The sequence below is a fragment of the Bombus huntii genome, unplaced genomic scaffold, assembly GCF_024542735.1.
Source record: "Bombus huntii isolate Logan2020A unplaced genomic scaffold, iyBomHunt1.1 ctg00000059.1, whole genome shotgun sequence".
NCBI lineage: Eukaryota > Metazoa > Arthropoda > Insecta > Hymenoptera > Apidae > Bombus > Bombus huntii.
In genome coordinates this window covers 443638-502200 of record NW_026099320.1, presented here as the reverse complement: position 1 = coordinate 502200, position 58563 = coordinate 443638, and the positions used below count along the sequence as shown (strand labels likewise).

The 58563-nt window shown below is 35.4% G+C and overlaps 4 protein-coding genes and 2 long non-coding RNA genes across 8 annotated transcripts; 2 read left to right on the top strand and 4 right to left on the bottom strand.

Moving 5' to 3' along the window:
- Window positions 1–18909: 18909 nt before the first annotated feature.
- On the bottom strand, window positions 18910–24818 carry LOC126875859 (venom serine protease Bi-VSP-like). The gene is made up of 12 exons (XM_050638765.1): window positions 24716–24818; window positions 23806–24096; window positions 23101–23298; window positions 22761–22856; window positions 22535–22689; window positions 21865–22206; window positions 20736–21480; window positions 20428–20523; window positions 20073–20351; window positions 19729–19997; window positions 19549–19645; window positions 18910–19386 (listed from the first exon to the last, which is right to left on the bottom strand). The coding sequence occupies exons 1-6, from the start codon at window positions 24816–24818 to the stop codon at window positions 22051–22053; spliced, it is 999 nt and encodes a 332-aa protein (XP_050494722.1). The 3' UTR covers window positions 18910–19386; window positions 19549–19645; window positions 19729–19997; window positions 20073–20351; window positions 20428–20523; window positions 20736–21480; window positions 21865–22050.
- On the top strand, window positions 21400–27307 carry LOC126875895 (uncharacterized). The gene is made up of 3 exons (XR_007693753.1): window positions 21400–21482; window positions 26554–26738; window positions 27139–27307. It is a non-coding gene; the product is annotated as an uncharacterized LOC126875895 (long non-coding RNA).
- A 9455-nt stretch (window positions 27308–36762) lies between these two features.
- LOC126875881 (survival motor neuron protein-like) lies at window positions 36763–38043 on the bottom strand (the record flags this gene model as incomplete). The annotated part of the gene is made up of 4 exons (XM_050638783.1): window positions 36763–36939; window positions 37008–37087; window positions 37208–37505; window positions 37893–38043. Coding segments are annotated over 4 exons (588 nt in total), but the record flags the coding sequence as incomplete, so codon positions are not given.
- A 1754-nt stretch (window positions 38044–39797) lies between these two features.
- LOC126875874 (adrenodoxin-like protein 2, mitochondrial) lies at window positions 39798–41652 on the top strand. 3 transcript variants are annotated; one of them, XR_007693737.1, is made up of 4 exons: window positions 39984–40131; window positions 40262–40398; window positions 40547–40659; window positions 41320–41652. XR_007693737.1 is itself a non-coding variant. In XM_050638781.1 (3 exons), exons 1-3 carry the CDS (start codon window positions 39983–39985, stop codon window positions 41328–41330), a joined length of 273 nt encoding a protein of 90 aa, XP_050494738.1. In that variant the 5' UTR covers window positions 39798–39982; the 3' UTR covers window positions 41331–41652. The 3 variants fall into 3 exon arrangements, 1 of the variants encoding a protein (XP_050494738.1); XR_007693736.1 differs by having other exon boundaries at window positions 40262–40452; XM_050638781.1 differs by lacking the exon at window positions 40262–40398 and having other exon boundaries at window positions 39798–40131.
- A 2826-nt stretch (window positions 41653–44478) lies between these two features.
- On the bottom strand, window positions 44479–45261 carry LOC126875847 (protein odd-skipped-like). The gene is made up of 2 exons (XM_050638746.1): window positions 45103–45261; window positions 44479–44961 (listed from the first exon to the last, which is right to left on the bottom strand). The coding sequence occupies exons 1-2, from the start codon at window positions 45142–45144 to the stop codon at window positions 44479–44481; spliced, it is 525 nt and encodes a 174-aa protein (XP_050494703.1). The 5' UTR covers window positions 45145–45261.
- Window positions 45262–46395: 1134 nt separating this feature from the next.
- Window positions 46396–48819, bottom strand: LOC126875893 (uncharacterized). Its single transcript, XR_007693750.1, has 3 exons — window positions 48127–48819; window positions 47357–47442; window positions 46396–46502 (listed from the first exon to the last, which is right to left on the bottom strand). It is a non-coding gene; the product is annotated as an uncharacterized LOC126875893 (long non-coding RNA).
- Between the last annotated feature and the right edge of the window lie 9744 nt (window positions 48820–58563).

The window sequence follows — 58563 nt, the reverse complement described above, 5'->3', positions numbered from 1 at the left end:
CACTGATACGACATTTTGAAAAAATATTTAATTATAATCATGAAAGGCGTTATTGAAATATTGAGTTTTTATTAATGTTCCTTGCAACTTCGAGTTTGCGTACTATATTTAAAATGTACATAAGATATAAAGTATATTGACAAGTAACAGTCACAAAATTGTTTCAAATGAGGATAATCATCCTAATATCAACTTATCAATTGTGATCTGATAAACAAGAATTCAAAATACAGTTAAACTGTGTTCTACATACAATAATCTTTTTCGGAGGAGATTTAAATATATGAACATATTGTGATATTTTGTCCATAATAACATGAATAATATAAAGTTTCGTATTACATATACTCTATTTTTTAATATATTCTGCATATCTCATTTTATGACAACAGACAAGCAAACTATATTCCCATTATAAGCTTCGCTCTAATTTCGCATCGTTTCACCTGAATATATCGTGAAATTTCATCCCGTCAAAATTTTGCGTCAATCTTTTTTATCTTAAAGGATTAAAGACAGTTGCAAAACGCCACGGTGTTTCGGGGTTTGTTTAAATTTCCGCCAAATGAAAAAGAAGTTTCGCGAAAGATGGTAGTTATTAACGGCACGTCTGGTTACAATTTTCGTTTACAATTCTTTTGGCGAGTAAATATGACGTACTGGGTCGATACTAAGTAGTCGGTTGTCCCTGAAATTTGAACTGTTGAGAACGAGGTAATAACAGGGCGACTGGTTTGTTGCTGTGTAACGTATACACGTTTCTGAATAGTTTTCTACTTTAAATGAAATTAACTGCTACCCGACGGAGTTTCGACGTAGCGATAAACACGCCACTGAAAAAAGCGACGAATGGGAATGGAAAATACGTAAAGATTTTTTTGACAAAATAAAGAATCATTTTGTCAGATTTCAAGAAGAGTTTGGGTAAATTCAATTTATGCTCTTTGCTACTTGACTTATGTTTATAACACTAAAAGTTATCTTTACAAGCAGCGAAGTGATTTAGTTTCATCCGTAGTTCGGTTGCTTCCAATTTTTTCATTTTCACATTGTGTAAATTTCGACCAATTGCGGGGAGACGTAATCGCGAGGAGAGACGTCAACGGGGGTCGTAAATCCCCGTTACGATTATAACAATCGACACCACGAATTGATCGATCCCCTGATTTCCGTTGAGATAATAGGGGTGATTGAGTTTGTATAACACTGTGATTCACAGAATTATAAATTATATATTTCCAACACTTAGATTACACTGACGTAGAGAAATAAATAGTTAACAACTTGTCGCACGAAGATGCGATAGATATGTACGCTAGAGCAGGGCTCTTATAATGGAAATTAATGTATTAATGGACTTAGCGCTATAATATATTTAGGAGAGAAGATGTGTGTTCGACAACACCGAGAACCGACAAAAGATTTGCGTGAAGTATGCGACTCTCGCGCTATGTGTAGACTGCCGCGTTAGGCGTTAGTTTTTAGACTGTCTGTCGCTCTTTTTCTAATACGGAAGAAAAGTTCGGTGTGGGTGTGCCCCTGTGCCTAAAGAACGCGGATTCGTTGTTCCCACTTTCGTTAGAAAAAGTGAGGGCCACGAACCGCGGTGTCGATTGGTCATGACCTGCACTACTGCTCGAAGGGATGAGTATCGAGTCTCCTACCATCGTGGTGGATAGATGACTGTGTGCGTGAGAAAAACCTAGCTTGTTTTATTACAGGGCTATTCGGATTTTCCTAATGGGTGCATACCCGCTTTCTCCGTGTTTTAAGTGCGACTAATAAACCCAAGGACCTCTCTAAAAACCGACTGTGTTTCGAGAATATTTTTAAGCGTTAGAAATTCTTCAAGACAAACGGATTGAAGACACATGGCGAAACAATACAGGGAAGTGAAAGTTATGGTGGGTCCTTAGGTTTATTGAGGGTCGAAGTGACGTTACGCAGGTCGGTTGTTGTCCGGTCGCGCGGGCTGGCGTGCAGATGTTTTAGGCGGCGTAACACATTGCGTATTACAATATTGATGTTAAAATATTATTATAGAAAAACATGTTAGCAACTTAATTTTCTATTTGTTCGTTTCTCTGTTTTCCTTATTCTGTTTTTGGATTTGTGGTGGATGATTTAAATAATGACGTGACGAGTTGATACTTGATATTGTCAAATATATTTAAAATTATTCTAAATACAGAATTAATCGCACGGGAGACAAAGATTTTGTAACGAATCCTAGCGGCTGCCATTTGTCGTTCACTCGCTGTTGCCGATACCGGATGCGCTAATGTCACGTAAAATAACAAAATAAAAAAAGAAATTTGAGGTGTAAATAAAAAAAGAAACTTTATTTTTTTTCTAACAACAATTCACTTTACAATCCACTTCCAAACTCTAGGCGTGACTTTCCAAGACTGAAGCTCTTATGATTTGACTTTCGATCGAATCCGATTACTTTCTTTTGTCATCCCTCAACATCCCCACCATGCATTTGCATTTGCTAGGCGTCCGCGACCGTTGCCACGTGCTCTTTCTTCTAGAACCTTCGGCGGAAGGACCGTTGGGATGTTGATGGTTCATTAGACACTTCAGCGATATTGCCGCCGATTGTCGCCGAGTGCCGCCACATCTTTATCTCCATCGTCAGTCCATCGGATTTGAAGTATGCCGGTCGTGACACTAACATTGTGGCGTCAGAGACGATGCGTTTTGACTCGCGAAAGGCGTTTTCGGTTTGCTTCGACCACTCGATTCGCCGCGAACAGCTCGTACGTATCTTTGTTCGCGGATCCGCGTAGTTTGTTGCACGAGTATACGTTTATATTGACACCGGTGTTCACAAGAAAAGAGATCCTTGGTGCCCTGTCCGTCACGAAAATGCGATGGGATACTAAAGCCATCGCCACATGCCGCGTTTACGGACGGCTGGTCTCGTTTCACTGGGTCCAGTTGCAAGGGGCCCGGCACTTCCTTGCGCGGTCTCGAAAGGTCTCGTGGTAATAGCAGAGACCAGACTTCTGCGGTCTGTCCTTCGAACTTGATATCAATCTTGCCTTCCGTATGTAGAATAACGATGTGAGGTGGATAGTGGGTGAAGGTGCCCACAAGAAATACTCTTGATGTTCAACAAAAAAGTTAATTAAATTATTAACAATCAACAGTCAACAATTTATGATCAACAATTAACGACTAACGATTAACTGTCAACAACAATTAACGATTAACGATGAACGATCAAAAACAATTAACGATTAACGATGAACAACGATTAACGATTAACTATCAAGAGTCAATAATCACGTATCTCTAATTGTGTTTGCTTCGCTATGACGCTTAACCTTTCGCACTCCGCAGCTCGGGGCAGAATGAATCTTTGATTCGAAACCAAATGGATTCTTTTCTTTGTTGCCCCTCGATATCTCCACTACGCACGCGTTTATTAGATGTCCGCAACGGTTGCCGCGTATGCATTCTTCCGAATATTCGGCGAAAGAACTGTAGGGATATCAATGGTACATTAGGCGTGTCGGCCTTACGCTTTGAAGGTATAGCGCTTTGTGTCGCGAAGCCGTTGGAAAGTTCCATGGTCGAGTGCCACCACAGATGCATGACGATTAGATACAAACGCTTCAAGTATTACAATTAATAGCTGATACAATTGCAACAAAACAGATGTCCTTTATGCAAGACTACTGAAATTACACAGCTACAATAAAATAAGGAATACGTCTGTACTATGGGAAACATAAATAAATATACACATAGTAGCTTATACAACATGTATGTGGAGGACGATTAAACGCGTTGTTGATTAATGACCAGACGAGTTGATACTTAGTGTAGTCAAATGTATTTAAAATTATTTGCAGTACAGAATTAGTCGTCGTTCGCTTAGTGTTGCTCGATATGTGTATACAAGGTAATGCTTACGTTCGTTCGATATTAATTCGCTATAAGAATGTTCGATACTAACTGTCTTAACGATCGTGTTCTTTTATTTATACTCGGGGGAGTATCGAAAACTTTAAATTCAACCTCGGTTGACGATTGCACGTAGCGGCAACATTGTTTTGCCCGGAGTTTGTTTATCGTTACGCTTTGCTTGTCACGTAAAAGTAATGGGAAAATAATAATAAAAAAATGTTGGGTTCTTGAACCAGAGTTCGAGATACCTCTATTCTATAATAGGATTACAAGTGTGCGATTAAACTGTTACCGAAAGACTAAAGCCTCGATCAAGAACCAGCCCTTCTAGATGTTCGTTTATCTTATGCCTACGTGCCGAATTCATAATCCTTTATTTTGGGAGTCGGTGTCGTGTGCAAGGCGGTTCAGGTTTCCTGAGTCTGTTGGAGATATTTGTTGACGTTACATTCCCCCAGTGTTAGAGTGCGGCTGGTCCTCCAGACTCTTATTTTCGGTGTAGTGCCTCCTTTTGTATGCCCTTTTGGAATCTTACATGCCTTGCTTCGAGGATGACTGAATTGGTGTCTTCAGGTAATTCTCGTAATGGTTGTATTTCAGGTGTGGAATATGTGTTTAAAGGTGCGCTCTATTGGTCTAGAGATATTGCTTATACCTGTGTCTTTTTTTTTCTTTGGTTTTACAACATAATACGCGAATACATAATTTGGAAGGTAGGCATTTCCTTATAATATCGAATAATCCTATTTTGTTAAATATACATATGTTCCTAGTAATGCTAGATCAATATAACTAATAATTTATAAGACACTTAGTTCCTATTTCTTAAGACTTCTAATTCTATGTTCATAATTAAGAGAGTTTACTTCGTTGGAAATTTGATTGAGGTGCATTCTATACGATTATACATTATTAATGATTTTTGGAGCGTTTTCAATTTTTGTTAGGATTTCTTCTAGACTGTCAGTTAAGGGTAAAGCTATAGTTTTGAAATTTGTTTTGTAAGTTATATTGGTTTTTAAGTTATTGTTTTCATCAAAAAATTTATCTATATTTTTATTCATTAATTCTAAATTATCGTTATCCAGAGTTACAAATAGACTTCTAGAAATGGATCCAACAAAATTCAATGAGCCTCTTCGGTAACAAGTGTGTGTCATAAATTTAATATGCATGATTACATTGTCTAAATTTCTTTTGCGAGCGCGTGTAATCATTTCATTGGAATACGGGCATTCACTTTTAAAATGTTCTGTTAACATTAGTCTAAATCTTTTAATTTCGCTGAGTTTTGCATATATATCCTTAATGTCTAAACCTATAATTACGTTTACGGATTCGCTATATAAGTATGCATGAGCTAATTTTTCTTGATATATAGAACTACCATTAAGGGGTATAACGTTTAGCTTAGCTAACTATGAAGAAGGTGAAGATCGTCCTGGAAAGTAAGGTTTAATACGGTTACCATGTATTTTCCTAATCGAGTGATTTACTATTATTTCATAATAAGGGGTTTTTCACTTTTTCAATGGTGTATGGCCCTGGCCATTCAGTATCTATCTTGTGTTCTTTATGATCGTTATGAATTAATACTAAATGTCCTTCTTTAAAAATAGATTGAGGTTTGGCAATTTTAGAGAAGTTTCTAATAAATTTTCTATAGTATCCAGCTAGCCCAAGGAATGATTTTACATCTGTAGGATTTTTTGGTAGTTTGAAATTCTTTACTGCTTCTATCTTTTTAGGGTTAGGTTTTACTCCATCTGCTGTCACTACATGTCCTAGATATTCTAATTCGGGCTTTAAGAATTCACATTTATCTGGTTGTATTCTTAGACCTACTTTCCCGAGTCTTTGGAATATAATGACTAAGTTTTTAGTATGTTCTTCCATCGATTGCCCGAATATAATGATATCATCGAGATAAACGAAACAATGATTGTTAATCAAACCTCTTAACGTGGTATCCATCATTCTTTGAAAGGTAGCAGGTGCGTTCTTGAGCCCGAATGGCATTCTATTATAGTGGAAGTGTTCTTATGGTGTGCTAAATGTAGTGTATTTCTTTGAATTCTCGTCCATGGGTATTTGATGGAACCCTGAGGATAAGTCTAAAGAGGAGAAATATTTCTTATTTCCTAGCTGTGATAGTATATCGTTAATGTCAGGTAGTGGATACGCGTCTTGGTCTGTTAGTTCGTTTAACTTCCTAAAGTCAATCACTACTCGCCACTTTTGTTTCCCTGATGCGTCGATTTTCTTTGGAACGACCCAGACAGGAGAGTTATAGGGAGAGTCGGAGGGTTCTATAATCTCTTTGTTTAACATTTCAGTCATCTGTTTATTTATTTCGGTTTTATGATGTTCGGGAGGACGGTAGGATTTTACGTTGATGATCTTGTTACGTAGATGATACATTTACACTGTACACGTGAATGTGTGTGTAAGCGTCAGAGGGCGTCCAGGTCTCAGTAGAGACAAAAGACGATTGGAGGCTGTTAGGAGAATCTAGAGGAGGTGGTTGACAACAAGCGTGCGTGCAAGAAGGTTATCGAAGTCTTCAGAGTGTAATATATATATGTATAGCTGTTGTGTGCGAAATAAAGTAAACTATTTGTATTTTCGAATCCTCTCTATACCTTAACATGGTAGCAGAGCGTGGTTACTAGTTTTGCAAGCTATTTAGTGCGTGGTTTTTAGTCTTGCGAGTTTAGTAAGGGAAGAAACGTTCAAAGAATATAAAATAAAAGAAAAAATACTTCAAGCACGTAGGAACGCTTGAGTAAAGAATAGGAAATCAATTAAAATGGAGAGATCGGAAATTATGCTATCGATATTCGATGGTGAGGGTTACGGTATGTGGAAGAAAAGAATAACAATGTTTCTGAGATATAAAGAATGTGATATTGTTATAACTAGAGTGAAGACTGAAACAGACAATCCAGACTGGGATAAAAAGGATCTGAAGGCGATAAATATAATTTACAGTGCCTTCTCAAATAGACAATTAGAATATATTAGGGAAGAAAAAACAGCGTATGAAATAATGAAAAAGTTCGACGAAGTGTACTTGAAAGAATCGACGGCACTAGATCGTGTGCAGAAGGAGATTGGAGAAGATAAGTCTTGATAAATACAGTGATTCAGCATCGTTTTTTAGCGATCTTGAAAAATTAATAAATGAATTAAAAGGTGCAGGCGCAAAAGTGAGTGAGAGGGAAAAGCTGAATTACATGATAAATACGTGTTACGTCGCGTAACTCTACCTAGCCCAGGCCACACACCGCGGGCAAGATGGCAACCAGATGTCTTCGGATACTCACTGCGTACCCTCAATAGTCTCAAGTATCTTCCATAAATCTTAGGAATTTCCTAGTCGAGGTCCTTCAAACTGAACAAACGTCTGTTTCCAAAGCATTTCTAAAGACCTTTGTCTACTACGGCTTGACAAGGGAAAGTTGGTTTTTCTCACGTATGATGCAACTTTCCTCCCACGAACCACTTTCTCTCGAGGGCGGTTAAGACCCTTCGTTTAACCAATTAACAACGAAGACTATTTCCCTCACTCCCTTAGTCAAAATCGTCACCAACAAATCCGATGGTCCCGTGCGCTAGACACACCCATCCTTAGCTTTCCTCCGCCACAGCATCGTCTCCGAACATCACTGACTTTACATCCTTCGAACAGTCAACATCCTTCGACCGGGTTTACACCCGAAGATCAGTCAGTCTCAATCAAGCATCTCGTCAAGCGGTCAGCAATTCGAATACAATGAGTCGACAAATCCATCAGTATACGCGATAATCCGTCTAGAGACTCAGGTCGCACTCATTCGTAGTCATCTCATAACAAATATTCATTTTGTGTTACACCGAAGTTGTTGGTTTGTGAAAATATATAATAACCTGTTAGCAACAGCGTTATCCTTCATTTAACTACCCTTATTATCCTAAACGAAATAAGGGATCGAGCGATTCGCGGCGTCGATTAGCAAATCGTAACGGGAATTTACGACTCCCGTTGGCGCGCTTCTTCGAGATCGCGTCTCCCAGCGAACGTGCGAAAACAATACGTTACCCGAAGAGTATAGCTACATAGCGGATATAATAGATGCAGTGAAAGAAGAGAAACAAACGGTAGCGTGCGTGAAGAATAAAATAGAAATAGCGGAAAAGAAAGATAAGTCTAATCGAGGAGAAATGAAAACTAATGCCTTTGCTGCAAAAAAGGAAGGATGCTTCAAATGTGGAAGAGTGGGATATTTTGCATGAGAGTGTCAAAATGGCGTCCAAGCGGGAAGCAGTAACAGTTATCGGCGTGGGTCAACACGTGGTCGCAGCAGAGGAAGAGGAAACAAAGGCAATACGAACAGGGGGCGTGGAAACTTCCATCGTCAATCAGCAGCCGGCACGAGCGAATATGGCAACTCAGGAGCAGGCATATGGATGGCAACAGCGCACGCAGCACACAGCAGCGAGATGAACGAGATAAGTGGTAACGAAATAACATACTTATTTGTTAGGGAAGTGATACATTTACACTGTACATGAGAGTGTGTGTGTAAGGGTTAGAGGGCGTCAAGGTCTTAGTGGAGACAAAAGACTGTTGCCAGATGTTAGAAGAATCTAGGATAGTCGGTTGGCGACCAGCGTGCGTGCAAGACGTTCTTCAGAGAGTAATATAGATGTATAACTGTTGTGTGGGAAATATAGTCAATTATTTGTATTCCCAAATCCTCGAATTTCCTTAACATGGTAGCAGAGCGTGGTTACTAGTTTTGCAAGATATTTAGTGCGTGGTTACGATCTTGCGAGTGAGTTTTCAGTAAAGAAAAAAAAACTTTCAGAGAAAAAAAATATACTTCGAGCACGTAGGAACGCTTGAGTAAGAAAAGAAAAAAAAAGAAGAATCAATTAAAATGGAGAGATCGGAAATCATGATACCTATATTCGATGGTGAGGATTATGGAATGTGGAAGCAAAGAATCACGATGTTTCTCAAATATAAGGAATGCGAGGTTGTTACAACTAGAATGAAGAACGAAAGAGACGATGAAGACTGGGACAAAAAGGATTTGAAGGCGATAAATATAATTTATAGTGCAATATCGAACAGACAATTGGAGTATGTTAGGGAAGGAAAAACGGCGTATGATATAATAAAAAGGTTCGATGAAATGTACTTGAAAGAGTCGACGGCACTGCAGATCGTATGCAGAAGGAGATTGGAAAACATAAGACTGGAGAACTACACTGATTCAGCATCATTCTTTAACGATTTCGAAAAATTAATAAATGAATTAAAAAGTGCGGGCGCACAAGTAAGTGAGAGGGAAAAGCTGAATTACATGCTGAATACGTTACCCGAAGAATACAGCTACATAGCGGACATAATAGACGCATTGAAAGAAGAGAATCAAACGGTAGCGTATGTGAAAAATAAAATAGAAATAGCAGAGAAGAAAAATAAATCCAATCGAGGAGAAAGGCAAACCAACGCCTTTTCTGCAAAAAAGGAAGGATGCTTCAGATGTGGAAGATTAGGACACTTTGCGAGAGAGTGTCAAAATGGCGTCCAAGCGGGAAGCAGTAACGGCTATTGGCATGGGCCAACACGTGGTCGAAACAGAGGAAGAGAGAACAAAGGCAATACGAGCAGAGGACGTGGAAACTTTCATCGTCAATCAAGAACCGGCACGGGCGAGCATGGAAACTCAAGAGCAGGCATATGGACAGCAACGGCGCACGCAGCAAACAGCAGTGAGACGAATGAAATAAGTAAGAACGAAATAGTGTGGCTATTAGATAGCGGTTGTACCGATCACATAATTAATAATATAAATTATTTCGATAAATCTATCGACCTAAAAGAACCGGTAAATATATATTTAGGCGATAATAGACCGATAAAAGCGACAAAAGTTGGGAATGTTATAAGTTATTTTGAAGCATTCGGAAAACAAAATAAAATAAATATGAGGAAAGTATTTTACGCGAAAGAAATGTCCGCAAATTTGATTAGTTTAGGTAAACCAGCAGACAATAAGAATACGGTTATTTCCAAACGAAATATTGCGAAAGTAATAGATGAGGATAATATACTTACAGCTGTAGCGTTCAAAGAGAATGGGACATATAGAATAAAAAGTATATTGAAAGGGAAGAAGCACTTAGTAAACAGCGCCGAACGTAGTGGTATGAGTAAAAAGGAAAGATGGCATAGGATGCTAGGACACGTAAATTTTAAATATTTAGAGATTTTGGGTAAAGAGCAGCTAGTGACTGGCATACCGAATGAATTTGAAAAGGAACTTTTGAAAAGTAGGGTGTGTATAGAAAGCAAAATGCATAACTTACCTTTCAAAAATAATCGAACTAAGGCTAGGGGAATAATGGAAATTATTCATACGGACGTATGTGGTCCCTTTAAGACTACCGGATTCAATGGAGAAAAATATTTCATTTCATTTATCGATGATTATAGTAAAATAGCTAGGATCTATTGTATAAAATCAAAAGATGAGGTCTTTGATTCTTTCGTACAGTTCGTAAATGAAGCCGAAAATTTAACGGGCAAGAGGTTAAAAATATTAAGATGCGATAATGGTAAAGAATATTTAAATAATCGAATTTATAAATTTGCTAGGGATAAAAGTATAAGAATAAATAATTGCCCAACATACGTACATGAATTAAACGGGACAGCGGAAAGGTATAATAGAACAGTGATGGACATGGCGCGTTGCTTGTTAGCGGAAGCGAAAGTACATAAAAGGTACTGGCCGGAAATAGTTTGTACAGCGGCATACTTGAAAAATCGAATATTAGCGAATACTATAGAAAGAAAGACACCTTTTGAAATATTCTTCGGGAGAAAACCAAGTGTTAAAAATCTACATCTATATGGAAGTAAAGTTTTTGTAAGAAGGCCAGAACAAAAAAGAGTTTCCAAATGGGATAAGAAGGCAGATATGGGAATTCTGTTAGGATATAGTGAAGTAGGTTAGAGAGTCCTATTAGGTGTAAAAATAACAGTAGCGACATGTAGAGGTCGTAGAAACAGACAAAAAATGTATCGGTTTTGAGGAGAATTCATTCGATGCAGTTAGCGATGATAGTAAAGATAATTATTTATTGGACAGCATGAATAAGGAAGAGTTAGAAAGTAGAGAAGATGAAAATGATAATAGTTCTGAAAGCGTAAAGATTCCTAGGAGATCTACACGTAATAAGAAAACTCCAGTAAGGTATCCAGAAAAGGAAAACAGTAGTGAGATTCACGCAAATTATTGTAGAGTAGATATCTTTTGCACATTTGAGGAGGCGATTTGTTGTGAAAATAGTGAAGTTTGGAAACAGGCTATGGATAAGGAAATAGAATGTCTCTATAAGAATAAAACTTGGAAATTGGTAGAAAGGGTAAAAGGCAAAGAAGTATTAGATGTAAAATGGGTTTACACGAAAAAATCAGAGGACAGGTATAAGGCTAGATTAGTGGTAAGGGGATTTCAACAAAGAAACGTAGCCGATGACATATATTCTCCAGTGGCGAGTAATCAGACCTTTAAGATATTGCTATCATATTGTTGTCAAAATGGAGTAATAATTGAGCAAATGGATGTAGAAACTGCCTTTTTAAATGGTGAAGTAACCTCGGAGGTATATGTAAATCAACCAAAGGGATATGCGGACGGAACGAATAGAGTTTGTAAATTATCGAAAGCGCTTTATGGGTTAAAAGAAAGTCCGAGGGATTGGTATGAGTGTTTTGATAGGTATGTGACGACATTGGATTTTAAGAAGAATAACATAGAGTTGTGCCTATATACTCATGGAGAGGGGGAAAATGTTGTTTATTTGCTAATATATGTAGACGATTTGTTAATCTGTAGTAAAAACAAAAAAAGGATACAAAATGTAAAGAAGCTATTACCTGATAAATTTAAAATGAAAGATTTAAGTGAAGTAAAAGAATATTTTGGAATAAATATAGAGTATGATTATATAAAAAATGAAATGAAACTAAGCCAAACGAAATACATTGAATCATTAGCGAACAAATATAAATTACAAAACAGCAAATTGTACTGTACACCAACGGAAACAAATTTAAAAATTGAAAACGCTGAGATAAATAGAAATGACATTGGATACAAGAATTTAATTGGCGCATTGCTGTATATTAGTACAAATACCAGACCCAATATAAGTTATAGTGTGAATTATCTTAAGTAGATTTCAAGATTGTTGTAGCGAGACACATTTTAAATATGCTTTGCGAATATTGAAATATTTGTACCGAAATATTGAAATATTTAATATTAAAGATTTAAGGTTACATTAGAAAAGGAATGAAAAATGTGAAACGATAGATTGTTATGTGGACGCTGATTGGGCAGGAGATCATTTAGATAGAAAATCTACTTCTGGATATGTAATTAAATTGTATGGAAATGTAATCGGTTGGAAATCTAAAAAACAAAGGTGTGTGACAAAAGCCTGGACGTATGCAGAGTATGTAGCTCTATCGGAAGCGGTGAGTGAATTAATGTCTATTAGAGAAATTATGAAGGTCTTCAATGTAAATCTAGACAATAACCCTGTAAAAATTTATGACGATAACTCTGGAGTGATAAGTATAGCAAAGTACGGAAATTTCACAAAAAATTCTAAACACATTGAAGTTCATTACCACTACGTTCACGAATGCTTAAAGGAAAATAAGATAAATATAATTTAAGTAGGTACAGACGAAAATACTACATAGGTTCTCTAAGAGGTTTTTCTATGTGCGATAGTCGAATCAAAGATTTGAATTTTTCGATTTGATCTACAGTGTTTATATTTTTAATAATGTTAGAAATTTGGACTGAAAATTTACCACCATTGATAAAGCATACTGGCGTTGGCTTTCCGTCGAAGTATACAATTTTTTGAACGATTTCTCCCGATGCGAGGGGTGGTTCTTGCTGCAGCAGAAGAGTATTATTATCTAATTTTAATGTTTTATTGGAGAGTTCGAATCGATATTGATTTAAACCGGGTAAGCCTAATATGCCGTCTTCTATGATAGGGAAATTATCATCTACTAAGGAAAATTCTATCTCTTTGTTGAATAAATTTAGTTTAATTTTGGAATTGGATTCGTATTTGGAATGTTCCATGGAGAATTTCTATGTGTCTGGTATTATTGTCCTTCCTGGGTAGCATCCTCGTTTAAGCAAGTTGATTCCTGCTCCCGAGTCAACGAAAAATCGCAATCCTCGTCGTCCTGGTAATTGTAGTCGTATTGTGGATAATCTTCCTGAGGTAGCATTGTTAATTCTGATTGTTCTTGAATGTGGTTTATTCCTGGAGGGGCTTTTGTTTGAGGCGGTATTCGAAAATTTTGGCATTGATTGGCAAGGTGTCCCAATCGATCGCATTTGAAACATTTCGTTTGTGGCCTTTCGTTTAATGGTCGATTTTCAAGCTTTGTAAAATTATTCATTCTTGGTAGAATGTTTTGTGTGGGTGGAGTTTTGTTATTCATGTTACTTGTAATCGTGAAGCGGTTACCTACTGGACGAGACGTCTGGTTACGATAAGATGGTGGAGTGGTTGTTTGTCGTGTCATCCGTCTGCGAGCGTTGTCTTCGCGAAAGTATTTTTCCACGTCCATTGCCTTTTTTTCTGCATCGATGATGTTTGGGGGGGGGGATTAGCCAATAGCACGTGTCCTATTTCTGAATGAAGGCCTCTTACATAGTCAATCACAGAAACCATGTATAGTCGATCGTTCATCGCTCATCGAGTTAGTTCGTCTTTATATTCATTGGTAATGCTGTATTGAAGTTTGTTGAAAACACGTCGAAATCTAATGTTATAATTTTGCACGCTTTCGGTTATTCCTTGCTTTATCACTCTTAACTGATCTTGGTGTTCTCTTACTGATGCTTGAGTAGCTACGTTACGTCTTAATCCTTCGTACAGAGTTTCGAATTCGTTAATATGGATATTGCGGATTGTCATTGCGGCTTTTCCTACAATTTTCTCTATTTTGATCATTTTTAATAATAACGTTTGTTCGCTACACATCATTCTCATTTCTTTTATTTCACGAATAAAATCTTCTACACTTATATCGTTTTCTCCGTTTAGTATCGGAGATACTAAACAGCTTTTAGATTTCCAGAGTTTCCAGCTGTTGGATTGGATGGTTGGACATATGTTGGTGGCTTTTGTGGCATAGGTGGAGGTGGATTAGTATCGTGTTTTAATACTGATATATTATCGTCATCGTCAGTCATCATAGAACCGAATTCAGTTGATTTTACGTTTATTTGTGGTAGTTTAACACGAGAGAGGTTTCTACTTAATATTTCCATTTCGTTAGCGCGTTTTCTATTTTCTTCGTTCGCTAATTTTAAAGCATTCTTTATTTCGTTAAATTGTTGTCGAAATTCTTCGTTCTGTCTCTGTATTAAGTCTAAAATTGCTCTGGTAGAGGAATCGAGTGATCCCGTTTTATTTTGAACTCCACTTGTAGAGGGTAAACTTGTCTCGGCTTTTGTGTCTTTCTTGTTCATATTGTCTCTTCGCTAGAGCTACTAGAGAAACTAACTTTTCGCGTTCTATATTGTTTAAAAGAATTCCGACTTTTCTCACCTTGATACGTAAGTTCGTAGAATGAGGTTCCCTTGCGGTGTTTTCCTCTGTGGCGCGTTCAAATGTGTTGTTTGAGTGTCAAACTCGTTCTGTTGATTTGTTCTATGCTGACAGTGGCCCCGTTGATTTGGTCCACCGTGGTAAATTATTGACAGCAAAGTTCATAACACAAGTAGTTCGAATCCTTCGATCTTCAATAATGTCCGTAGACCGAAATCGTAACTTCGTTTACACTGAAGCGAATGGATCCTGGCAGGATCGCCAAAATGTCACGTAAAAATAATGGGAAAATAATAATAAAAAAATGTTGGGTTCTTGAACCAGAGTTCGAGGTACCTTTATTTTATAATAGGATTACAAGTGTGCGATTTGACCGTTACCGAAAGACTGAAAGACTCGATCAAGACACAGCCCTTCTAGATGTTCGTTTATCTTATGCCTATGTGCCGAATTCATATTCCTTTGTTTTGGGAGTCGGTGTCGTGTGCAAGGCTGTTCAGGTTTCCTGAGTCTGTTGGAGATATTTGTTGACGTTACATGTACGTCAAGACTGTGTAAGTGTCACGAGGCAAAACAATAATATGAGTCGCTCTCGATTTGCATCGTTCTCTAACTCATGCGCCGCTACATACTTATATAGCTATTATTTCTTACAACCTAGCGTATGCAGTTGTGTATGGGGCCTTAAGTTCACTGTTTATAGATACTGCTAGGAATTAATCAAACGAATTCAACGCAGTCGCGTTTACAGAGTTCCGTATTATCGGAAATGCCGAATTCGCGTGGTTTCGCTTTGACGTTCATCCACGTTGACGATTGTTCAAAGAACAACCGAGAGGCCTCCGCGTCGCAGCTACGAAAGACATCGAAGCCGCGACACCCTTCAGTGACTTCCCTATCTTTTCCTAAAACCAAGGATGACGCAACTCAGGCAATCGTTACAAGCGTTCGAACTTCACATTTTCTTACCATACTATCAACAAAAAATGAAAGCTGGTTTTCAATGAGTCATTATATAATTATATGTCGGAGATGAAAGAACACCGGAGCCTTTGGAATTTTAGATAATCCCGCAACATTGTAACCTAGAGTCTACTATAGCTGTAATTGAACAATTGTAGTTATTCAATCCGATTGTAATTGTTCTAGATTAGTGACGGTGAGCTTTGGCTCGAGGTGACAGTCTGTCGCCCAACGTAGCCGCGGTCAAGGGATAAACGCTTTGCCTAACAAAGGTATGGAGTAATTCTATAGCTCTCCTTAAAAGAAATATTCGTGGCGACACGCGACAGTAAACATTCCAACGGTTTCTGTCCCGTGGCTCGCCACACGCAGACCCTATTCTTCGAGTAAGATGATTGCCTGATGTCGATGCGTCTCTGCAGTACATGTTCGGCTAGCCCGAGGGCCCGTTATAAATCTTAAGGTTTAGTTAACTAAAGTCCTTCAAACAGACAAACAGTCTTTGTCCCAACTACGGGAAGATAGGGGAGACATATTTTTCAACGAGCGGCGTCTCCCACTAGCAACTTTCCCTCGAGGGCGGCTAACATCTTTTTCTAACAACCGATATGGAGATTGACCAATTAGCAGCAACGTCAATTTCCCTTACTTCCTAAACGAAGGCTTTCCTCGACGAATCCGATGATCTCGTGTCCTTAGACACACCCCATTATAGTTTTCCTCTGTGACATCATCGGGACGGGACGGGCATTCTTTTACGCGCTCCCGTCGACCAAAGAGTAACGTCTTTACGCTCAGCAATTATTTTTACGAGTCAGACTTAGATTCAGCGAGAACGCCCATCTGTCATCCCGTTGGCCGCGGATTCGTTATTGAACCGGAGACCACTGTCACTAGTGTCGCGGACGTCTCACCGCCGTGGTAGATTGTCAAAACCTGTGTTATTCATACCTGTGTCAATAAATCGTATCTTCGTTACACCGCAACGATGGCTACCTTCAATGAAGACTCCTCAAACACCGACAACCCTATCCCCAATGTCATTCCGACATATATATCCACCGAAAATGCGCTCTTGTAGACAAACGCTCGATTCGCGTCATAGCTTTTAAAGCTTGTCGCATCTCAATCCGTTGGAAAAAATTTTTCCTGTAGCATATTTTATTTTTACGAACCAACAAGGTCTTTGTTTATTTCCTTCTTTTTTTTTGCTCCAATTTCCCCATTGTTTTTTCAAGGATAGTATTTCAGAGCCACTAGTCAAGTTTATTGTAACAATAAACTTACGTTTCGGAAACATTTTGTGCTGTGAAACAGAATACACTAAAGTTTGAAGGTCACATCGATTTTCGAAAGTTTATAAATGGAGGTGTATGACAGTATCACCAGCTGTTGCTGTCCAAGTAACTCCAACATCGAAATACTACAACGATTCCAATCGAAAACGCTAAGAGCCTTAATAGACGCACCTTGGTATGTTACCAACGAAACCATCCATCGCCACCTCAAGATACCTACAGTCAAAGAGGAAATAGCAAAATATAGCGACAGATATAGCAAAAGAGTCAACAAACACCGAAACCCCCTAATCACTGGACTACTCGATACGACGGACCAGATTCGCAGGCTGAAGAGGCACTACTCGCTAGACCTAAACGTTAGATTCATTTAATTATCCAAATTAAGCATATGCACTTACTTATAATACTTATAAATTATACCTATCTATAATAAGTATTAACTTATTGTAAATAAACAGCCATGTCACTGCGCCACGCCAGAAAAATTACTGAAAATTCTCAACACGAGAATTGATTGTAATTTCAACAAATAAATAAAAACAAAAAAAAAGCTGTTGCTGTCCCCAAGCGCCAAAATACGTTCTGACTACTATTTTATGTATCTCACAGAAGTATGTCTTCATTCATCATCTCCCATGCCATCCACCAACGTGTTCTTAACATGTTATCTCCTAGTAAAATATTGATGTTGAGTCAGATATCCAACTGAATAATCTTTTCGGTGTCTACTATAAGACATTTAAAACCAAGGCTCGTACACACGTGTGCTTATACGTCAGATGTAATACTTAACAGGAAACCTGCTTATATTAATATTAAATTTATGCATAGTAGGATGTTCGACCTTTGTAAAAATGAAATTATAATACATACAGTTTCACCGTGGAAAAGTGAATCTTTCTAGCATGTCCACGCAAATGCAGCGGAGGGGAGGACTGTGCATGCACCAAACAACTTTACGTTCGTAATTTTTCACACAAATGTACAACTGTAGGGAAAAAATTATCTCTGATTTTTCGGATGTTAGGAATCGACAATATCGCATAACGGAATGCTGTGTTCTACGTATTCTATTTTTGTTACGAAAGTGGTACAAACGAAGTCCACATAAGAATAGTACAACAAAATCGGTTGAGGTTAGGTTATCGTGCAGATATCGCGGCTTTTGCATTGGAAATCACGCAACTGCCAGTCTCGTCGTTCCTTGTAAACGAAAGAAAGGTATTGTAATCGGTCGGAATTAACATAAAACTCGTCGTTTCATGATAATACTGTGCATTCTGAATATGCTATGATTTGGTTTAAAATAATAAATAGTCCATTCTTGCATACTATTGCTCCAGCTTTACTTGTATTTTCGATATTGGTATAAATAGAAAGACAATTAATGTCGTTCGAGTCTATTTTCGGATCATTTATATTACGTTTAATCCATATAGTTATCATATGAGACATAGTATCGTAAAATTTGGAAGTATAAAACGTTCGTACAGGAAGTACATTTTATAAGAACTCCAACAAATCTACGTGTGCACCTAAAATACAAACTGATAGTGATAGTGATTGTTCATAAGTTTATATACATTATCTAATGTCAATCGAAGGTATCAATTCTTTTTCTCCATAAGAGTACTTTTTCATTTATATGTGTTCAAAAATACATGTGTTCAACCGTGAAGCATATGTCACCTACAACGAAAAAGAGTTTTCCTATACTTAATATTTCCTTTATATACCTATGAAAGTCTATTCTTCGCGTAGTATGAAATTATGAATAAATCTGGAATATTGTTCAATCTGAAAAGAAAAATAACTTATTGACATCATTCATTGATACGAGATTCAGAATGTTTGTTTTGTCTTGCAGAAAAAGAAGGCAGCCCTCCCTTTCTTTTAATGTGAAATAGAAAGCGAAAATTTGAAAACAGATTTTTTGGAAATTTACTTGCAAATATCGTTTTCAATATCGTGATTTTCTTCCCAATGGTACTGTACTTTCAAATTTTCCAGTATCCCTCTAAAAACAAAAAGTCGAACCTCGTTATTGTTAACGTAGGCATTACAAGGAAGCGAAGTATTAGAAAGCAGCTCCTTTTTATTATGGATTTCTCTATAATCATGTAAATAAGAAATTCCGGAAATTTTTTCCTCAAGAATTTAATTCTTGTGTTTTGATTGATAATTATTACACTGCATACTAACTTTTCGCATACTGTTCGCGTCTAACAATTTCCTAATAATAACTACTTCAAAATAACATATGTTCTTGCACGAATTCAAAAGTACGTATGATACAATTACAATTGATTCTAAAATAATAATTATTTAAAGATATTAAGATACTAATTAAACGTTTCACTGTATTTCAAAATCTGGAACAACAAATTTTTATTTATAAAAAATGAAACTGTCTTTATATATTCTTTGTCATGATGCTATTTCTTATTACCGTGTCGACATTTTTTAAAATTCATTTTGTTATCTCTACGCAATAGGAAAATTCATATACTGCTTAATATTTTTTGCATATTATCCATCCACCGCATGATATCTTCTGAAAAATCAAAATATTAATGTTATATTATTACAATGCTTCTTAAATATCAATTTTTGACAAATTTGAAATCCAATATATTTTGCACAATTATTATTTATCAAAAAATTCCAAGTTAGTAACTTTCTTTTCAAATGGCAAATAACATATACTTTGACTTACCTGTAAGTTTTTGTTCCTAATCATCATTTCCTCTTATAGAACATCATTATTGTTCTTATAATTACTACCAGTGTCATAGATATTGTAGTGGCTACAACTGAATTAATAGAAAATGATAAATAACTGTGTATAACACTAACACATAATTGTGTATAACAATGACACATAACTTTTACTTACATATCTGTCGATAAGGGATTACTGTGATATCCTGTTGATGTTTCTTAAGGCACTTGATTAGGTGCGATACGGTATCATTCCTTATGGTATACTGTAGATAAGTATTTTAGAAAATAACAAGAATAAATCTAAATTATTCAGAGGTTCCAGTTTCGGCTTAGACATAAATACAGGACCATTTGCAAAGAAGAAAGGGTGCGTTTCTACAGCCTCGTTATAGTAACCATGAATACCAATCTCTGAATTACTGGTTACTAAACATAAATATCCTATAAAATTTAATATATTTCTTTAATTTTTAATACATACATGAGTTAGTAGTTCTAAATTATGAATCATCCTACCTGTGATATTACACTTTTCCTTATAATATCATCACTCGAGTGAACAACATTAAGATCATGTAAACCATGTCATCCTATCTTACTGTGAAGATACTTAGTTATGTTATCTAACATTATAAAAATATCATCAAATTCAAGTCCTTTTATTCACATCACATGGCCACGACGATCTGGTTCTTCGTTATATAATGTTCTAAAATTTGTCGTATATATAGGATGTACAAACCGTGATATCAAGGTATCAGTTCTTCCTTCCCAAGGGACAGTTTCATTAAAATTCTGATAGAATTAAAAATTAATTATTAATATTCTAACAATCATATATGTTAAATACATTATAGTCAACGATATATACCTGAGCGAATGTAGGGGTGATTCCTTGATAATTATAAATGTCATCAGCCCACATCATTGTGCCACTTCTTTGTACTCCAGCCTCTAGATTAACAGCCTAAACAAACATACGAAATTTTATAGAAGCTGTACAAAATATAGTATATATGCGCAATATTGAAGCGTTCAAGGGGATATAAAGGTAATGTACATCACATACACGTGTACTCTCATGCAACAAAATACAATTAGATTTAATAGTATAAGCTCTTTTATTCATCATAATAGATTGGAAATTTAAGTGTCTTACGAGGGTGAGTAAAAAGTTACCCGCTCTGTCGGTGTAGAATTTATTTTAAGCAATTGTCAAAAAAGACATACATCATTTTTTGACATAATCACTCGATTTCTGTATACACTTTGTCCATTTGCCGAAGGACCTTTATATTTTCTCATTAAAAAATGTTTTGGGCTGAGCTGCGAACCACGAATGCATCGTCGTCTTCACCTTTTCATCAGCTTTTTCGGCATCCATCTCGCACAAACTTTTTAAAATCCAAATCTGTCGTGTACTATTGCATAAGCAGAGCCGTGGCTGATTTGCAAATGATTTGCCACATTATCCACTGTCACTCGTCTATTCCATAGAGCATAAGTTCATGAGCACGTTCAATGTTGTCATCGTGGATGTGGACGGGCGTCCAGCTGTTTTTTCATAACACTTGTGCGATCTTCTTTGAACTTTTGTGCCCATTCAAACACACTTCGTGACAAAACACTTTCTCCATAATGTGCATTAAATCTTTGATAAATATAGGCATCAAACATAACCTCCGACCACAAGAAACGAACCACAGCATCCTGCACTGTTTTCCTGCAAATCACCATTGCAAAGCGCCATTACTCGCGCAACGGTCACAAACGAATTGACGTAACACAAAGAAACCTGCGCAGCAGCACTGAACAGATATTGACGTCATACGAAGAGTGCAGATGGATCAATACGGTCGACAGAAGTTTTAACTATCTGGAGTGCGGATAAATTTTTACTGAGAGTCGTATAGGAATCTATAATCTGTAAGTACACCTTTGGCTGAATGGAAATTTCTCTTACATATAGTCAAAAATGCAGAAACTGTGTATTAAATTGGAAAGTGATAAAAAATAAGTGAAGTTTCACAGGACGTTTTTAGCGAATAAAAAATAATTTTGAAAGACACGAGACTTATCTTGTATTTTATGCACTCTCTGTGTCCGAATTTCCAGAAGCTCTCTATCTTATGAAGTGTTTTAGATTAGCCGGAAAATTTTGTACGTACGTACAAGAAGTATACGATCTAAGTGGAATATTCCATTATTCTCTTGATACAACAGAAACGAAATTTACAGAACTTCTCAGAAAGTTGGTTTATTATTACCAAATTAATAGAATTAATACACGTTTATCATCTTTACATACCTAAGTCGTGGAGGTTTATCGTGCGTAAAAAATTAGTGTCGTTTCAAAGTTACATTTCGTACATTTTAAGCCTATAATTTGTAACGTACAAAACAATGTAAATTTGAGCTGTTTCTTATCTCCACAATAAGAAAATCCAACTTTACGTTTTTTACACAATGATATTTATGGAACAGTAATATCATATTATTGCATCGCTTGGAGAATGAAGTCAAGGTACGATGTGACCCTAGTGTAAACGCTGGGATACCCAGCTGTGCCGCACTTATAAGCATAAGACACAATACCTATTAAATACGAGGTTAATTCATGTTGTATCAGCAGTGGTCCGCCGCGGTCAGCCTGAAAGGATCGTTAAATTTTTAATCAAAGATACTGAAATATATCGATCGAATTGTATTGAAATTATACTTATATACAGTAATAATCTTCTATTGATTTGTGTATTGAAATACTCCAATTTATAACGTACATGTTATATGTATTTTGAGCAAAACTAAGATTAGAAGGAAATTAGATTAAATACCATAACGAGGTGTGAGAAGTGGGCAAAACTATTAAATTGTGTTTATCTATTATTTTTAATGTTTAAGACGTCGATTTGATGTTAATTCGAATCGACGTGTCTTCAGATACCGTATAGTTTGTAGTAACTCTGTAACTTAATTACCGTACAAGAATCCTCTCCACCCTGAGCATGTTCGGCGCATATTATACCATCAGTGATATCAGGTGCATTAGGAAATTTGGAATAAGCTATTTTGCATTCGGCGTTCTTAATCACTGGCATTTGTACTTCCATTAATGCATTACGTCGTGGTCGTCCTACGAAGAAAATAAGAAAGATATTTAAGACTGGAACTATTTAATTTTATTATAAAATTGATATCACTTACTATATCTTAATGCTCCCCATCCAGCAACAAGGGGGTTATAGCCGACGAAGTTGCTCTTTCGTAGGGGCTCTTTCGTACAAATGGGATATACGTACCCTGAAAAATAAAAAAATAAATGAAAATGCAGGAAACGAATGACCAAAAGTATGAGAAAGAATTATACACGCTTTATGACACAATATATGTGTACAGTAAGAAATTTCAGGATATGATACTTCAGTAATACTCAATAGCATATATATATATATATATATATATATATATATATATATATATATATATATATATATATATATATATATATATATATATATATATATATATATATTTGAGGACTTACTCGAAAATGGCACCTCCTCCACCAATCTAAGAATGGCAATATTATGATTGTGTATGTTTTCTATTCCATCCATATGTGCACAATGTGCTGCGGTCAAAACATGCCTAGCCGATATCAGGGAACCTCCGCACTTCCATAGTGGTTTGTCTGGGTTTCGGGGATTACGAAAACCTAATGCAGCGATCCATGGCCAAGCGCCTAAAATGCAATAGTCATAGTTGTGAATATACATAATTTTTTCTCACATAACGGGTAACAACGATTATTACCTATTCGATATTCGATCATACAGCAGACGATAAGTACATACGTACAAATACTCTGAAATAGAGATTTGATAAAGACAGAAATTAAATTTTTATTCCAGTGGAATACAAATTATTAAATAATTCTATATAATTTCTATTTGAACTATACTGAACTATAAAGTTCAAACGTGTAATTTCTGCCCTAACAGTTTTTGATCTCTATCCATATTATTACTCCTATATCAATTTTTTATTTCAAGCAAAAAGATACTCTTCCTAACATGAAGTAAAAGAAAGAAATAATTCAAGTTAATAAGTAAAGTTACTACCGATAAAATCATAGCATTATTATTTAGTCTAATTGAAATGTACATTGATGTGCTGTTTAATGCCTTTAAAGTTCATTCTTTGCAGTAAATGGCTTATTATTAATCGGAAAGAAAGACATAAAACGTACCAAGTTCAGCTGGTTTACCATCGACCACCCTGGTATGAGAGACGTTGCTAAAACCACAGTATGGTGGTCGCAAAGCCTTATACTTATACACAGTTTTTATTAAAATTTCTCTCTTCTCTTTGTTTGGATCGTTCGGACAGCAAACGATCGTAACATTGCCCTGGTATCTGCACACTGATCGTCTATAAAAATCGGTGGCTGTACGGTACTGTATCTGCCATATTTCTTGCAGAGGTTTACATTTTCTGTAGTCAAGGCACCTGCCTTCTTGATTGTCCGGTGTGGTACATTCTGGATCAAACAATTTTAAAACATTTATACAGTTCAAAGATGCGTAAGAAAGCGACACCGATTACTCAACTTTCGAAGTAAAAGGCCGATCAAGTCCACCGGATTGCCCTACAGACACGTATTAATCCGTAAGAGTTAGTCATCATGTTGATAATAATTATCTAAAGAAACTTTTCACGTGAAAATATAAAATTTTAATTGATTAGATATTGTGTTAGCCATACTTAAGAAAGAAAATGAAAATGAATGAAATGAAAGAAAAGGACTACCTTCAACCTCATGTTTTAAATAAACACTTTGTCAGTTTTGCGGTAAATAAATTCTTAGGAATTCAGGACAGTTTTTAGTGAATCATTTTGTTTCGACCGTTCGCGGAGAGACGCGATCGCGAGATAGCACGTCAACGAGAGTTGTAAGTTCCCGTTACGATTAAATAATCGACGCCACGAACTGATCGATCCCCTTATTTCGATTATGATAATAAGGGTAGTTCAACGAAATTCCACAGAATTAACACAAATAAATTAATGTTTATTTCAACAACTTATTAACTAGAAAGATATAAATGGAACAAAAAAAATGTAACTGCGTTTTGGTTGATAAGTAATGCGCGACATACCACATGTGTTGACGGTTCGACTTCTCGAAAAGTTCTGAACGCCTTTCGATTTTTTTCGTTTTTTCTGGAAGGCGACCCCCACTACGTTCGGATCACGCCACATTCTTTTACTGCGAGGTAAAATACGGGCCACGAGTCGACGTTTCTGGAAGTCGCCCTGCTTAATGCACCATGCGCTTGCCACTACAATGTTTGTTTGCCGGGCAGACACGACGATCCGTCTGCGACATTATAGTGCCGCGATCGATAGTTAAGAATATGACCTATGGTAAGCCGCATGGCGTAACATTCTCCCCCCGTTGAGAGGGTACCGATCAAACTAGGGAGGTGTGGTTGAAGTTCCCATCTTATTTCGTCTCGGTGGCTAGTTGTTCGGGTTTCTCGAGATCGGGTTGAATTGGCAGTGGGACAAGCCTTTTGACGCCCCGATCCAAAATGCTTTTTGCCGTCTGAACTGTAGCTGTCCGGATGACACTGTTACGACCGGCATACTTCAAATCCGACGGACTGACGATAGAGATAAAGCACTCGGCGACAATGTATATCGCTGAAGTGCCTAATGAACCATCAACATCCCAACGGTCCTTCCACCGAAGGTTCTAGAAGAAAGAGCACGTGGCAACGGTCGCGGACGCCTAGCAAATGCATGGACGGTGGGGATGTTGAGGGATGACAAAAGAAAGTAATCGGATCCGATCGAAAGTAAAATCATAAGAGTCAGTCTTAAAAAGTCACGCCCAGAGTTCGGAAGTAGATTGTAAAGTGTATTGATGTTAGAAAAAAAATAAAGTTTCCTTTTTTTTATTTTTTACCTCAAATTCCTTCTTTATTTTGTTATTTTACGTGACAACACCATCGGCGCCTGGATGAACTCGGCCCAGAGGCCAATGCATGGAGGGAACGTTGTCCTCTCTGAGGATGACGATTGTGCCCTTTTGGATGCTGTGTCCACCCTTGCTCCATTTATTGCGGTTGGTTAGCTCGTTCAAATACTCCTTATACCAGCGGTTCCAAAAATGTTGTTTAAGTTGTTGGATATGCTGCCATTTGGAGAGTCGGTTCGATGGAATGTCTCTGAAATCTCGATCACGTAAGCACATTAATGAATCGCCAATGAGGAAATGTCCGGGAGTGAGGGCTAGGAGATCATTTGGATCGGTGGAGATAGGAGTTAGCGGGCGGGAATTGAGGACTGCTTCTATTTCTATGATAAGAGTATTACGGTGTTAAGCTCATATGTTTCTGTTTCTCCACTCGCGCTGCGCCATAATATCCTTTGATATTTCCGATCCTCTGGTCGTACGAGGAATTGCCGATACATTTTCTCGATCTCGCCAGTGAGTACGTACTGATGAGCGCGGAATCTAATTAATATACAAAATAAATTGTGAATTGATTCGAGAATATAGGATTTCCCCATTTTCATGATTATCGTGATTTTTGTATAAATATATTTTTGAAGATACTAATAATTAGGTACTTATAAATTAGTATTATCAATTATTTTGCATTTATAATTCCGCCTCTAGTATAAGTGTTAATTGAAAACTAACTTTATGTTTCAAAAAGTACTAGCAAAGTCGTTGAGTAACAAGCCACTGATGCTAACACAAATAGCATTGTCGTAATTAAATATTTCTAAATATTCATTTTTCATTTTGAACCTGTAGAAACAATTTATTATATATACTATTAGCTAAGTAATTGCATATTTAATTAAGTCGAAATATAAAACTTAGTTATTTTAATAATTTAAAAAATAAAAAACTGACAAACATTTCAATTTAATTTATGGTTGGAACAAAAGACATTTCATTAATTGAAATATTGCAATGCAGAGTACTTTCCAAAATACGCCGAGAGTATTCCTGATGGTGAAACGAGCGTTGCTACATCGAACGCAGCTAAAGAAAACAACATCTATGTAGTTGGTGGTACGATGCCTGAAATAGAGGGCGATAAATTGTACAATACCTGTACTATTTGGGGTCCCGATGGAACTTTGATAGCAAAACACCGAAAGGTAAGTAATATATTCCTTTATGGCTTTGAATTTGAAAATATTGGGGCGAAGAAAGTGACTCTATCTAGGAATAATTTAGGAATATACATATGTACATACGTATACTATAACCAATTCTATAATTTACGGTTTATAAAATACGTTATGATACGGGAAACGCCCATTTTTGTTGTAATGTGTTTGTGTTGTATAAATTTTTCAAATACTTAAAATATTATTATACTTATTTTTTCTCCTTTTTAAACATTATTAAATGATAAGATTTTTTAATAAAAGAAAGTGATAAAAACGCTGTCAGTTATTAAATAAAAAATAATTAAAGTTTAGGAGTTGGTAACTTTGATATTAAATTACAAAAGTTGCAGCAATAGAATTAGCGACCACATTTTTATGTTATTAGGTACATCTATTCGACATCGACATTCCTAATAAGATTACTTTTCGAGAGAGTGATTCACTCAGTCCTGGTAACTCCCTAACGACGTTCGATGTGAAGGGCTGCAAAATAGGTATTGGCATTTGCTATGATATTAGATTCGAGAAAATGGCACGCATTTATCGGAACAAAGGTACAGTAACTTAATCGATCAATACTTAACTAGCAAAAAATTAAATATCTTTCTTAAATATATTCTGTTATATATTATATTACAATAAGTAATTTCGACTTCTTTGCGCTCTCTTTTAACGCATTCGGGACCGAAAGAAATTAATATCAGTCAGTAGGCAAGGGTATAATATACATATTTTATATATAACTTATGTAGTAATGTATATATCATGATAATTTTATATTTTTTTCAATATAGAATTATTATATATATATAATATGTATATATATATATATATATATATATATATATATATATATATATATATATATATATATATATATATATATATATATATATATATATATATATATAATATTAATATATAATATTATATATATATATTAATAATATATATATAATAATATTAGTAATACATATTAGCTTATAATAATTAGTAAAACGACCTGAGAGGCAGACAGATACAAGAAAGAAGGAATATTATATTAGCGGCATTTTTGTAGCCATTATATAGGGTTTCGATCGCATAATTAATCAGTATCAACTTACCAGTCTTTAACGGAAGGACAAAAAGAAGAGCAGACGACACACAGACCGCAATCATGATCATTTTCAAGTAGAATCTCAAACTGCCGTACATCTTCGAAAACTTCGTTAGTCGTAAGGGATCAAAGGATGATGTCCGCGCTAGGGAAAATAGATGATAAGCGGCTATTTCAACAACCACCGTGTAGGTACTGCACTAGCCAGAAGTATCTGCGACAGAAATCAGAATACACTCGTTTTCGCATGTTTGGATCAATTTCGCGTGGGACTAACCTGATTGAACCTAACGCGGGATAATTGCTCAACTCACGACTTTAACCAGCCCGCTTGATTCTCTGTAAATGCTTGAAATTGACGCTTGGATTCTTTCCAGATTAACTAGCTTTGCCCCTCCCTCCCTTTATCTATTTTCTTAGATCGACTTAGACTGCCACAACATATTATCTTTCTTCTTTTCTTTTCTTTTCTTTCCTTTTGATCTTTTAAAGCCCTAAATCGCTGGCTATTTTGTATACTATATATTTTGTACACTCAATTACTCTGTAAGTCATAAGTACATATGTTTTACAACGTTATTTGTCATATTTCAGTTAAACCCCAGAAAAGCCAGAAATATATTTTCAGCATGTTTTAACGCGCCCCTGGCAAAGATCTCAAAAACGAGTTGCGGCACAATTTAAAGCGACAAATAGCATCGCGTGTCTCGTTGTGGTAACACACGGTTCGCCAGCTTTTTAAAAGCGCTCTCCGTCTGCTTTTTCCTCTCTTCCCTGTCTCTTCGTTTTTCCTTAACAAGCGAAACCATTTTCGCGAGGACGAGAGTACGGAAATGACGTACTGGCAATTTTGTTTTGTGATAATACAAGCAGCTCGGTTTCAGTGAATTAAACTTGACCCCAAGCTTCTACTTATCTATCTTCCTTTCCTTTATTTTCTCTTCTATATCGGTTTTGCGGTTTTCCACATTTCCATCACAATAAACCATGTTTTTTCTCGATTTTACATATTAGCCAATGATTCACGGCAAAAGCGTCGACTGTAAAAATATTTGTAGTTGCAATAGCAACAAGTATGTTTTCTCAAATAGAAAATATTGGGAGCGTACACGCTGGCAAAACAATTCATGAATAGCTCGTCCTCTGCTTGTTATTTGTTTCGATACTGTTAGCAAACAAATTCATGAAACATACTGGTATAGCGTAAAATGAACATAAAAGTTTTGCGTACACTTGAGAGCTGAACTTTGGTTGTTATACGTATATTATACATATACGCATACAGTTATGTATATATATATATATATATATATATATATATATATATATATATATATATATATATAGAAAATTCCTTAGAACTTTGAGCTTAATAACATATTAAAATCATTAACATTAAGGAGGTGAACTTTACTTACCAATTACCAAAGTTTCTTCCGCCAAATAATACATAAAAATTGAATAAGATAATGTAACTAGTTTTAACTTTTTTTTGTGTTATAATTTGAATCACTCGATTTATCCGACTGAGGATGGTCGATCGCAATCTCAATTTATACGTATTCTCATCGCATGAAATAGATCACATGAGGGATTTTCAAAAGTCGATGGAATATTAATCGCGATTAATTATTTGTAGGTGTATTCTGTGCGGCTAAAGCAATCACCTAATGAATTATTGAGTACCAGGAATGTTAGCGGTAAACAGGATTGCGGCTATGAATGATTCTCTAATGTCTATATTAGAGATGAATTTGATAATTTATCCTCATAATATGCAATCCGCTTTTAAGTGGAAATCATAATTAACAATTTCTGTTTGATTAAATATGAAGAGCAGATAAATCGATACGCTTAAATCAATATTAGAATTTCTTAACATTTTTATCAGATATTTTAGCACTGTAAAAGCGTCGTAGTAGAGAAATATTAGGTTGTTTTAAAAGTTTCTTTCGTTTTATAAGATAGTAATAGATGTACAACATTTTTCGTTTTATATTATTTTATTGAATTACGTGTGATCCACCTTTTTCCAATTTAATGTAAAATAATATAGAATAACATAAAACAAAATATGTTGTGCATCTGTCATTTCTTTATAAAACGAAAGAAACTTGGGACAACCTAATAGGAATTTACTTTTATTATCCATTATAAAAATGGATTGTTAATCCTCTAGGAGATACGAACAATATAATTGCAATTAATAAGGAATAAGCTAGCATAACTTAAACCAGCTTTTGCAGAAAGCTATTAGCTGAAGATGTTTATTAAACAATGACAACATGAATTTTCTTAAGTACCCCATTTGGTACTTAATCTACTTCGTAAGTACTGTGTGTCCTAGCCTTCAAAGGATGCAATTTTAACCAGAATGTTTCACATTACTTACCCGTATTATTTCCTTGTAATATAATTTATATTTACATTATCTACGTTACGTTACATTCTACGCGTTAATGTAATGTGATTTTTATTTCTAATCGAAGTTATTCAAAATTTGTACTATCTCAATAAAAAATTAACAGCCTGCAAAAACTTCACAGAAGCATTAGTATCTTCGAAACTATTTAATTCAAATGGCTAATATTCTTTAACAATATGCACTCGACGACGTTTATCGAGAGAAGTATGTGGCGTAATAGTTAAACTTTCAATTCATATACATATATCGTTTATGAAAAAGTAGTCATTCTGCTTTTGTGATCTGTGACACACTATAAATTCTCATAAGCTAACTAACGCGTAATCTTCTGTAACGTATTAATATAATATAGGTATGTATATCTCGACTTTGAGTAACCAATTGGTGCTAAATAAGCTTTAGTACATACTTCTTACACGTAACAAAAGACCAGTTAACATCTCTGCTCTTAAAAGAAAAACGAAAGAAGCTCTGAAAAGCTGCAGAGTTCAGGTCGAATAACACCAGCTCAGATAAATGACCCTCTAACTTACCTTTGTCCTCATCGACGTCAGTGATTTTAAAGCTAGTTATAAAGTGCACTTCTCAGCCAGCGTCCACGGCAGTCAATATTATTTAACGGGTCTTAACGCGATGTAAAAAGGGAAAAAGGAGGAAAGAGGGAACAGGGAAGCAAAGAGAAGAAACGAATTTTTCATTTTCTCGAAACTGGATCAAGTTTCAGGCTGCTCGCCAAAGAGTCTGTAGCTAACGAGACAAGATTAGACAAACCACGCTTTAAAATTGCCACAGAACTATAATAATCCTCGAAATCAATACGATTCGTCGATCCATCGCCTGATTAAAAAATGAGATAGGATGAAGCTCACTAGTCGGCCTTTGAACTTTCAATAGCGCTTACGGCTCGTATACTCTAGTTTGAATGCTACAATGTAAGCCAAGTCAGCTGTAACTAGCGTTCGCGTGATTGTCGCTATCTATTATTCACGCGTTACACGTTCACCAGACAAACGCGTCTACCGGTTGACATTGTTTTCTGTCCTGAGTTTCAAAGCAATTATGTTGCTTCGTGTAATCAAATCTCGCCAAACTAACGATAAGTTCTTGTTTGATCTTACACAGTTATTAAAACTATACAAGTTAAACCAATCTAGCCTAAACAAGTAATGTCGTTATATATTCTTTTTTAAATCTATATATTGTTTAATAAATCCTGGTTAGGATATAGTTAGCCATATAGCCAACTGGATATTATTCAAAAATTATTCAAAATTCGCTTGATTGATTCACGGCCCGAGACACTTGGGTCATGCCATTTTGGTAATGGACGAAAATGGCAGAAGGAAGAACGACCGTTTTTTTTCATATTTCTCTTTCCCCGGGAAACGAAAGAATGCCCGAGCACCTTGTTTCATTTCTTCTCGACATCAATTTCAATCTTTTTAAACGAAATATAATCTGAACGATGAAAAGTTCATTCAAATAATGCTCCGCGCCAGACACTCACGAAAATTAAGAAGAAACACGGAAAATTCGCGAATAAAACGGATTTCTTTGTCCCAGTGAGATAATAAATCTCGTACACGTATTGGTTTTTAAAATCAATATATCCACCAATGTGCACTCGTTTAACAAGGGTGATGGAACGTGCCAAAAATCTCTCAAGAGAGTCTTGGCAACGGAAGAGTCGAAAATGTCACAATTATGAATGAAAAATTCGAATAGTTGCTGATTTTACAGTCGAAACCGATAAAGAACTCCAGATATTCCCCCAATTATTTTACAATAAATTCGCGAAAATGATCGATTGCTGACGTCATTGTATTCTAGAAAGATTGTAAAACGATAAGAATTTATTGAAAAAACTTATATTCGATGATAACACTTCTAATAAGAGTACTAAGAGGAGCGATTCTGTACTCACCTTCCTGCCTCGAAGTACCGAACGCAATTAACCGTCCGCCCAGGATGGAACCGTTCGGAACTTTTGTAAGTCACTGCACGGCCGCTGCTTATGGTGGAAATGTAATAGATATAAGTACAGAGCGCGTGAGCGAACTAAAAACGCGATAGAGAAGTAGAGAGAGGATGTTCCGTCCTTGTATAATGACGCGCACTTGTACAGGAAATATGTAACAGCGGTATACGAGCAGCGTCAGTGTCCACTAGTGTGCATGCCTGATTAAACAAGGACAGGAAGTATCTATACATGGTGTTCTCTTTCTATTTCCATGTTGCATCCATCTTACTATACAGTACACACACTCAGCTATTCTATCATTATATTTGTGCGTTGCTTATGTGTGAACCAAACATTTCCATGACAACAAATCGTTTGTCTCTTGTTTGATGCTCGGTTTTCAACAGAGTTGAAAGAATTTTTTAAGAGAAACGCAATGGACGGGTTGTTTTTAAAGTAATAAACGGAAATTCTCGTATCCATTGAGAAACGATAGGCGATTTGAAAGTGTCACTATGAACGGTGATTTATCGATGCAAGGTAGTATGAATAAGATATTTTATAATCTGCGAAAAAAGGTAAGGAATATTCTAGATTTTAGATTTTAGAATTTCCACGTCACAGACGAGTGTGTTTTGTTATTTGATTTGTAATATTGCTGCAGTTCTCTTAATAGCTGTTCGTTTCATGCGATACTCGCACATAGTATCTATGACTTTTGCTTCTAACAATTTTTATAATTAGGCTGTATCAAATATTTTTAACGTTCGTGTTTCATGAAAAATCATGTGTAACTCGTTGAATTCGCAAATGTAACAAAAAATTACATGAAAAACCTTATATTATTGTAATGAAAAAATAATTATATTAGGAGGAGAGTCGTATTTCGGAACGTCATCGGAACATATTACACCTTGTATGTGATTATTTGGAACACAATGGGTGAGTATATTATAATTAAAATATATTCCTAGTTCCAATTCTTTTGAATAGTGTCAGTGACCAATCGAAATAGAAATCAGTGGACATCATGGAGAGAGAAGGCGAAACCAAATTTGAAAATTCGACATCGGTAATTCAGTAGTTAAGAATAACTCAATCGATTATGTAGATTAACTAGTTATAAACAAATATATGAAGTATAAATTCAAATTATTCTTATCCATCTAAAAATTGGAAATTAAAAAGCAGAAGACAAGAAATTATCTTCGAGGATTTATATAGTAAATACATTCTTTTGCCTGTCTTACCTAGAGATAAAATAGTTGTTTGATGGTTATCTTATAGTGTTCAGTCATTGCGAAAAATATTTTTAATTAGTTAAAAACTATAATTAATTAAAAACTACATTTTTTTATGTATATAGACGTTAGCGATGTATTATTCCGGGAAGCTCGTCTATCTCCCGAACATCGGGTTTGCGACAACATCGATTTGGAAATTATCGTTGCAGAGTATGAAAATTATTACAAGATGAAATTTCAAAAATATCCCATATTGTGTAAGAAAATAACTGGAAGGGAAATGACGAGGGAAGTGACAAATGCAAGCAAAACGTAAGAATTTAAATTATTTAACGATATTAAACGGTATTCAACGTATTCAACGTATCGTATTCAACGTATCGTATTACAATATGATCCAGTGTTTGTAGAAGTATTGAGACAAAAGCCAAATCTGTTAGTAAACAAGCGAGAAGTGAGCCTGTGAAAGAGACGAATCTACAGCAGAAGATAACTGATGACAATACGAATCATATTAATCTCGCAATGACAGTGACGTCAATATTCCCCAATGAGAGTGATGGACGTTCATCAGAAGAGCTATTTAACGTCCCAATGGAACCATCCATGCAATCGAAGATATTGAAATGCATTGAAAAGCTTTATTCAGATAATCCGGAATTACGAGGCTGAGGACATCTCATGCGTAAGTTATTTTCGATTAATATACGTATCGTAAAGCTTTTAAACGATAAAATTCCCGTCGATAAACCGTCCAACGTATATCGACGATGACGTGATTTCAGTAACGCTTCAAATATCAAATTACGTAACACTTACTTAATATAGAGAAGACGCCATTTTATCTTTGTATCGTCACAGGAGATCATAGTAAACAAATTAAATGTACATTGGGATGACGTTATAGGCCTAGAGGAATGTAAAACCGCTGTTAAGGAGGCCGTTGTGTATCCCCTTAAGTATCCTATCTTTTTTGATGGCCCGTTTTCCCCCTGGAAAGGTATTTTGCTGTACGGCCCACCTGGTACAGGTAAGATACTCGTATTCTTTTCATTTCTGTACGTGTTTACAAGAAATATACAAAACAGGGAAAACGAAGTTAGCGAAGGCAGTCGCGACAGAATGCCATTGCACCTTTTTTAACATAACTGCCAGCTCATTGGTCAGCAAATGGAGAGGCGATTCCGAGAAGTATATACGTGTAAGTTGCTTTGTCTATGTAAGTTTCTTTGTTCCTTTGTCTATGAAGGAGAGATTCTAGGTATAAAAAGATTTGATTTTATTTTTCGTCATTTATATATAAATAGAATAGTTGTTTGGAAAACGAAATGATATCATATTCGTGATGAGGCAATGAATTTAAGGAATTTCGAATATAATATTTAATGAATAATACATTTGTTAAACTGAACAGGTTTTATTTGAACTTGCCTATAGTCATTCGCCTACAATTATTTTTATCGACGAGATTGGCTGGATCGCCACAAATAAAGGAGACTGTATATTGTCTGAACCTGCAAAGAGATTCAGATCAGAACTTCTTTCTAGATTGGATGGATTAGTGTCTAATGAGAATTCTAATGTAGTTCTTCTGGCTACAACTAATTCCCCTTGGTACGTATATCACGTTATTTCAATGTTTTCTAAGTAGAAAATATCGTAATATTTCTCCAAATTCCAAATATGTTATTGTGTTGTTTGAAGTATTCCTTCATTATTATTAGTATAATAGAACGATAATATTTATTGTAAATATGTTATTAGGGGCATTGATGCAGCTTTACTCAGGCGTCTCGAAAAGCAAATATACGTATCATTACCCAATGAAGTTGCTCGACTTGGTATATTCAAATTATACCTTAGCAACCACTTATTAGAAAATACAGATATTGTAAACCACATAGTAAAATGTACTGAAAGATATTCTTGTGCAGATATAAAATTGCTTTGTAAGCAAGCGTGGCTACTAGAAATAAGCCCGATATGGAGGAGACTTGAAAAGAAAGAAACACCTGTTACCACTTTGAAATATGAATTAAAAAGTTATGAAATATTAGCAAAATTGTTAAAAAAAATGTCACCTACAGTTATGCAAATAGATAAATATGATACGTGGAACAAATAAATACGCAATCGTAAGGACAGATATTGAAAAATATAAATAAATGGATTATCGTTCGAGAAATCATTCGCATGTGTGTGCATGTGTGTGCGCGCACGCGCTATAGGCTAAGTTTAAAATGTTCGGTTGTATTATATCCTTGTATTATATATGTCGGAGATGAAAGGAAAACCGGAGCCTTCCCTTTGCAATTTTGAGGAAGCCTTCTAATGCTTTAGCCTAGATTTTATCATAACTGTAATTAAGCAATTGTCATTTGTAATTGTTTGATATTTGTGAAAGCGAAAGTGGGTTCGAGGTGACAACTGGTCGCTGAACGTAGCCACGGTCACGGGATAAACGTTTTGCCTGACGAAGGTGTGGATCGGTTGTATTGTTCTCCCTAGAAATCACATAGAATTGTACTTTAGAGATGTCGATATAATGGGACACACGTTGTATTAGGAATCAATCTCCAGACAGAAACTGCCTAGTAACGGCGTTTGAATCTTTCTCGATGTTTCCAAAGAGTATACAACAAACTTTTGACAGAAATTGCCTAGCAACAACGATTGGAACCTTCTCGATGTTTCCAGCGAGCATATAACAAACAAATGCAATCGTATAGCGAAAAAGATTTTCATCAGATATTCATTCGTGTGATCACCTTGGAAAGTGATACATCGAGCAATTTACCGAGTGTCTCAGCAATTGTAGTTTGTGTTTAAAATTATTCTACACATAGTAAAGAGTTATCCTGTTGACCGTGGATTCGTTTGAACCCCGGAACATTGTTAATAGCGTTAATTAAATTCATTATTCGTGAAACTTATCAATCGTTAATCTCATTATACGTTAAATTCATTATTCGTAAGACATATTATTCGTTCCTCTTATTGTTCGTTAAACTTATTAATCTTTAATCTAATTATTAGTTAAACTTATCGTTTGTTAATCTTATTATTTATTAAACTCATTATTCATAATATTTTGTAAAACCTTGTTTATTCGCGTAAATATATTCTCTGTTTCGTAAAACAATGGCTAATTCAAACGAAGGATCATTACGCGCCTTAAATCCTAATGATAACCCGACATATATATGTGAGTGTATTTTATCAAAAATATGTTTTTTATGTTTTCTTATCTTAGTAATTATTTTTAAAAAAGTCTTAAAGTCTTATATGAAAATAAAGCTGTTCTTTATTTCAAATAATTGAAGTAAATAAATACAATGAGTTTTATATTTTATTATATCTTATATTATTGTTATATTGTTATTGAAAAAATTGATATAATCAACAGTTCTTCCTGTTCTCTTGATTGTTTCTTGCTTGTTTCAAACCATGGTAATAACCTACAAAAGAAATAACATAGTCCATTGAAAATTTAATATACAATAAAATACTTATATGAAATAATTACCTGTGTAATATACCATGTAACCACTAATATACCATGACATCAACATACTTGAAAGTGCGTCTGTATCATTATCTGGTAATCTAGTACATTTTATTAAAATTTCGTATTTTTTTTCCAAATAAAATGTTAAACTTATTCCAAATTACTTATTAATATTAGAAGTATTCAGCATTCCATTAGAATTTTTAAATTGTACTTACTTGGCCATTAATTGTGGTGGTAAAGGAGGTGCAGGTGGCATTATATCAGTCATCGAATTGAAAGATGGTCCCGGTATGAAGTGATGTTTATACGCATTTGCTTCTTCAGAGTCACAATCCATTTTTTCTACATTATATTTTTTCGAATTTACATTTGTAGAAAAATTAGTCTCACAAGTCTCATCGTTCTCTTCATTGAATTTCTCTTCCAAAGCTTTCTTTTGTTGTGCTATTTGACTTTGCAAACCTTCTGATTCTAAAAGAGAACTCAATTCGACTTTCTGTGTATTACCATAGCCTAAACACAGAGTAAAAGAAATTTTTGTCATTTAATAGAATGACTGAGTGCCATTCGGTTACTGTCCTTACAGGCAATGTATTAGAATTTCCCGTGCATAAATGTATATGTATAAATGTTTGCCTTGATATATGTAGTAATAATCACTCGTCTAATGAGGAGAATTATATTCCAAGCAGCTAATAATGAACAATAAGTAACATGCATGTTTATGGTTCATGACCCTATATCCCACGGGTCTCCCCATAGACATTGACAGGTACTCCTGCCCAGTTAAGGACCTGCTGAATGACACTGTGATAGACTATGCGAAAGCCTTTACTTCATATATATATGTATTTTTAGTACATTTCTTAATTGACATAACCATCATGCTAAAGGTATTACCTACAAATTTTACAACACACGTGCTGTTGAGGTTATTCGGTGTGTAAACAGAGAAAACACGTGGATAAATTGTAAGGTAGAAAATATATTTAAATAGAAGTGTAATAAGTAAAAATACAATTTGAGCTGGTCCAGATCCGCACGCTAGCTGTGTTACCTAATAACTGAAAAACCCCGAAGCCAACGTCGCCTGTCTACTGTTTATGGCCTGACTTCGTCGCAGTCTTTTGTCTACACGCTGTCGATGGCTTCAGTGCTTGAGAAAACTAAAAAAGACCAGATGTAGAGTTTTCTTAGAAGTGGTAACCACTTCAACACGTGCCATTGTTTTCGTAAATTTTTGATATTATAGCTTCATAAGTTTCTCCATCCTCTGAGTATATTGCACGAGAAGGTGCTCCTATGATCCATTTCTATAGAGAGAAGATGTGTATACAAATAAATATAAGTAAATAGCAAAATAAAATAATTTGCTTCTTAATCAATATATTTAATAATATTCTGTATCAAATTTGTAATATTCTATCAAAATCACAACCTTGTGTAATTTACTTGCGTGTTTAGGCTGCTTAAGATTTTGTAGGTTTTCTTTCGGTTGAGAATTTCCAACATCCATTCCCATTCGCTTGATAACTTCTTCTTTTGCTAAATATATTGCTTTATCATATGCTTCTATTAATGCACTATCATCCCAAACATTATCATTGGCTGAGTCTGTATCTTTTTGAGATAGCAAATTATACGTTATTAATATTGATACAAGTATTTTATTATCAAACTATTGCAAATTATCATATATGTCATTTTTCAAAAATTGACTAAAAGGTAGTGGATACTGTTAATTACTATTATGCTAAGATCTTGTACTAAAATAATGTTAAAACCATTACGTTTCCATTACCATACATACGTTTCCATTTCCTCGTATAAAAAGAACATTCATATCATCTGCCATTTTAAAATAACATCATTTAAATATTGAATTTGCTTCTGAAATATTAATTTGTCTCATTTCTTTAACTCTAACACATTGTAAACAATGATGACATTATACCAACTATAATACTAAAAATCTATTCCCCATTCATTCGAAAGATTATTTTTTGAAGCAAGGTTAACATTGAATGTTCCCAAACTTCAATAACTGTACTTTACTTTCTTTACAATATCTAACAATATATTAGAATACTATAAAAAAATATTGTATGCACAAGAAACTGTTTATAGCGAAATAGCAAAAGAATTAATCACATATTATAACTAAAACGAGATTGTTAAGTAGATTATATTATACTGCATATGCGTTAGTGTTTCAGCTGGTAAATATAGTTTTTATATCTGAAGATAAATAAGATTTAATTCTATAAAATTGCATAATGAATTATACATCTATCTATTACTATTCGTATTTCCCCTTAGTTGTATGTTGTCAATAGCATCAATCACGAACATATAAATAAATATAGAAGAAACCGTTCGGAAATGGAAAGGGAAAAATGAACATGGAAGACAAGAAAGTTTTCTTCAGGTTTAGCGTATGCGTGATACGCTTTGAATGTCTCAGATAAAGATAAAGATACTCTGCTCATTTCTATTTGTTCCGCAGAACGAGAAATTTGTTGTCTTTCATATTGGTTTTTACGATTCAATTTTTGGGCAGTTTTCCCTAGCGAGTGTCGGTTCCTGTTTGATATAACCAGACCGTAATTTATACAGATATGTATTATAGATATATATTTGTAAAACTGAAATCAGATGAAATAAATGTTGCCTGAGGTTTTAAACGTTTAATAAAAACAATATTTCATTTGAAAAAAATGTAAGATATGTAAAATTACACATTGATCATTTTGCTGGTCTTGTATCATAAAACGTGTGGCCCGAAGAGCACGTGTCCGGTAGAGATACGTCACTTGTGTTAGGAATCGTTTTATAACCTATCACAGTAAAGGAACGTCCCAGTATAGCAGCCGAAGAATGCCGTGGAAGTTTTTGTACAAAGTACAATTGATCTACAATTGATATTTTCCGCAATACTTATCTGGTGTTCGGTCAGGGTGTCCCATACTCATGATATTTATGACAGTGGAATGGCGTTAGTAAATCAATTACAAAAATTTTCGAGATCAATTCTCGGTATTGCATCAAATTATTCAAAATATACAAGCAACACAACGTTGCCCTTTTTGCAGGCAACAAGAGGAATATCGACCACGCAACCACTTTCAGAAAAACAAGAGTAAGTGATACAAATTTTCTTGTGCTTTCCTTCTTTTTTTAATAGAATTTCAGTACTTGCCTTCCAATATAAAATTGGTGTCAAAATAATAATGCTAATAATAATGTCTAAGAAATTTTTCTCTTTGTAGGAGTATAACATCTAGAAAAATAACATAGTATTAATAGAATAGTATTAATAAGAACAACATTGACAGTGAACAACTAAAAATATAACACTGTTATAAATATATGATATACGAATTTTATTTATGTATTATTAAGACAAGTATATCTTATTTTTAAATTATTTCTATTATCATAAGTGATACATATAATTAAGGTATAATTAAGAGAAGATTAATTGAAGAAACACAAAAAATAAAGAAAATAATTATATTGAAATAATTTTTATCTTTCATAAATATTATTTTCAGAGTAAATATAACGTTTGTTAAAGCAAGTGGAGAGAGAATCAAAGCAAAAGGGAAAGTAGGAGATACTATATTAGACATAGTAGTAAATAATGAAATTGATTTAGGTGGATATGGTATGTTTTAAAGAAGCATAATTTACTTAATTTAAAATAAATAATTTTGAGGTAGAAAATATTTGAAAATTTTCATTTTTATCAAGTTTAATATTCTTATTATTTTTAACTTTTGATACTTTATTATATAAGTATGTTGTAATCTTAAAATATAATTGATATAGGTGCTTGTGAAGGAACATTAACTTGTTTAATATTTTCGAAAGAAGTTTATGATGCACTTCCTGACAAACCAACAGATGAAGAATTAGACATGTTGGATTTAGCATATGAATTAACAGATACGTTATAATCAGTAATATTAATAATCAGTATCAAATCATTCACATTATTAATTCTATTACCTTTTAATATTTTATAAAGTGAATTTTTCTATTCAAATTTATGTAAAAACAGGTTAGTATTGGGTATTTCGAAATCTGCATCTCAATGTAGAATTTCAAATCGCTATCTCTGAATACTACGAAACTGAAATTATAATAAATTTTCATAGTTTTTTATTTATGACCCTATAATCATTACAAATCTATGTTGGAATTAGCATATTTACAATGTTGATTTTCAAATGGATAAATAGAAATCTTATTGTGTATTAGTATTAATTTGTATAGCAATAAATATATTTATTGACATATTCAGTTATATAATATTTAATTTCAGGTCACGGCTAGGCTGTCAAATAGTAATGTCTAAGGAACTAGATGGAATTGAGGTAAGAGTTCCATCAACAATTAATGATGCAAGAGCATAACTGAAATTATCTATAGGTTTTTGAAAATTTGTATACAATGTTATACATCTCTTGTTAAAAAACCCTTGTTATAATTATTAAAATATTGGTATTAAAAAAATATAATAAAGAATCTTGTGTTTAAATGTGAAGCTTATATATATACATATGTTATAGTATAATTGCAATTTTGATATTTGTACATTGCCATTGTAAAAAGCCTATCCAATTATGAAGAAAATATATCTTTTATTTTTAATATACAGGGTGTCAATTTTAAAACGTTCATCTAAATTATTTTCGTTACTATTAAAGATAAGAAGAAATTACTAAGGAAGACTTAAATGGTTTTAAGATGTGTACTTGGTTATGATAAAAAAGACTCTTGTGGAATAAATTTTGCAACTTCTGAAAGATTAGATAAAAGCTTAGAACCTAAAAAATAATTTGAAATTAATTTCGTTTAGATATACTGTTTGATTTCTTAGCTATGGGCAAGTTTAAAAGATCATCAAACTCATGGTCAACAAAACAACAGAAATGTACATGCAATGCTTTTTCGTTTCACAACAAGTTATCTGACACTATCATCATTTTCCTGGCACATGCAACATTATCGATTCAGTATAGTAATGTTTTGGATTAAAACAAATGTCTCGACATTGGAGCAAAATATTTCAACCTTTAAGGACTAAAATTAAAACTTATGAGTTTGTTTATAATTTTAATGGATTTTATTAATATTGTGTTTACTGGTTTATTAATTACAAGAAAGTTTGTAAAAGACTGAAGTTTTACGTAAAAAGTACAAATATTCTTTTAACAAAATTAGTCAAATCACATCATTATTTATACATATTGTATATAAATAAAATATGCGGATATATTACTTTACCCTAGAACTAAAATTCAATAATATTGAAGAATCTTATTTATTCAGATTTTGTACATTATCGCTTCTAACCTCGGATAATAGAACAACAAATTAAATATTTTTAAACAAAAAAACTTTGTTCCTTTGTTTGATTTCCCTTGCTCGCGTTTCTTAACTACTTAGATATAAAATACTTGCGTTTTCGAAAATTCATACTTCACAAGCTACTAAACGCTTTATCTGTTCAGAATAATTTATTGTTTTCTTAACTAGGTACATACCAAATACATCTATTAAGTTGGTATTTCTCATAATTACCAGTACATAAAGCTAAAACACTTTTGTACTATGCATGTTATACATGGATCTAACAAATAATTTAACTTGTGTATTGTCGTTTGTATATTTTGTTACGTGTAAAATATTCTATTTCTACACTACTTACAAGTTCGATAAAGTGTACATTACACATCGTGAAATTTACATATTTTCACTTGGTTACCCTGCCCAATTCGAATATAATTCAGAACGTATGTGCTATATTTATATATTCTGCATTTGTTTTGTATATTATGTACACTGATCTGATCTTTGTAAACGCGAGTTTTACGATATTAATGAGAAATTTGCCAATTTAATGGAAGTTGTTAATTTTTTCTGGCACGTTTCACGTTAGCAGACATGTTTCTTAAGTTACAGTCGAAAAGTGTTTTTATGTAAAAGAATAGGAATGATCAAGTTATTTTAAGATGACAAGATATTTCACGTCTTCTATTTAAATATAGCGTTAAATTTTAATTCCGTCAATTCGTATATACTCATACATCGAATTTCCTTTTCTCATGTCATTTCTTTTCTTTCATTTCACATTTAATTACAAAGATAAAGTGTAAGTACGTTCCTCATAAAATTAATATCAAATGTCGCAAAATATACAAAAGTAAACTAAGAAGAGGGGTACATATTATTACACAAACTGTCGTTCATATTGCATATGTACATATGCAGTATAAAAACAATACTTTTTAGTTTTTAATCTCTTGTTTAAATAATCCTAATATCTAAATTTGTATCGGTCATTGATTCGATATAACTGCGTTTATTGGAAGTAATTAAGCTATAGCCTGCGCACAAGAGAAGAAGGAACAAACACGTATAGTATACACGCTTAAATAACAAAATTAAGTCAGTTTACGTTCAATGTGAACTTGATCAAAGTTCCAGTCTCGAATTATAGAGTTTCTTACTATCAGTTTACAAAATTCGATATTACGATTATGTACCGTATTTGAAAAACATAAAATGCTTTGTTCAATTTTAAATAAAACTAATATTTACCAAAGCGAATACGAAAAAAATGTTATCATCAAACTCAATTTTCAATTATCAAACTTAATCCAGCACAAATACAAATGTTATTCGTGCTTTTTTACTTTTACTACTTTTCAACTCTCTATAGTTCGAGATTTGAGTTCCGCTAACTTTCTTTCTACTGCGCATGCGCAACAGGAAAACTTGAATTACACGTAATAGTAAAAAATTCGAAAATCTTATCCTTTCGTGGCAGCGAAAGTAACCTAGGACTAGAGGTTCCATAACATTAATAATAATAAGGCAATAATATTAATATTAATAATAATGTAATCGAGTACTACTAACAATATTAATAATAATAATAATAGTATGGTAATGGCAAGATACACGCGGGTATAAATTAATCATTCCTTTCGTAATATCTACGACGTCTTCGGGATATTCTTTAGAAATTACTTTATTTCTGGTCAATATTCATTAACGAGCAACTTTTCTCTCTGTTTCTTATCACGATTTTTTTCACTTCATCACAATTGTACCGTTAGAAATTATTCAAAACATTGTTAAAATGTCCATGAAATATATGCAATTGCCGTATTGAATAAGCGAGTAATGAAGTTGCTGTTTCACTGAATAAAAGTGAAATCTCCAATGCGTGTGCTCAAGTAAAGATTGGTACATCAATGCCTATTATTCTTAATCAATATTCATCATTTAACAATTAGGACCGAATTTTTACAAACCAACTCTAAACCACGACCCAATTTACAAATAAAAAGATCGATGTGTAAATTAACTATCAACTATTAATCTCCAATCCTATGTGAAGATATAATGTTCGGACCAAATTTCTAAACTAACGTGGACAATTCATGCGGACTATTGGTGGTTGCTGCGCTACTTAGATCCAATGTGGCAGCCGGAAGACCAGGACCAGGCCGGTTGCTTCCCGTGGCAAATGCTGCGATCTATTTAGCTTATTTCCAGGACTCGGTGGCGATCTATCTGCTGGTGTATCCGGTGGCGTAACCACGTTTCTGTGTCCGCTCACGTTCAGATGATTGTGCGTCGCCGCGATCGGAGCTGGCGATGAGAGCAACAAGAGCGGTGGAGACATTGACACGTGTCGATGATGATGATGGTGATGATAGTGTTGGTACTGTGCAGCTCGGCCGTGCGTTGCGTGGCTGGTATTTAGTTGGTTCGTCACGGGCCCGACTTTCGTTGGGCAGCCAGCATGGTGGATGGTTAACGGGCCACGTAGTTGTTGTTGCTGTTGTAGCTGGTGCTGGTTCTGGTGCTGTTGCAGCTGCTGCTGACGCTGCAGCTGTACCGCCGCTTCGCACTGTTCGCGCGCTAACGCCTTCACGGCATTCGTCTTCTCCTACGAAATAAGAATGATAGGTTAGGTTGTAGTCAGGGGCCATAACAAATTAAAAAAGTTATAATATAAGAATTTACATTTTAGTTGAAATGATTCTAGTTACGAATAAGTATTAAAGATGATTCAAATCTTTTTCGTTACCGATAACCATGGTGAAAACTCTTTTGGATTACTTTCAGCCATTGTCAATCTTATTGTCAATACTACATGCTTGAAGTAGAAGGAGGGGTACAGAGAAAAAGACTTTTTCTCAGCAAATATAATCGTTACTCAATTATTTTGTTCAACAGTTTTACAAATCTCCCGAAAATAAACGAGAATACGAAAATACACTGAATATCGTGTGTATGGTTATTTATAAAATCCCCTTGAAATAGTTGCGATCGCGGATCACATAAACAAACGAACCTGTCATTCTACAGAGTATCTTTTTCGGTGAAATTATGCAAACGTAAATGTAACTTCGGTAGAACTCCTCGAGAACTTGTAAGCTTATATCACTCTGACCCAACCAGTCCACTCTAAAGTGTATAATTTATAAAAGGGGATTATATTAATACGCGGAGGATGTGGTAGGTGGTAAGTTTTGCATATGAATGTTCGTTGATACAACGAATGGTTAAATGGAGGTTTTCATGAATGTGATAAGGACTAGATCGAATGTTTTAACACTTATAACTAGAATGCGTATTTTTATACAAGTTTGTAGTTTTACGAACATAATCAAGGAAATAAAATTTTAATCGAGATTTGTTTTCTTATATACGTATATTTTAGCGCATTTTATGCATTTTGCGCCATTTGCGTACTTTTCAATTTCGCACGAATAAAATAAAGATCAGCAATATAATTATAACGCTTCTTAAAAATGTGAAAAATCCTGGTTTCCTAAAAGCTTGCAATTGATTTCAGAAAAATTTTTACCAGATAAATTATGGTAACTCTGAAAAACAAAATTTCACGATAAAATGATTTCCGGGTAAAATACACATAAAAGATGATTTAGACGTGTTTGAACGTGTTCGTTTTCTTTTTTAATAGCGATATGTTCTTACCCTCTGCCACACGAAGACGTTATGGACCATTGCGCATTCACAAAACACGATGCCAAGGCCTATGAAAACCGACGTAACGACTGCCGGTGTGACACCAATTACCTCTCAGAGAAAAGACATCGACTCCCGACTGTCGGACGCCAACGCCGCAACGCATCTTAGTCCCCATCAGAGATAAGGCCCCAACCCCGACTTTCGGACTCCTTGGAATCCACACCAAACCCCCCAACATCCCCAAGCCAGGGTGTATATAAGCCGAGACTTCATCCAGCCCGGGGAGTTCTCGTTCTAGTTACTGTTCTTGTACAACACCCCTTTCTCTGTTCAACATTATTCTACTGTAAGTGCCAAAGTCATAATAAAGTTCGATAAAAGAGAATTAATAGTTGGGCTGCGACTCAGCTTTCTTTTCTCTCGCAACCCAAGTATCCATTTTACGTGACACCGGCGTCGAATGAAACTGGATGAATGTATACAATATCATACCTGAAAGCATTGTTAAAGGATTATTATAACACGTATGCCATAACAAGCGGGACAAAGAATCAGCGCAAATACATATTCTCAATACATATAATTCTCGAAGCGTAAACTATATACATATGCTTTTCATTGAAATTTTCAATACTAGTCGCAAATTATTTTTCAATTAATTTATTATTTAAGTCTTTATATATCAATTCTCGACGAATAAATTACTTAAATTATAGAGAATCTATCTTCAGACAATAGAGAATTCAATATTTTTGGTCGTTAAGTAATTTACAAATTTCTAAAACGATTACGTTCGAAGTTTTGGACAGTATTTGAAGTTTCTAACATGACATTAAAAAAAAAATAAATAAATTTTATGATATAATTAAAAAAACGTTGTAGTCTATCATAATTTCTATTCCGTCAAATTTATTAAAACGCAGTTTTCTTCTGAACAGAGTCAAAATGTCCGTCTTGAATCGAGTTCAACAGCTTAACGATCGATCGAGCGAATGATAGCTGTGTAAACTAGCATGACACAACGTAAACTTTAGATTAGATCTCGATCCATCCACCAGCCGTATTCATGCATGACATGAATATTCTGTTTCAGCTCTTTATAAATTAATCTGTTAAAACTTCCCTAAAAGACGATCATTTTTATTTTTCTAAGAAAAATAATGACTATTCGGCGTTAAAATTAACTTTATTTCCATTGGATTTCTAAACTGATTTCATACACTCAGAGATAGTTCACAGTATCTTTTAGATTCATGCCTGAATTCAAGAAAAATTAAACGTATAACTTATGTACTAGTATCTTTCAAAAGGTTAAAGTTGACAGAATTGAAGGAATTGGTTCTTACCAGTTAGAAAGACGGGAATGCTAATGAAAAACCCTCCGACAGCACATATCCGGCTGATGGATGATTTTTGCAGGTACTTGTTACTCCTGAAACAGACAAAATTTGAAGTGAAAGTCAGTTTCACGATTCTATGATAATTGAGCGAAATATAAATGTTAAGGAAATTCGAGGATTTGGGAATACAAATTATTGACTATATTTCCCACACAACAGTTATACATCTATATTACTCTCTGAAGAACGTCTTGCACGCACGCTGGTCGCCAACCGACTATCCTAGATTCTTCTAACATCTGGCAACAGTCTTTTGTCCCCACTAAGTCCTTGACGCCCTCTAACCCTTACACACACACTCTCATGTACAGTGTAAATGTATCACTTCCCTAACAATAAAGGAACCAGTTTTTTGTTTAACAGCCAAGAATCTTTCAAAAATTCTACTGTAATTGATACTTCAAATATATTTAGTCAGACAAAGGATAATCATAATCGCAACGTTAATCTTAACTTTAATTCAAGGATCAAACAGTATCATTATACATATAAAAGTAAACATAAAGTCTATCCACATTATTATTATTATTATTATTATTATTATTATTATTATTATATGTTATTCTATAATTGATTTTTATTTCTTTATTATAAATATTATTCTATTTTCTATAATGATTCAATTATATATCTTATTTTTTGTCAATCATATTTCACTGAAAAGATCACTTTGAAAATAATCTAATGGTAAAAAATGAAAAATAATCTTTTTCTACCTTGTCTTCATTTTTTACAAACTCTGTCCACCGCCGTAAACCTATTAAATGCATGAAACGACAAAGCAAAGCTGCTTCACATAATTCCCCGCTCACGCAGTGTCAATCAGCTCACGACCGCAAACGATACTGCCAATTTCCAGCGACCACGAACGATTTCACCGTAATTGCCGGTGTGAAATTTACCAATACGTGCTCGAATTGGTCAATAATGGATAGAGCGCTCTTGCACACACTAATCTACCAACAAATAATATTGACTCAATTGAACAACAGCGCCTAGATTAACGGACAAACCGCATGTTCCAAACAGATTTACAATCACGGCAGAAAATACATGCCGTTATAGATGTTTCCTGGTCAAGACTAATTTCCACGCGTTAAGAACATTGTAACCGGAATCTAGGAAGAACTAGCACTTCCTGGAATAATACTATTGTGTCCTCGATTAATCTTTTCCCACTCATTTTCATCTCTAATTTCTCATGAGGCTAAGATTCCTGCATCTTTTATCATAATAATTTATTAATACTATTAATAAATTGAGACAATTTTACACGTCGTATTTTGCGTTATAAGATGACTTGTAATTTGTAAAATTTACCTGTAAAATTCCTTTGTTTGTTTTACCAAAGCAATAGTTGGCATTTCTATACGACAATAAGAATTTGTTAATACTAATAATTTGTAAGGTTATCAGGTTATCATTCTTCTAATGGATAGTATATTATTGAAACTTTTTTAATATTGAAACGCGATATTTTTTTGGAGAAGAAGTGCATAGTAGTAAAGAGTTGAATTCTACGGACGTAAAAAGTGGACATAACATTTTCTGTACATGGAGTCGCCTGGCCTAAACATTTTATGATTTCCGGGCAAAATACAGACGAATCCAGCGCTGATTTTAAAGCAGCTTCATCCAAATAAGCCACAATAAGAAATTCCCACGAAACAGTTGCGTTCATCCCCTTTCGAGGTCGCCGACCTCTTTGAATGCGTTTCAAGAGCGTCGTACCAATGAAACTTCGAGTTCTAAACTAATTTCTCAGCCTTTTGCGTTAAATTTAACCTTCCGCGTTAGTGTATTTCGGACGAGTTCCTATTTTACGCTTTCGTCGACTTCACCAACGTAACATGCAGCATCCGCAAGTAAAACTGTCTCTTAAATTTGATGTGACACCAATACACGACGAGAAGAATCACAATGCCATTTTTATTCCACTTCGTTAATTTTTCGTCGTAAGGTTTAGCTGTAAATAGGATTAAAAAAATTTAGATTAACGAGGAATTTAAAATTGATCTGTTAAATCAACAATTTCCATTAGTTGTCAATAGATTTTATAAGCTTCAGATTACTGAGAAATTATACTCATTGCAAAATATTTACCATTGGTTACCCACGCTACACGTAAATTTGATCAATCTACCAATGCACTAACACTGCAATAAATTTCTATTGCAACATTCCACGCTCCTTTGCCGCACCTTAAACTCCTCGCTAGATTTATTCCACCTTATAGTGTCACATAACTCCCACGACACCGATATCAAATCTTAAACCCCATCAAATTCCAGAGAAACTTGATTTCGTCGAAAGTAAGAGATTAAACTTAAAAAGCAATTTATTTCATCTTTAAACTATCCCAAACTTCTTAAATATAATTTATATATGTCGGAGATAAGAGGACACCGGTGCCTTCCCTCTGAAACCTCGGGAAAATCCATAAAAACATTGTAATTAAAATCTACAGTTGTAACTAAACGATTTGCCGTCATTCTAACCAATTGTATTTGTTTGAGACTTGTGACAATGAGCTTGGGCTCAAGGCGACAATTAGTCGCCGAACGTAGCCGCGGTCAACGGGACGAACTCTCCATCTAACAAAGGCATTGAGTAATCCTATAGCTCTCATTAAAAGAAAGATTTGTAGCGGCACGTGGCAGTAAACATTCCAACGGTTTCTGTCCCGTAGCTTGCCACACGCAGATCCTATTCTCCGGGCAGGATGTTTACCAGATTTCGACGCGTCTCCACAGTACGTGATCGGCTAGCCCGAGGACCGTCATAAACACTAATATCTAGTTACCTAAAATCCTTCAACAGATACACAGTCTTTGTCCCAGTTACGGGAAGACAGGAGAGACCTATTTTTCCACGAACGACGTCTCCCACTAGCAACCCTCCCTCAAGGGCAGCTAGCATCCTTTTCTAACTACCGATATGGAGATTGGCCAATTAGCAGCAACGTCAATTTCTCTTACTTTCCGAACGCAGGATGTCCCCGACGAATCCGATGATCTCGTGTCCTTAGACACACCCCGTCATAGTTTTCCTCTGGGGTATCACCGGGTCGGAAAGTCATTCTCTCTTGCGGTCTCATCGACAAAAAAAGAGATTAACGCCAGCGACTATTAACACAGAATCCGACTTAGATCTTTGCGAGTGCGTACGGCTACCGTCCCGTTGTCCGCGGGTTCGTTATTGAACCTAGGATCATTGTCATTAGTTTCTCGAGTATCTAATTACCACGGTTACTTGTCCGGTTCTATGGTAATCGTATTTGCACTAGCCAATGTCTTCTCTATTGCATAACGACGATGTGTAATCCAAACGAAGATTCGCTTTACGCCCCTAACCCTAATTCTAATGTAAACCCGACATATATATATGTCGAAGATGAAAGAACACCAGAGCCTTTGGAATTTTGGATAATCCCGCAACATTGTAACCTAGAATCTACTATAGCTGTAATTGAACAATTGTAGTTATTCAACCCGATTGTAATTGTTCGAGAGTCGTGATAATGAGCTTGGGCTCGAGGCGACAGTCAGTCGCCGAACGTAGCCGCGGTCACGGGATGAACGCTTTGTCTAACAAAGGTATGGAGTAATTCTATAGCTCTCCTTAAAAGAAATATTCGTGGCGACACGCGACAGTAAACATTCCAACGGTTTCTGTTCCGTGGCTCGCCACACGCAGACCCTATTCTTCGAGTAAGATGATTGCCAGATGTCGACGCGTCTCCGCAGTACATGTTCGGCTAGCCCGAGGGCCCGTTATAAATCTTAAGGTTTAGTTAACTAAAGTCCTTCAAACAGACAAACAGTCTCTGTCCCAACTACGGGAAGATAGGGGAGACATATTTTTCAACCAGCGGCGTCTCCCACTAGCAACTTTCCCTCGAGGGCGGCTAGCAACTTTCCCTCGAGGGCGGCTAGCATCTTTTTCTAACCACCCATATCGAGATTGACCAATTAGCAGCAACGCCAATTTCCCTTACTTTCTGAACGAAGGCTTTTCTCGACGAATCCGATGATCTCGTATCCTTAGACACACCCCATTATAGTTTTCCTCTGTGGCATCATCGGGACGGGAAAGGCATTCTCGCTCGCGATCTCATCGATAAAAGAGTAACGTCTTCGCGATCAGTGGTTATTTCACGTTTTAACCAGACTTAGACTTTGTGAGTACGTTCTGTTGTCATCCCATTGGCCGCGGATTCGTTATTGAGCCCGAGAGCATCGTCACTCGTGTCGCGAGTGCCGAACCGCCGTGATCAATTGTCGAGACTGTACTAATTCTATCATTGCAATAAACTACACCTGTGTGTACCGTATCAATGGCTAATCCTCGAGAAGATTCCTTTGACGCTCACAACCCCACTCCCAGTGCCAATCCGACATCAGAAGTGGGATCAGAACGGCTTCGAGCGCTGGAAGGGCAGGTCGCTGTCATGAACAACCTAATTCATACGCTAATGCAAAGGCCAAATGCGGGAACCACCAAATTACCACATTTTAACCCAGAAGTCGCAGGCGCCGACCCAGCCGCGTGGTGCGCGGCTGTTAGTAGGGCCATGAAGAACAACCCCCTACGAGATGACGCGCTATACTCTGCCTTAAGTGACTCTCTACAGGGTTCTGCAGCACATTGGCTGGCACGAATGACGGGAGACGGAGAGGTTACTTGGTCTACCGTTAAGGAACGATTCCTTATACATTTCGGTGGCCGAGAGACGACGTCCTCATCGTTAATCAAGGTATCCAGGGAACCGCGGGGAGTGGGCGAATCCACGGGGGCGTTTGCCGGCCGTGTCCGTTCCCTCCTGCAGACGCGGTGGCAACATTCTACGCTAGACGAAATACTTAACGCTGTCACTCTCTACATATTAATTCCACACGACCAACGTCTTAAACGATTGGCCCTCACGAGCGATATCAGAACGGAGGACCAATTTCTGAGCGAAATGCGACCCTTTTGTTACGAAGAAGAGTCGACATTTTCGCCGAGAGATGCACCGGCGGAACCCGAAGCTAAGCGACGCAAGTTATCGGGCCACCAGACGAGGTGTCATTACTGTGGTACTCTCGGACACAGAATAAAGGACTGCCGCAAGAGGATGCAGAACGAACAGCAGAGGGATGCACGACGCCAGGAAGGAAGCCGACCGGCCGCACCGTCCAAGGCGGTTTGCTACAGGTGTCATGCGGAAGGCCATATCACACCTAACTGCCCGGCACGACGGGACGGTAGACCAAGCCCCAAGGATGAGCGTAAAGTCAACTCCTGCGTGGTGGAGTCCCCAGCCGGTAGTTTAAGTCATCTGGGTGAGTCGTTCCCATTTTACTTCGATTCCGGAGCCGAGTGCTCATTAATTAGAGAATCTGTCGCTCCGAAATTCTCCGGTAGGAGAACGACAGATATAGTAGTTATGCGAGGAATAGGAAACACCTGCGTTAAGAGTACATCCCAGATCTTATCTACGGTACGCATTAACTGTTTTACATTGGAGATAACCTTTCACGTTCTGGCCGATAGTCACTTGCATTATGATATCATGATTGGCCGCGAGATCTTAAGCCAGGGTTTTGATGTAACTATTACACGAAATAGTGTCGATATTTGTAAAACGAAGACTATTAATGCCTGTAGTAAAACCTCCAAAAACGAGATCAATATCAATGCGGTTGACACTGACGTGGTTGGTAACGATAAAAGTCGGTTAATTTCTGTCCTCGAGAAATTCAAAAATTCATTCATTACGGGCTTCCCACGTACTCGCGTAAGCACGGGCCAGTTAGAAATACGGTTAATCGATCCTAATGTCACCGTGCAAAGAAGTCCTTACCGACTTAGCGAAGAAGAGCGTAGGATAGTACGTGAGAGAATAGACGAGTTAATTAGAGCAAAAATCGTGAGGCCGAGCAACTCACCGTTCGCGAGCCCTATCTTACTTGTAAAGAAGAAAGACGGCTCAGACAGACTGTGCGTAGATTTTCGGGCATTAAATAAAAATACGGTCGCGAACCGGTATTCCCTACCCCTCATCGCGGATCAAATCGCGAGATTGCAGAAGGCGAGATACTTCATTAGCCTGGACATGGCCAGCGGATTCCACCAAATTCCCATTCATCCTAATTCGACGGAATATACGGCGTTCGTTACACCCGACGGGCAATACGAGTACGTGACTATGCCGTTCGGATTGAAAAATGCACCATCCGTTTTCCAGAGGGCCATTCTCAACGCCTTAGGCGACCTCGCGTATTCGTTCGTTGTTGTTTACTTGGACAACGTCCTAATTATTGCCGACTCAGTAGATCAAGCCCTAGAAAGGTTGAGCACCGTATTAGATACCCTCGTGAAAGCCGGATTCTCCTTTAACTTTTCAAAATGCTCCTCTTTAAAGACATCGGTACTCTACTTGGGATATGTAATTCGTAACGGAGAAGTCCGTCCAAACCCGGGTAAAATACAAGCCTTGAGTTCTTTACCTGCACCGTCGACCGTCACACAACTTAGGCAATTCATAGGTTTGGCCTCTTATTTCCGAAACTTCATTCCCAAATTTTCACAAGTAATGAAACCCCTGTATGCACTTACCTCGAATAACAAGAATATACCTTGGACGGATAGGCACGAACAGATAAGACAAAAGGTAATTTCCGTCCTGACTGACGCGCCGGTGCTAATGATATTTGACCCCAATTACCCCATAGAACTACATACGGACGCTAGCTCGGAAGGATATGGAGCCATTTTAATGCACAGGGTCGAAGGTAAAAATCGAGTAGTGGAATATTACAGCAAAAGAACTGGCCCTGCGGAGTCTAGGTATCATTCCTACGAATTGGAAACGTTAGCAGTTGTAAACGTCGTCAAGCACTTCCGTCATTACTTACACGGACGAGAATTTCTCGTTGTCACCGATTGCAACTCCCTGAAAGCATCCAGTAATAAGGTACACTTGAACGACAGGGTTTACAGATGGTGGGCTTACCTGCAAACTTTTACCTTTGACATTATGTACCGGGAAGGTAAACGAATGGCCCACGTAGATTTCTTTTCGCGAAATCCCGTAGACTTGGATCGCAGTACGTTCAGCAAAATTGTAGAGAAAGAAATTAACCTAACCGAAATCTTCGACGATTGGCTACTAGCGGAACAACGTCGCGACCCACAAATTTCTGAGATCGTCGATAAATTACAGAACGAAGAGCTCGCGGAAGACGTCGCGAATACGTATGAGTTACGGTCCGGCACCCTTCATCGTAAAATACAGAGAAAAGGTAGAACTCTCTGCCTGCCCATCGTTTCGAGAGGGTTTAGGTGGTCTGTTATTAACCATGTGCACCAGTCCATTATGCACTTAGGTTGGGATAAAACGCTTGCGAAACTGTACGAGTATTACTGGTTCGAAGGAATGGCGAAGTATGTTCGCAAATTCGTAGAGAACTGTCATGCTTGTCGAGTTTCAAAGGCAAGTTCGGGTAGAGTACAAGCCGAATTACACCCCATACATAAGACCAGTATACATTGGCATACGGTTCATATGGACATAACGGGCAAATTAAGCGGTAAAAACGATTCGAAGGAATACGTCATTGTGTTGGTCGACGCCTTTACTAAGTTCGTATACTTGCACTATACCCGTAAGATAGAATCCGTTAACACCATTAAAGCGCTTAAGTTCGCTATATTTTTGTTCGGCACTCCCTGCCGGATAATAGCGGATCAGGGAAGATGTTTTACGGGCAAAGAATTTCGAGACTTTTGGCAAAATAAATACATTAAACTCCATTTAATTGCGACCGGAGCTAGTAGGGCCAACGGACAGGTGGAGCGTATTATGAGTACGCTAAAAAACACAACAATAGAAACCACTGGCAAGACGCGATCGGGGAAATACAACTGGCCCTAAATTGTACCACCAACCGCGTGACTAAGTCAAGCCCGTTGGAACTACTAATCGGTAAAACAGCGAGACCCTACGGCTTATCCCTACGCGACAATATCGAAGAAAGAGAAGTAAATATCTCCCATGTAAGACAGCAGGCGATAAAGAATATAGAAGCAAGCGCCAAATACGATAAGGACAGGTTCGACGAAAACAAAGCTAAAATAGTTAGGTTCAACCTTGGCGATTTCGTATTACGTTCTAACGTCATACCATATAACGTAATACGTTATAACGCCATACCATATAACGTAATACGTTATAAAGTCATCCCATATAACGTAATACGTTCTAACGTCATACCATATAACGTAATACGTTATAACGTTATACCATATAACGTAATACGTTATAACGTCATACCATTTAACATAATACGTTATAACGGCATACCATATGAGGTATTACGATATAACGTCATCCCATATAACGTAATACTTTATAACGTCATACCATATAACGTATTACGTTATAACGTTATAACATATAACGTAATACGTTATAACGTTATGCCATATAACGTAATACGTTATAAAGTCGTCCCATATAACGTAATACGTTCTAACGTCATACCATATAACGTGATACGTTATAACGTTATACCATATAACGTATTACGTTATAAAGTTATAGCATATAACGTATTACGTTATAACGTCATACCATATAACGTATTACGTTATAAAGTTATAGCATATAACGTTATACGTTATAACGTCATAGCATACAACGTATTACGTTATAACGTTATAAAATATAACGTAATACGTTATAACGTCATACCATATAACGTAATACGTTCTAATGTCATACCATATAACGTAATACGTTATAACGTCATACCATATAACGTATTACGTTATGAAGTTATAGCATATAACGTATGACGTTATAACGTTATAAAATATAACGTGATACGTTATAACGTTATACCATATAACGTAGTACGTCATAACATCGTCCCATATAACGTAACACGTTATAACGTCATACCATATAACGTAATACGTTATAACGTTATACCATATAACGTAATACGTTATAACGTCATACCATTTAACATAATACGTTATAACGGCATACCATATGAGGTATTACGATATAACGTCATCCCATATAACGTAATACTTTATAACGTCATACCATATAACGTATTACGTTATAACGTTATAACATATAACGTAATACGTTATAACGTTATGCCATATAACGTAATACGTTATAAAGTCGTCCCATATAACGTAATACGTTCTAACGTCATACCATATAACGTGATACGTTATAACGTTATACCATATAACGTATTACGTTATAAAGTTATAGCATATAACGTATTACGTTATAACGTCATACCATATAACGTATTACGTTATAAAGTTATAGCATATAACGTTATACGTTATAACGTCATAGCATACAACGTATTACGTTATAACGTTATAAAATATAACGTAATACGTTATAACGTCATACCATATAACATAATACGTTATATCGTCATACCATATAACGTAATACGTTATAACGTCATACCACATAACGTATTACGTTATAAAGTTATAGCATATAACGATATACGTTATAAAGTTATAGCATATAACGTTATACGTTATAACGTCATAGCATACAACGTATGACGTTGTAACGTTATTGAATATAACGTAATACGTTATAACGTCATCCCATATAACGTAATACGTTCTAACGTCATACCATATAACGTGATACGTTATAACGTTATACCATATAACGTATTACGTTATAAAGTTATAGCATATAACGTATTACGTTATAACGTTATAAGATATAACGTGATACGTTATAACGTTATATCATAAAACGTAATATCATAAAACGTAATACGTCATAACGTCGTCCCATATAACGTAATACGTTATAACGTCATACCATAAAACGTAATACGTTATAAAGTTATATCATGTAAAGTAATACGTTATAACGTTATACCATATATCGTTACATACATCGACACTCTGTGTTACCACAGATTTTATACGAAATAGTGAAATTGGAAATTGAATACTGTATTCAGAGTTAAAATATAATGCTATATGGAAATGAAATAGCACTTCAAAGACTTGATAGATTTCGTTAATAAAATAAAGCAAAATAAATCTTTAATTCACTCACTACGAATTTATGGTATTGATTAAAATCAATGAATGTAGAGTTACTTCCGATTAAGGGTACAACTGTTATAAATTAAGAGCATAATTACATTGAATTAATGGGAAAATGTTGTTATAAATTATTGGTATAACTGTTAAGAATTAATGATGTAATTGTTTTAGATTAATGGCTTAAATGTTATAAATTAATGGCTTAGAAGGTATAAATGAATAGCTTAAATGTTATAAATTAATAGTTTAAATGTATAAAATAACAGTTTAAATGTTGTACATTATTGGCTTAGATGTTGAAAATTAATAGCTTAAATGTTATAAATTAATGGCTTAAATGTTATAAATTAATAGTTTAAATGTTATAAATTAATGGCTTAAATGTATAAAATAATAGTTCAAATATTGTAAATTAATGGCTAAGATGTTGTAAATTAATAGCCTAAATGTTATAAATTAATAACTTACATGTATAAAATGACAGTTCAAATGTTGTAAATTAATGGCTTAGATGTTGTAAATTAATAGCTTAAATGTTATAAATTAATAGCACAAATGTTTTTGACAATTGTGGATCTTTGAAGCCGAAATAATGTTATAAGAACACTAAATTTATACTGAGGATTAATATTAAAATAGTAATCTATTTATTTCATGGACGATTTCTTATATATTCATCGATACACACTTGCGCGCGTCTCAGCACTTTCTTCTATACCCGACTGTTAAACGACTGAACAGTTTACATTCATCTGTTTTCGAGACGCCGCGCACACACATACATCCACACGCTGATATTCACATACAAGTATCTCTACTACACACTTAACCCAGTCCAACACAGAAAATTATACATATCTCAACAAATGTTATAAATTAATAGTTTAGACGTTATAAATTAATTGCTTATATGTTATATATTAATGGCTTAAATTTTATAAATTAATAGCTTAAATATTATAAATTAATTTCTCAAGTATTGTAAATTAATGACTTAGACGTTATAAATTACTAGTTACAATGTTGTTATTTGATATTTTTTTTTATTTACCTTATAT

Bases quoted from the DNA above. Each gene is read 5' to 3' on its own strand.
- LOC126875859 (XM_050638765.1), bottom strand. From the start codon at position 24,818: ATGTGGCGTGATCCGAACGTAGTGGGGGTCGCCTTCCAGAAAAAACGA. The intron at 23,299-23,805 runs GTACGTTTTATG...ATTGCATTTTAG, and splicing joins TGGTAAACCAGCTGAACTTG to GCGCTTGGCCATGGATCGCT. The intron at 22,207-22,534 runs GTAATTAAGTTA...CGATCCTTTCAG, and splicing joins GTGGAGAGGATTCTTGTACG to GCTGACCGCGGCGGACCACT.
- LOC126875847 (XM_050638746.1), bottom strand. From the start codon at position 45,144: ATGGCTGAAAGTAATCCAAAAGAGTTTTCACCATGGTTATCG. The intron at 44,962-45,102 runs GTAACGAAAAAG...CTTATTTCGTAG, and splicing joins AGTTTTCACCATGGTTATCG to GAGAAGACGAATGCCGTGAA.
- LOC126875874 (XM_050638781.1), top strand. From the start codon at position 39,983: ATGGCGTTAGTAAATCAATTACAAAAATTTTCGAGATCAATTCTCGGT. The intron at 40,132-40,546 runs GTAAGTGATACA...TATTATTTTCAG, and splicing joins CCACTTTCAGAAAAACAAGA to AGTAAATATAACGTTTGTTA.